Below are 72,089 nucleotides of genomic sequence, written 5' to 3'. Positions count from 1 at the left end.
ATGCGCCAGTGAAGGAAGCGGGAACATATATCAAGCTCTAATAGCGTAAAGAAAAGAGGGTATTCTTGTCTGACTTTGTCAATAATTGTATTTTTGGGGCGTTTAGGGAAATCACAAATGTTCCTCATCTCATGGATATCTAGAGAGTAGTCTTAAAACCTGGAGAGTCAGTGACCTAAGAGTTGGGTTTGTCTACTTAGCATTAGCATTGTTGAGGTCAAATCAATAGGAGTGGTAGGACCTCTGTTAGTATGCTCTTAATAGAATGTATCACCTCCCTAATCCTGACCTCTGGCCTGTCTCTCCTATCTCCAGATGTAAACGACAACGTCCCCTTCTTCCTGTCCTCCACCTACGAGGCTACCGTTCCAGAGGGGGCAGAGATCGGAACATCGGTGGTTCAGGTTTCTGCTACGGACCTCGATTCAGGCCTCCATGGAATGGTGAGAACCCCTGCAGACTCTATTGCGAATGACTACATTTCCCACAATCACTTGATTTTCTTATAATTTCAAATGAGAATAATTCAACAGATACACAATATTGTATGTCATTTTGTCCTGATATTGCATTAACGTTTCGATCTTTGTCTACAGATAAACTATGTGATCTTGAAGGATGAGAGTGGAGACTCTCAGTACTTCAGTATTAACTCCTACACTGGGGTCGTACACACCCGCGCCTCGTTTGACCGTGAGCAGAAAGGTTCCTACCTCATAGAGGTCCAGTCTCAGGACAGCTCCGAGTCAGCCAGGCCTGGACAGCAGGGCCAACCCAACACTGGTGGGTATCTCACATAGCTACACTCCTATGCATACACACATGTCTGCAGTCCATACACGGGCACACCTATCCAGACAGGGAATCTCTGAGTATCATACTCTCTCATAATAGGTAGCTCTGTCCCCTTACCCACCCTATCCTCCATCAACCCCCCCATTACCTAACCAGTCAATAACACATCAGTCGTTTTCTAACCAGGCAGTAACAGGAACAAACACAGAAACACAAACACACACAAACACACACACACACACACACACACACACACACACACACACACACACACACACACACACACACACACACACACACACACACACACATACACACACACCAGCTGGCTCTATCCCTGTTATTAGAGCATGAACTTCATTCATTAAGACGTCGTTAGCGATGCGCTAATGGAACGAGCTAATGGCTAATCTGGGTTTTGGGTCAATAATGACCTGCACACAGAGGTACAGCAAAAGAACAGTGATGCTACAATCATCCCACCAACACACTGTTTGTTCAAGCCATCAAGGTCCCGCTAGAGTTCATACGGAAATGACTAGCTAATGCACATTATTCTCCCTTTAGCCCCTGTTGGTATTATACTGCTGTGTTCTGTGAGGTTAGATGGTTAATGCTTCTGTTTTCTCTTGCCAGGTGTGATACTTAGAGTAATGTACTCTCTTTTTAATGTCTTTGGTCCACATAGACCAAGCCAATGTAATTTGATGTCAGAGTACTATACATTAGTGTTGCTCTCTAGGTCCATGGATTGGTTGTTAGTCCTGAGTAAAGATCCCTCTCATTGGTTCACACAGACACGGCCTACGTACGGATCCTTGTGACAGACGTCAACGACAACGCTCCGGCTTTCGCCCAATCGGTGTACGAGGTTAGCGTGGAGGAAGACAAGGAGGTGGGCTTCGTCCTCATCACCGTGACGGCCAATGATGAAGATGAAGGTGAGGCACATTGGGCTTGGTCTCAATGTGGGGAGGGGTCAATCAGTCAACCTGGGTTTAGACTTTTTTGTTGTTGAAAAAAATTGCACTCACAATGATAAGTAAATAAATAAAGTTACTGGTGCTAGTTTCCTGGGACGTAGTTATAACATTATTTGGACAGCACTGTTTATAATTCTAATGTTTACTCCCATGGAAGATTATCTTTCATCTTTACAAAGGCCTTGGCAGATACAAGTCTGAAGACACCCGAACATAACAATTGAGAATTGAATGTAAGCACAAAGTCAGTCCACTGAGTCCAGTAGTCATAATGTCTTTGTTGAAGTGCCTGATAGTCACTGAGTCCAGTAGTCATAATGTCTTTGTTGAAGTGCCTGATAGTCACTGAGTCCAGTAGTCATAATGTCTTTGTTGAAGTGCCTGATAGTCACTGAGTCCAGTAGTCATAATGTCTTTGTTGAAGTGCCTGATAGTCACTGAGTCCAGTAGTCATAATGTCTTTGTTGAAGTGCCTGATAGTCACTGAGTCCAGTAGTCATAATGTCTTTGTTGAAGTGCCTGATAGTCACTGAGTCCAGTAGTCATAATGTCTTTGTTGAAGTGCCTGATAGTCACTGAGTCCAGTAGTCATAATGTCTTTGTTGAAGTGCCTGATAGTCACTGAGTCCAGTAGTCATAATGTCTTTGTTGAAGTGCCTGATAGTCACTGAGTCCAGTAGTCATAATGTCTTTGTTGAAGTGCCTGATAGTCACTGAGTCCAGTAGTCATAATGTCTTTGTTGAAGTGCCTGATAGTCACTGAGTCCAGTAGTCATAATGTCTTTGTTGAAGTGCCTGATAGTCACTGAGTCCAGTAGTCATAATGTCTTTGTTGAAGTGCCTGATAGTCACTGAGTCCAGTAGTCATAATGTCTTTGTTGAAGTGCCTGATAGTCACTGAGTCCAGTAGTCATAATGTCTTTGTTGAAGTGCCTGATAGTCACTGAGTCCAGTAGTCATAATGTCTTTGTTGAAGTGCCTGATAGTCACTGAGTCCAGTAGTCATAATGTCTTTGTTGAAGTGCCTGATACTCATAAAGGATTTGGGCTCTAGTGGTACAGTGTGTGTTTATCCTGGTGTCGCTTTTCCTACTTGTCTGTTCAACTCTGCCTCTCGACTGTAATGGAATCACTCACTCTCCCCCTGTCACTTCCCTCTGTGCTTATGAATTCCTGTCAATATCAAGTTGAATGTTCTGTTGATGCTTTGACAGGCTCCACAGAGATTAAGAAAAGTATAGGAGGTATATTTATGTAAAGAATACTCTCTGTCTTTCTCTCTCCGTCTCTGACTCCCACTCTGTCACTCTCTCTCTATTCCTCTCATTTTCTGTCGGAGCGTGTTAGCAAATCTCTGTGGTGAATGTGGGAGGTGTGGATGCGGCCCCCCGAGGTAGTCATTTGATGTTTGTCTCTTTGTTTTTGTTTGTCCCTCGTCTCTCCTCCTCTGAAAATTAATAAATAAGAAAAACAGTGTGCCGTCTTAATGACAACGGTAAATCCTTTGTGGGAGTAGATGTCGATCGTTGTTTTGGTGGAAATGTCACCTTCCATGATGCTAACGCAGGTGTTGAAATGACATCTGATTTAATGGGCTGCTACATTACATTTAAAGAGTTAGTAAATGACTAAGACGAGAAGTGGGGCCACCATCTTGAATTTAGGGTTTGTTTTTGTTTTTCCTTTCCAATGTTCAGTTGAATTTGCAACTGTCTTGGCTCTGCTTTTTATCCCTCTTCAGACACCCCTAGCCTGATCCCTTGGCGGATTTGTAAAAGTATACAGGCCAAAAAGACACTGAAGCAGAATTAAGAAGTGCTAAGATAGCAAACTAACCGCAAACAACAACTATAATTCCCTCCCAAATGCTCCGGCTTATCCCGCCACCGCTCTGTAGACTTTACCCATATTCGCCGTCTCAACAATGTGTCCCTCTGGTAATTAGGGAAAACGTCTCTCTCAACGGAGAGACAGGAGTGAGTGGAATAAACTGCCGTGGTGGCCATTTTGTCTCCCCCTGGCCTCCCACGCAGGTGTCCAAGCAGGGAGATGATCTGTATTAGAGGGGAGATTAGCTGTAAAACATGACACGATCCCTGGCTAAGCGCTAGCCTTGCTGAGCAGGCAGGTCTTGAGGGGAGGTTTGAGCTCAGCCACTCCTGGCTATGCTTGTGGTGGTGGAAGTAGGGTTGATGTCTGCCTGTGTAGTCTAGTCTCTCATCTCGTGGTGTTTCATCTCAGATGCTCTCGTCTCATTTCTCATATTTCAGATCTGCTAATTTTGTGTCTCTCCTTTCCTTCCCTCTCTTGCAGCTTTCCTGGCTCATCTCTGGTCTTTCCACTGCTCTCTCTCTCTCTCTCTCTCTCTCTCTCTCTCTCTCTCTCTACCTCTACGTCTACCTCTACCTCTACCTCATTATTCTCTTTCCTTTTCCTCCCCTCTGTTTTCTTTTCTTGTGCTATTGTCCCATTTTCCGGGGTCAGTCATAGTGTTGAGTAAGTCAGTTCAGTTCAGTGTCCCATGTTCGTGCTGGAGGTGACAGTGTTCCTATAGATCAGTGGTTGACTGTCACACTCCACAGCCCTGTGATACATACACACACAGCTTAGTGAAACAGTTCAGGTGAAATCACCTCAGTGTTCATTGACCAGTGAAGCTTGCCTGCTTGCCTGCCCTGATGTCCATCCGCCCTCTCATCACATCATCACACACTCACACAACAACACACACACACCCACTGTCGTTGGTCCAGGTGTGCATGTGTGTGTGCTTCCGTAATAGGATTAGTCAATCTGACCTCCAGTTTATATATGGTCCCCTGCTCTTAGAGCCTCTCACCACCTGTCAACATCCACAAACCATAGAGTATTACAATGATGACACACACACAAAATATCAATGAAACAATACACCTTTATCATGCTAGTGGTGTGACAAGGCAATTCACATCTAATAACTCTCCCATTACAATCTTCAGCTGAGGTACTTCCATTGTGGGCTATACTCGGCCTTGTCTCAGGATGGTAAGTTGGTGGTTGAAGATATCCCTCTAGTGGTGTGGGGGCTGTGCTTTGGGAAAGTGGGTGGGGTTATATCCTTCCTGTTTGGCCCTGTCCGGGGGTATCATCGGATGGGGCCACAGTGTCTCCTGACCCCTCCTGTCTCAGCCTCCAGTATTTATGCTGCAGTAGTTTATGTGTCGGGGGGCTAGGGTCAGTTTGTTATATCTGGAGTACTTCTCCTGTCTTATCCGGTGTCCTGTGTGAATTTAAGTATGCTCTCTCTAATTCTCTCTTTCTCTCTTTCTTTCTCTCTCTCGGAGGACCTGAGCCCTAGGACCATGCCTCAGGACTACCTGGCATGATGACTCCTTGCTGTCCCCAGTCCACCTGGCCGTGCTGCTGCTCCAGTTTCAACTGTTCTGCATGCGGCTATGGAACCCTGACCTGTTCACCGGACGTGCTACCTGTCCCAGACCTGCTGTTTTCAACTTTCTAGAGACCGCAGGAGCGGTAGAGATACTCTTAATGATCGGCTATGAAAAGCCAACTGACATTTACTCCTGAGGTGCTGACTTGCTACACCCTCGACAACCACTGTGATTATTATTATTTGACCATGCTGGTCATTTATGAACATTTGAACATCTTGGCCATGTTCTGTTATAATCTCCACCCGGCACAGCCAGAAGAGGACTGGCCACCCCTCATAGCCTGGTTCCTCTCTAGGTTTCTTCCCAGGTTTTGGCCTTTCTAGGGAGTTTTTCCTAGCCACCGTGCTTCTACACCTGCATTGCTTGCTGTTTGGGGTTTTAGGCTGGGTTTCTGTACAGCACTTTGAGATATCAGCTGATGTACGAAGGGCTATATAAATAACTTTGATTTGATTTGATTTGATTGGTTTCTCTGCTACCTCGCTTTACCAGCCACCACTGTTCCACCATACGGTGGATGCTACTCCTCAACAGAGATAGTCAAGTAGACAAACACATGGAGAGATCTGTTTCATATGAGAATATCCTTACTTTTGAGTCTGATGCCCATATACACCCTCCTAATTGCAATCCCCTGTGTATTTCATTTCAAAGCACATCAAGGGCACTTTTCCATGAAATCCCAATATTTTCCCATTACACTCCCAGTGGAAGTTGGGGAATTGAAATAATTAGGGAACAGATCTGTGGGGAATAGAGGGGCCCCTGTTAAACGCTCCCCCCAAAGCTGATTAGTTTCAGCGTCTTTTGTTGCAGACAGACATACTTTTAGGATCGGGTTTCTATCCCAAGTGGAAAATGTGCCGAATGAAGAACTTTTGGATGGGCTTTAACAAGATCAATTTTCATTTGCTGAGGTTGACATTGGAGTTGAGTTGAGCTGAAGGTTTGGCAGTAAACAGATATAGGTTGTCTAGCTTAATGGTAAGCAGATTGGGGTAGGGGATGGGGTCCACTGCATGGAGTGGGTGGAGTGGGAGGGATATGCTGGTGACCTTAATCAGAATTTTGGGGCCTTCAGTGAAGCTCCTGCTTTGCTAAGGATGAAACCACTTAACCCTTGGGCCCCTCTCCACCCCCCTGATGTGCACAGTTGCCCCCCTCACCAGTCTTACTTAAGTGAGGGGGGGTAACCATATGGCCAGACCGATCATTAGGGAGGCGGCCGGAGGCAAAAGTACAGGAGCTACTTCCCGCCACCCAACAAACACACACACTTACTCACTCACCCAACACACACTCGCACACTTACTCACTCACCCAACAAACACACACACTTACGCACTCACCTAACAAACACACACACTTACTCACTCACCCAACAAACACACACACTTACTCACTCACCCAACACACACTCGCACACTTACTCACCCAACAAACACACACACTTACTCACTCACCCAACACACACTCGCACACTTACTCACTCAACCAACACACACTCACACACTTACTCACTCACCCAACACACACTCACACACTTACTCACTCACTCAGTCAACACACACACACACACACCCTCTTGGCGAGTCTCACGGCAGATCGTGCTCAGAAGCTTTGACGGCCAGCGCACTTAAGCCCCCTCCACACACACTCCCGATAGGAGCATGACATGTCGTAATGAAGGCCCGACATGTCTCACACAGATGGTTTTTGTCTCCTAAAATCTCCTCTGTGCTGGTAAACAGGGCCCGAGCCAGACGCAGGCAAACAGGGAGTGTGGGTATGTGTGTGTCTGTGAGAGAGAGAAAGAGAAAAAGAAAGAGAGAGAGAGAGAGAGAAACAGTGTGTGTTTGTGTTTATGAGCATATGTCTGAGTGTGGGGGTGGGAAACTGGTGCAGGAACTAGTACAATATGAAATTGAGATTGTTTATGGGATGGAATGTGTCATGTTTAGTGTAAGTCATCCAGCCTTGTGCACATCTGCATTCTTGACAGTCCTTTTCATACATCTCAACTCATCAGACTCCTAACTACTGTAGAACCCCAACCATGTCCTTATTCAGCTCTTACATAGCTTTATAAGGACTAGTATGAAGGTCCCACTGTGGAGCTCCGAGATGGAGCACCCAGCACTCTAACATGACAGACACCAGCAGTCAGGATTCAGACTCCTTTGATCCCATCTCATTATTCCCATTTCCCAGACCGGGAACGCCATCCTGACCTAGCCCTCTCCTCTCCGCTTCTGATGGGGTATCTGATTAGGGTTGACAGTGGTAGAGTGGATGAGGTTAGAGAGGAGGAATGAGAGAGTGAAGAGGAGAGGAGATAAGATAACAGGGGAGGATAAGAGGGATAAATGAGATAAAAGAAGAGAGGAAGTTAGAAAGATGTGTGCATGCATGCGTGAGAGTATTCACAAATATGTACAGTACCAGTCAAAGGTTTGTACACACCTACTCATTCAAGGATTATTCTTTATTTTTACTATTTTCTACATTGTAGAATAATAGTGAAGACATCAAAACTATGAAATAACACATATGGAATCGTGTAGTAACCAAAAAAGTGTTAAACAAATATATTTGAGATTCTTCAAAGTAGCCACCCTTTTGCCGTGATGACAGCTTTGCACACTCTTGGCATTCTCTCAACCAGCTTCATGAGGTAGTCACCTGGAATGCATTTCAATTAACAGGTGTGTCTTGTTAAAAATGTATTTGTGGAATTTCTTTCCTTCTTAATGCGTTTGAGCCGATCAGTTGTGTTGTGACAAGGTAGGGGTGGTATACAGAAGATAGTCCTATTTGGTAAAAGGTCAGTCAATCCGGAATATTTCAAGAACTTTGAAAGTTTCTTCAAATGCAGTCGCAAAAACCATAATGAAACTGACTCTCATGAGGACCGCTACAGGAATGGAAGACCCAGAGTTACCTCTGCTGCAGAGGATAAGTTCATTAGAGTTACCAGCCTCAGAAATTGCAGCCCAAATAAATGCTTCACAGAGTTCAAGTAACAGACACATCTCAACATCAACTGTTTAGAGGAGACTGCGTGAATCAGGCCTTCATGGTCGAATTGCTTCAAAGAAACCACTACTAAAGAAGAGGAGACTTGCTTGGGCCAAGAAACATGAGCAATGGACATTAGACTGGTGGAAATCTGTCCTTTGGTCTGATGAGTCCAAATTAGAATTTTTTGGTTCCAATCGGCGTTCACCTACAGGGTGATCCGCATCATGTAGGAGGAGTTGTGATGGTGTGGGGGTGCTTTGCTGGTGACACTGTCTGTGATTTATTTACAATTCAAGCCACTCTTAACCACCATGGCTACCACAGCATTCTACAGTGATACGCCATTCCATCTGGTTTGCGCTTAGTGGGACTATCAGTTGTTTTTCAACAGGACAATGACACAACACACCTAAAGGCAGTGTAAGGTTTATTTGACTAAGAAGGAGAGTGGAGTGCTGCATCAGATGAGCTGGCCTCCACAATCACCCGACCTCAACCCAATTGCGATGGTTTGGGATGAGTTGGACCGCAGAGTGAAGGAAAAGCAGCCAACAAGTGCTTAGCATATGTGGGAAGTCCTTCAAGACTGTTGGAAAAGCATTCCAGGTGAAGCTGGTTGAGAGAATGCCAAGAGTGTGCAAAGCTGTCATCAAAGCGAAGGGTGTCTACTTTGAAGAATCTCAAATCTCAAATATATTTTAATTTGTTTAACACTTGTTTGGTTACTACATGATTCCTTATATGTTATTTAATAGTTTTGATGTCTTCACTATTATTCTACAATGTAGAAAATAGTAAAAATAAAGAAAAACCCTGGAATCAGTAGGTGTGTACAAACTTTTGACTGGTACTCTACGTGTGTATTTTTAACTGAACACACCGAGGACATGAAGGGCCAGGGAGGGAGGAGAACGGGTGGTGCCTGAGACAAATATGAGGTGGGGGTGGGTGAGACCAGCCCTCACTGCCTTCTGTATTCTGTCTAATGAGGCCCACTGTGAGAGAATCTGATGTTTTCCTCCGAAATATTTGATAGTCGGATGGCATTGTGTGACTCAGAGAGGGTATTGGGTGGGCTGTTCTTTTGTGTGGAGGGCTGTTGGAAGTGTTAGGTCGTTTTTGAGTTTTTGTGTGGCACGTGTTTGTACGTGTGCAGATTGTCAGCCTGTAGGCTTGTGTGTGAGAGTGAGCACACACATACCACAGTCATACTGTCTGTAACTATGTCCTCCTTTCTCCTCCTCTAACATGGACTACTAGTTTTACTAGTCTAACCAATAAAAGCAACCTTGAAACAGCCATATCTCCTTGTCCAGGTGCCAACGCCAAGCTCCGCTACCAGATCACCTCTGGCAATACCATGGGCACCTTTGACGTGGAGCCAGAGGTGGGCACCATCTTTGTGGCCCAGCATTTAGACTACGAGATGGAGCAACGCTACGAGCTGAGACTGGTGGCCTCCGACGGGAAATGGGAGAACGAGAGCCTAGTGGTGGTCCATGTGGTGAACTGCAACGACGAGGCGCCCGTCTTCGGCCAGACAGAGTACCACGCCGCAGTCACAGAGGAGCAGACCGAACTGCCCGTCTTCGTGCTAGAGGTCAGATGTCATACATACTATAACTGGCGACTCAAGGGCCGAATTTGGAATGCAGGTGGTTTTATTTGGTTCCCCAAGTTTTCTGGGCAAATCTTTTTTTAATATTTTATTTTCAACACCAGGAAATCAGCTGCAAATGATTTTAATTTTGGAACTCTGTTCCCAAGTATTCCGACACATACTAGAGAGACACCCGTATACAAATGTAAGCAAGGTTTGAAATTATTATGTTTTAGTCAAATAGTATATATGTTTGGGTTTCTTGCGCTCAATTTTCAGTCTATCTATTTGTAATTATGTACCGGCCCCCGACCATCCACTCAAGAAAATAATTGTCCCGCGACTGAATCTAGTTGATGATCCCTGCTCTAGTCCCTACGTACTGGTTTACCTCTTATAACAGCCACATAAACAGTGCATTACGCCATTAGGTTGTTTCATTAACTTACAGAGCCTCCTGTCTTTAGCTGGAGGTCAGAGGCCATTCATACATAGCCCCTTTGTAACAATGACATAAGCAGGGTATGACAACTGATATTTGAAAGCCTTTTTTGATAAAGCTAAACTTGCTGTGAGGAAATTCTGTTTTATACATGCAGTATTAAAAATGTAATAGAATGGAAGTGAATGCAGTGACATTGTCCACCCATTGATGGAAATGTGGCTTTGGTTTCACCTCTCAAGTAACATAATATATACAGTAACTCATCGCACATGTGGACATTGTGTGAAATCAAATATGCTCCGATGTTATACTCCTATCCTAAAGTGTTGATACCTAATACTACTCAACATGAGCACCCACAGTTTACCCACGATAAATAGTTGTGGAGCCTCCTGCTTTTTCTTAGGCTTTCATTGTGTACCCAGCCTAGTTTCGTCACACCTATTCCCACTAATTCCCAGTAATACTGTATGTGCATGTCGCCAAGGTAAATCAGATTAAAAAGGAGTACGATTCATGAGGGCATGGAAGTAATCCTAGAGAGGGAGGCATGTGTCACAGTATTCAACCCAGGGCTCCTTTCCTGAAGTTGGAATTGATTTGATGTGCACTCGGTTCCCCTCTAATGCACTTAATAGTTTCCAGTGTGTGGCAGGCAGCCATCCCCTCCCCGAAGTTCCTTCGCTCTGTATATGAATACAATCCTGCCGAAAGAAAAAAGATAGGAAATCCAATTTGAAATGAGTATTTACCTGGCCTTGGCTGTCGTACGCTGCACAGTGTCTCGATATTGTCTTCTCATTGCATTGTCAGGAAATGGAGAGAAAAAAAGAGAAACTTTCAAAGGCTTTGTAAACAAACCCTCCGGTGAGAGGAGAAGAGAGGAAGAAAGAAAGTATATTTCTTCTTTTGCTGGCATCTATTAACTTTTAATTGCATTGTGCGTTCTGGTGATAGATGTGGGGGGAAGTGTCTGAGCTTGTCCTTCACACAGAGATAACATGAAGGCAGGTTAATTATCTACAGAGGAAAACAAGGAAAATAGTCTTCTTTTTGTTGCAAGGCAACGGACTGTATATTGGCTACTGCAATCAATGCTCTTTTCATGTCCTATTTTTGGAACCAGATGGAATCTGAAGAGGCAGAATATCCGTAAATCAACAGAAATGGTTAAATCAAATTATATATTCATAGTTAACTTAATTGAAAAGAAGAATTCACAGCAGACTCTATCCGGCCCTACTGTCTAATGCAACATTTTTTGTGGGTTTCCTGTTTGTAGGTTTCAGCCACCGACCCAGACCAGGAGGCAGACCAGAGCGCCCTGCGCTACTCACTCCATGGCCAGGGAGCCGGCAGCGAGTTCACCATCGATGAGCGTACGGGCCGCATCTACGCCCAACGCCGTTTGGACCGTGAGGAGCGCCCGGCCTGGCGTTTCCTGGTCCTGGCCACCGATGAAGGAGGAGCAGGACTCACTGGCTTTGCTGACGTCCTTTTGGAAGTTCGTGACATCAATGACAACGCACCAGTCTTCCCATGCCTGGCGCCGGACTCTTCAGGCTGCTTTGTTGGCCACGTGCCTGAGAACTCTCCCGCCGATACCTCAGTCATGGAGATGAGGGCCACGGATTTAGATGACCCCAAGGCCGGCAAGAACGCCATACTGACCTACCGCATCGTACAGAATGTTCGCAACGAGATAAACCTCAATCTGTTCTCCATCAACCCTTCAACTGGAACCATCAGTACAGTTCTACGGTCTCTGGACCGTGAGGTGGAGGACCGCTATCTGGTTGTGGTTGAGGCCAGGGATGGTGGGGGCTTGTCTGGGACTGGAACGGCTACTATCATGGTGTCAGATGTGAATGACCATCCACCAGTCTTCACCCAGAGGGTCTACAATGCCCAGGTTTGTTCACCTGCTCAAAATACAAAATGTTCACCCCAACACTGTTGCTCTGTAATATGTTTGATGAGTATTTTGTTATCAATATTTTCATGTAATTTGTTATCAATATTAATAGGTGACAGAGGACCTAGAGGTAAACAGCGAGGTACTGGCGGTCTCCGCCAGCGATGGCGACCAGGGTGAGAACGCAGTGGTCACTTTCAGCATCGTCGGAGGCGACGAGGACAGGAAGTTCTTTGTGGAGACGGACAAGGCAAACCGGCGTGGTGTGGTGCGGCTGAAGAAGAAGATGGACTTTGAAAAGCCCCACGAGAGAACATTCAACTTGACTGTGAAGGCAGAAGACGCAGACTTCTTCAGCCTGGCATACTGCCTGGTTCAGGTGGAGGATTCCAATGACCACGCACCCGTCTTCTTCCCACAGTTCTATGAGGCTCCTGCCATGTCTGAGGACGTGTCTGTTGGCACCATTGTGGCTCAAGTCACCGCTGCCGATCTGGACTCAGGATTAAATGGCCGCTTCTCCTACAGCATTGCCAAAGAGTCTGACCCCTACGGGCAGTTCCTGGTGGACCAGTCAGGCTGGGTGGTAGTGGCTGACTCTCTGGACCGGGAAATGGTATCCCAGCACAGACTCATGGTCCTAGCCTCCGACATGGGCAGCCCGCCACTCACCGGCACCGCCATCGTCATGGTTACTGTACTGGACGTCAATGACAACGGGCCAGAGTTTGAGGTGCCCTACAAGCCCATTGTGTGGGAAAACATGGCTGCCCCCCAGGCGGTGAGAATAAACGATACATCCCTGCTTCTCCACGCAGCCGACCGTGACTCCTCACCCAATGGCGGACCGTTCTCCATCCGTCTCCTGATGTTAACCTCCGATGCTACCAACTTCAACCTGACTGACCTGCGCAACGGTAGCGCTGCACTGACTACCCTGCGAACCTTTGACCGTGAACGCCAGAAGGAGTACCGTCTTCCCATTCTCATGATTGACAGCGGCTCTCCCCCAATGAGCTCAACCAGCACACTGACGGTTGTCATCGGCGACAGGAATGACCACGCCCACTCTCCGGGCCACACAGACTTCTTTGTGTACAGCTACCAGGGTATGTTTCTCCAGTATTCTGCTGATGTTGTTACAACACTACTTGTCACAGTTGAATGCGTACGGCCTCTTGAAGCCCCACATCACTTATTTAATATTTCAGGCCATCTGTCAGCTTGCTGTTACTGCTGGAAAAACTCAGGTTTTCTGTAATGTATTTTTTGTGCATTCTCTGTAGATGTTTTGCCAGATGAAAGTACATTAACCTTCTAATAAGAATTCATCATGTATCTCCAAAATGCCATGAAGCAAACAATTTACTTAAGCTTAAGTCCCAGGTTTGATAGGCATATAAACAGGAGCCATTACATGTTTTATTTTATTTCACGCCTAAGGGGATTACAGCACTCCATTTAGCTTTTTGGAGGGAAAACGGGAGCTAGCATGCTAATGTGTGCACTTCCCCTGCTGTGTTTTCAAAACCGTGTCCATATGTGCCAACGAGGTGATGCTCTCCAACTTATCTTCTCCCCTCCTCCTCCTCCCCTCCTCCTCCTCTCTCTTTCTTTCTTTCTTTCTCTCACTCTGGGAGCTTTAGGTGTACCACAGGGTGGGGTTGTCTTCCAGCACCTAATTCTGAGTTTTCCCCCGTAGGTGTTCTCCCCACAACAGTGCTTGGACAGGTTCAATCCCCTGACCGTGATGACTGGAGCGAAAAGGTTTACAGATTCAAAGGCAAACCCCCCAGGTACTTTGATCTCCTCACTAAAGTTGGAATGAAGCCCGGCCACTTAAGAGAGAGGAAAAGAGTATAAGACAAAAGAGTGTACAAAAAGAGGGGAGGAAAGTGTGGGATTGAAAGAGAGAGAGAGACAGAATGTAAAAGGAGAGAAAGAGAAATATTAGGGGAAGGAGAAACAGGCCGTGTAAGAGAAACAGAGAAAGTAGAAATAGATTGAAAGAGAGAGAGGGAAAGCGAGAGAGAAAGGGAGATATGAATTGTCAGGAGCACCATTATTAATACTTCATAAAGAATTGTATTGAAAATTCTCAGTGAAGCGAGGAACGACGCTCTGGTTTTGTTTGATGGGTGTGCAATGTTTGGTGTGCACTGAAAAGAAGCTGATTACGCTGCTAGCACCTCTCCCTCTAATGAGACACCTGTAATCGGGAGAGCTAGTAAGCACACGAAAAGATGACAAGGAATGACAGAGAGAGAGAGAAAGTGAGCAAGAAAGAGCCATTACCATGTTGAATCCCCAGTCAGCAGATCCCAATGCATCTCGAAGGACCAAACTATATGGATCATCTCATTATACCTACCAGCCATCCCTGTAGATGATGATTTGAAGCCTATTTGTTTTCTGTCTCCAAAGTGCTGTGTTGCATGTTTGCCCCGGCTAGCTCTGCAAACAGGGATTCATTAATGTATTACATTAACATGGTCTCCCGGGGAGGGATGACATAACACACATCTCCCCACAGCTCAGCACCTCTTCGATTGGGCCAGCCGGTTTAATTTTCTTATGGCTCAGTTGATTACCTCGTTTGGCCTGACTTCTGAAGGTCACGGGCCATGCATAACCAGAATTTATTGTTATGTAAGAGAGAGACCATTTCAAATCTCTTTTCAAATCAAATCAAATCAAATTGTATTAGTCACATGCGCCGAATACAACAGATGTAGACCTTACAGTGAAATGCTTACTTACGAGCCCCTAACCGACAGTGCAGTTCCAAAAAATACAGATAAAAATAAGAGATAAAAGTAACAAGTAATTAAAGAGGAGCAGTAAAAAATAACAATATATACAGGGGGTTGCCGGTACAGAGTCAATGTGAGGGGGCACCGGTTAGTTGAGGTAGGACGTACATGTAGGTAGAGTTAATTAAAGTGACTATGCATAGATGACAACAGAGAGTGGCAGTGGTGTGGAGAGGGGAGGTGGAAATGTGAATAGTCTGGGTAGCCATTTTTGATCGTGGGCCAGTGTGTGAGGGTACTTACCTTGGTGTGCCATCAAACAACGTGATGCTAAAAGAATAACGCAGCCATAAACATGTGCATGTTGCTCCAGTTGTACAAAGGCTCTATAGAGCTGAGCTCACATACGGTACTGCCTTTGTCCACATGGGCGTTCCCTATTGTTACAAATGCCTTGTCCCCCCCATCTTCAGTAGAGACAGAAGCTTCAAAAACAGAGACATTTTGAAAGACATCAGATGAACTCCTTGGCATTGACCTCTAACTTGAGAGATGAGGAGAGAGTGAGGTAGCTGGAGATAGTCACAGCAGAACCATCATCATTCCCTTGTCATGATCTGAGCCAGTGATAAGGACCAGAGTGGACAGGGGCCAAGTAAATAGAGGGATGATAGATGGAAGGGGTGAGAAGATATGAGTAGATAGCTGGGAAGGAGAAGAGTGACTGTAATAGAGGGAACAAGGACATGTGAGTAAGAAAAGTTAGAGAAGTGAGAAGTAGACTTTAGGAGCAGGATAGGATAGAAAGTTCTGCAGTATTAACATGGGGCTTAGGTAGGGCTGGTGGGGTTAGTGTAGTGAGAATGTGTCTATGGGGAGTAGAGAGAGAGAGACATAGAAGGAACCCAAGAGGCTGTGGGAACAGGTTCAGGGGGAATAGGTTTTTGATAGAGTGAACACTGAACTGGGTATGCAGGGAATAGAGAAATGGAGTTAACAGGGGGCTAGGTGGGAGGAGGGAGAGGTGTTGGTAGAGTACAGGAGAGGTAGGGAAGAGGGGGTTGCATTGATACTGATAGTGAAGCCATCTATAATGCATGTGGCTGTCTCCCTGGACAGTTCAGTGTTTTAATGTGAGATGGTGAGCATGGAGAGAGGCCAGGGATAGTCCTGCATGGATGAACACCGGGGGGACTACTGCTGATCTCTCTTACTCTCTGTTCTCACCCCCCCCCCCCTCTTTTACTTCTATTCCCACTACCGCCCTTTTCTCTCGATCGTCTTCCATTTCTCTCTCCCTCTGTCTTGCTCTCTCCCTCCATCTCCCCCTCTCTCCTCCCTCTCTCAGCGGGTTGTTCAGTCTGAACCACAACTCAGGCCAGTTGATTATCAGAGAGGGGGCCCCTGTGCCGGTGGGTTCCTACAGCCTCGAGGTGCGTGTCTCCGACAAGACCTGGCCCGACGTGACCTCCACTGCAGAGGTCGTCGTCATGGAGCTGGACGAGGAGGCGGTCCAGAACGCCGGCTCTTTGCGCCTGTCCAGTGAGTGTTTTGCACCCTAGTGTATCAGCCAATATTCTCACTTTTCACTCTTTTTCGTGGTCACTGACCACAGCCCATAAGGAGCTAATGCTGTCATAATGTTTCCATAGTAACCGTGTCACGTGTGATGACATGCATGCCAGAGTGCTGTGTGGCAGGCTTTCTTGTATCTAATAGTTCCCTACGGTCGAGGTTCATATCACCCCCAAACACCAGCTGAGAATTTACATACATCCGACTGATCTGTTCTATCATTACCTGTAGAACATTGGGCAGGGGAGTGTTTTGCAAGGGGCATTCCACTTTGTAGTGTGTTGAACTACAAAATGATGAACTGAGTGTCCTGACCATTCAATCCCACCATCCTGTTGGGCAGACATCACAGTGGAACAGTTCTTCAGTAGTGCACCGGGTCAGGAGAGTTCTTTCTCCCGCCTGGGTCGTCTCCTCTCCGAGCTTCTCCAGACCGACCGGGACAACGTCCACGTCTTCTCTGTCGCCAATGGCAACCGCCAGGGTGAGTGCGAGATCAACGTGTGGTTCGCCGCCCACGGCTCGCCGTACTTCAAGGCCGAGAAACTCCACGGCAATGTGATGGCGCATAAAGCTAAGGTAAAGATGGGATACACAAGTCTCATATAAGAGTCTGAATACGCATTAAGCTTCACACTAGACAACGTTACAATCATTCACACTATCTCACACACAGTGATACACTACTAAAAAGAAACCAATATTTAAAATCTCACACACACTTAAACACACACACACTGACACCATGTTCAACAACATACATATTTCATCACTCACACACGCACACATTTAAACTCTCACACACACTTAATCACACACGCACAGCGGCGGTGTGTGTACATTTTTCATATCCATTTAAGGCATGAGATAGCAGCTGGTGACCCAAGCTTGTGCCGGGGGAACAGAAAGGGAGAGAGATGGATGGAGAGAAAAATAGGGATGACAGGAGAGAAAAAGAGGGATGACAGGAGAGAACGTCTGAGTCTTTATAAAGTCTTCACTAGTCCATAAATCCTAAACTGTTTTGTAGTGAGTGTTGCGCTGCCCAGAAGCAGTTGTTTATACACTGAGTGTGTGTCACTGACAGTTTTACTGCTGCCTGTTAAGCTTGGGTGGAGCTGGTGAGTTGCTTTTAAGCCATTGGAGTCAGATTGAGTCAGAATGAATTCATCCAGAGACATCACCTGGCTGTAAATGAAGACTATGAAAGACTGATATGAATATGATATGAAGACTGATTCAAACCAATTTGACTTCACTGACAGGCAGTAGACTGACGCTCTCTTTCTCTCCCCCCTCCTCTCTCAGTTGGAAGCAGCACTGGGTGTGTCTATCTCCCAGGTGGGTATAGACGAGTGTCCCTACACAGACTGCAGTCAGTCGGGTGGCTGCAGCAGCGACGTCACCTTCAGCCTCACCCCCACCGCCCTCAGCTCCGGGAACACCTCCCTGGTGTCTGTCTCCGCCTCCTCTGAGGCACGTTGCAGCTGCAGGGCCAGAGAGAGCCTGCACCAGTCCTGCTCCTCCTACCCCCGCAACCCCTGCCTCAACGGAGGCACCTGTAAGGACAGCGAGTTGGGATACAGGTATAACGGACAAAGACAGTTGGACCAAGAGCTCTCGCTAGTTAGCATTAGCTGTTAGAAATAACACGTTTGTAATGTTTCTCCCCTGCCGTTCAGGTGCAAGTGTCCACCCATGTTTGACGGGCCTGAGTGCCAGCAGACCAAGCACACCTTCCGCGGCCAGGGTTACGCCTGGTTCCCTCCCATCAGGCCTTGCTTTCAGAGCCACATCTCATTAGGGTTCATAACCGAGTCAGCCAATGGGCTGCTGCTCTACAACGGCCCTCTAGGCCCCGCCCAGGCCGGAGAGCAGGAGGACTACATCGCTCTGGGTAAGAACAGACAGCCTACATGTAGGGCCTGAACAGAAACAACCACACCATAGTCCAACCCACTTACTCCTACTTTCCTACTTTGGACATGGATAGGTAAGCAATATGGGGATCGACTGGCAACCAGCACTCTTGATCAAACCTCTAGTGAAGGTGGCATACTCATATCCTCATAAGCCTGCGTCATATTCAGGTCCCTATAAGCCATGTGGCTTTTATGTCAAGTCATGTCCCCCCTAATCCTAATGTCACATCCCAGTGGTCCCTAAAAGATTAGTCCAGTTTGGCCTTTAGAAAGGCCTTACATAATCTGTTTGGTAGCCCCGTCGCATTAATTTATGTAATTATCGAGCCTGCTCCAAGTTCCCCCGCTCCGGGGATAGCAAATCGAACATGGCTGCTGAATTGATTGCAGTGAAGCATTTTTCACTGGTGCTGCTCAACTGAGTAGCAGTGTAGAACACAGAGGTTGGTCAGGTCACACACCATGTAGTCATACACACTTTCACACGCATACTGTTAATGCAACATTAAGGTGGCTTATCAATGTAACTCTGCATATTGGTGAGTCAGACAGTTTCAAGCGCTTGGTGGCTAGAATGGCTTGTTTCCAAGAATGTGTTTGTGAAAATGACTAGATTGATTGATGGAGAGTCAGAATGTGTTTCCACTGTTATGATCTCTGTGATCTCAAGCCTCAAAGTGATTATCTCTCCTCATCCCTGTTTCCTGTCTCTCTTCCAGAATTGAGGAATGGCGTTCCGACCCTCAGCATCAGCCATGGATCGGGAACACTGACGCTGCAGCTCCCAACGAGATCCACCGTCACGGACCGCCGATGGCACCGCCTGGACATCGTCAGTGACGGAAAGGTCCAGACATATTCCCAGAATGGTTGGGAGGAGGGAATGGTTGGGGATTGGGGAATAGCCGAAGGGGGAATCCTCATTGGGATGCTTACATTATGAACTGAGCTAGGACCTGACTGTGAACGTGACGGTGGTGCTATATGATGTGTTTAATCCAGGCAGTTCAACTGATCCTAGACCAGTGTTCGGGGGCAGTGGTGAATGAGGTGGAGGGTCTGGTGGTGGAGGTGCTGGAGACAGATCAGTCTGGCTGCAAGGCTTCTGGAGAGACCCCTGGCAACCTGAGGTAAGAGCAGACAACTAAAGACCACTAGACTACTACAGACCACTGAAGACCACTAGACTACTACAGACCACTGAAGACCACTAGACTACTACAGACCACTGAAGACCACTAGACTACTACAGACCACTGAAGACCACTAGACTACTACAGACCACTGAAGACCACTAGACTACTACAGACCACTGAAGACCACTACTGACAAACCATGTTATGCACAAGCTAACACTAGCTGGGTTTCCATTCAATTGGCGACAGATTTTCATGTGAATATTCTAAAATAAGCAAAATAACAACTGATGACGTAGTGCACATAAAAGTATATTTTGCGGTCAAATTCCCACGTACTGAATACAAAAATACAAGTGAAATGGGTTTCAATCGTATTTTAAACTCTACTGATGGTTTTCTCTCAAAAAATGTTTTTTGTTATATAGCGAGTGTGCCCACTCTGGTATTGGCATGTGCGCTCTAGCCAATAGCACTATTTGCACGCTGTTGACTAGAGAGCACATCTAGCCTACATGATGAGATTATTATTATGGACAAAAGAGCGAGATAATTTGTATTTGTCAAACGGCAGCCAAGCATTGATCATCATGTCACCGGAATAAGACCCTCGATATTTGTTGGAAAGGAGCATCAAGCTCATCACCGTGCACTTTCACCCCCTGTGAAGTTCATCACCGTGCACTTTCACCCCCTGTGAAGTTCATCACCGTGCACTTTCACCCCCTGTGAAGTTCATCACCGTGCACTTTCACCCCCTGTGAAGTTCATCATAACCTATTTCATCTGTAGCCTAATAAATGGCATGCTTTCTCGACGAGTCGTAGTGGGAGGATTACAAAACATGTCATCGCGTGACTCCAAGTTTACTTCAATATAATGGTTATTATATCAATATTTGTGCATAAAAGCGTTTTTATCTACATTTCTCGTATAATTAATTTTACCGACACAAAAAGCATTTTTTTTTTGGTCGACATTTGGAAAGTTTACCGAAAAATGTTCTATTTCCATCAGGCCTGTCATGACATTTTTGATCCAACATGTACTATGCTTGTGTAAAAAGGTTGGATGGAAACCAACCTTTATCTCCCTCTCCTCCCCATCCCAGGTTCTTGAATGTGAACCAGCCTCTCCAGCTGGGTGGGGTGAAGGAGATCTCCACACACAGACGCTACAAAGCTTTCACTGGCTGCCTCAGGAACCTGGTGGTCGATAGCAAGGTAACCTCTCTACCCTAACCTCTCTCTTTCCCCCTCCCTTGCTTTCTCTTTCTTTCGTTCTTTCTCTCCCTCTGCATTAAAGTCACACCTCCTCTTCCTCCACCACCTTTTATTTCCCACTTCTCTAGTAGTTCTATCCTCTTTTCCTCACTCTCACAGTGTTTTCATGCTCCCCATCAGAGTGACAGAGCTGTCTATCCGATCAGACTGATAGTGACAGGTTTATGAACAGAGCTGTGAGGAGACGGAGACTGGCAGCTGTATTAATATACCTGGGAAGAAGAGATGCTTTTTTTTGTCTGTTTACTCTATGGGGTTGTCAATATTCATTTGTTTATGTGAGTGGGTTTTTCCTACAGTGTTTTGAGAGGCAGTGTATGTGTCTTCCAGTTGGGAGAGTGTTAGCTTCTCTGTCTCTTTTGCGACTTCTCTCTGCAGCGTGCGTGCGTGCGTGTCAATCTCTTTGTGTGTGTCTTCTGTTGGCACTGGCTGAGAGTGCCGGGGGAGAGAGTTGGACAGACGGTCGTTTGAGCACAGCTTATGAACTGAGGCCGAAAACGATTTCAATGTCCAAATAAGAAATAAATTAAAAGAACATCTCCTCCATAAACTATTCCTGAAAGCAGATTAGCTTGTGTGGTTTTGCGTCACTGCTGGGAAATATGAAAGGGAGGGAACACGGGAATGGAGTGGTGGCCATTTTGGCTCAGACGGTTGACAGTTGACCATATACAGTCCTGTTTGACATGAAAGTTAGGGGAGAGGAGCACAGCAGGACAGCATGAGTGATAACCATTTTGGATCAGACAGTATATACAGCAACAGTAATACCCATTTTGGCTCAGGAAGTTGAACATATAAAGCCCTATTTGACATGAGGTGTGAAATGAGAGGATCACAGGGCAGCAATGGCATCCATTTGGGCTCAGACTGTTGACATAAAGCCCCTTTCTAACAGAAATGTTGATAACTGACTCTGAGGGCTCTCTTTATGTTTCTCTAAGCTGATATTTAACCTATAATGTACATCTCTCTCTGGAGGTGTATGACCTGGGAATTCCGGGGGAGAGCTTGCATAGTTCCCCAGGCTGTGGCCTGACAGACGGGGTGTGTGTGACAGCAAGTGGACCCTCCTGTGGCGTCCACGGAACCTGCCTGGGCGAGTGGGGCTCCTTCAGCTGTGACTGTCACCCCGGGTACAGCGGGCACAAGTGTGACATAGGTAGGTGACTTTTCTGGTGGACTGGTTCTTCTTCACAGCACTATTTTGGTGTGTGAATGTGTGTGAGAGAGAGTATTAACTATATCGCCTCTCTCCCCTGTAGCTCTACCAGAGTGGTCCTTCGTCAGGGACAGTATGCTACGCTACCAGCTGAGGGGGGGAGGTAGCCCCCGTCGTACACACATCCAGCTCCTGCTCCGCACGCGCTCCTCCTCTGGCACCCTGCTCTCCATGACGTCCCGCGATGCCAACGAGTACATCATCCTGGAGGTCAGTGCCCTGCTGTAACATCACTCACAGGATCCAATTTAGTCAATTGGAAAGTGAAAAGTGGCTACATTTGCTGATGTTCTCTCTCCGCTCTCTCAGATCGTAGACGGCCACCTGTCGGTGCGTGCCAACCTGGGCGACAGTGCCCACTCCCTCCGCCTGGCCAGCCAGCGAGTCGACGGGGGCCAGTGGGTCCTCGCCAGCTTGCATCGTCACGACAACCTCTTCACGCTGCGCCTGGAGCAGGGTGGTGGCTCGCGGGAGGTCAGGGCCTGGATGGGGAACAGGCGGGAGATTGTAGTGCACCCCTCCAGTGTGCTGCTGGGAAATGGACCAACCCTGGGACAATCTGCTGACTTCCAGGGTAAGATTGTCTCCTCTTCTGTCCTTTCCATGTTTTTTCTACTGATTCTCTCTTCTTTCTCCTCTGTCTCCTCTTTGTCTCAATCTATTCTCCTGTTTTCCTCTCTCATTTCATCCTCTCTTCTCATAATTTCACCTCAGCCTGTCTCTACTCCTCCCCTCCTCTCCACTGTAATGAGCTCCTCTCTCCTTGTCTCTCCCTGGGTGTGTCTGCCCTCTACCTCTCAGTGTTGGTATCTTTGGATGGGTCAATAAGCCACAGGTCCATGTCAAGGAGTGACTGATCTTTCTGTCTTCATTTTGTTCTATCTTATTTACTCAATCGTTCCCTTTTTTCCCTCTATTTTACTTTACCAAGGTAAATACATTTCTTAGAAATAGCAATTACAGAAAACAGTTATCTCTGATTATCTCTAAGAATGTTATCCTATTAGTATTTGTCAGTCATTAAGTCTCTCTTCCTTCCTCTCTCGCAGGCTGCTTGCGGGATGTGAGGCTGAACGGCCACTCCCTCCCTCTGGATGGTCAGAGTACAGAGTTCAGTACAGTGTTGGAGCGGAGGGGGGTGACCTCAGGCTGTCACTCAGACGCCTGCAGTGCCAAGCCCTGCCGCAACCCCCTCTACTGTGTGGACCTGTGGAGGAAACACCAGTGCAGGTGTGTGAGGCTGGCTACACACACACACACATTTAAACACGTACAAGCACACTCTCACACACACAATCTTACACATGCTAAGGACACACAGACATAGTTAAAAGAACAAACATGTTCTCTGTCCTCTCCCAGGTGTCCAGGTGGGCAGGTGACGGTGACAGACGAGACATCAGGCCACCACCGCTGTGTACCCTCCCCCTGTGGACCCTCAGCCTGCCGTAACAGGGGCACCTGCCACGCCCTGACCCCCGACAGCTGGCAGTGCCGTTGCCCCGAGGGGTTCAGAGGTCAGCGGTGTGAGGTGGGCCAGATGAAAGCCCACCGTATGGCCGCCCTCAGCCCGGGCTCCATCCTGGTCATCAGCATGTGTCTGCTCGTCTTCTTCGGTAAATATGGGCGACTAAAACCCTCTCTTCACATGACCTTTCACCCTTCATATAGTGAGCTGTTTTTACGGAACATTGAGCGTGCTTAAAAAGATCTATAGATTAGCCATTATAATGCTGTCCATTAGCAGCATTGATAAACACTATATAGATAGATGTGTAATTACAGTTGAAGTCGGAAGTTTACATACACTTAGGTGTCATTAAAACTCTTTTTTCAACCACTCCACAAATTTCTTGTTAACAACTATAGTTTTGGTAAGTCGGTTAGGACATCTACTTTGTGTATGACACAAGTCATTTTTCCAACAATTGTTTATAGATTATTTCACTTATTATTCACTGTATCACAATTCCAGTGGGTCAGAAGGTTACATACACTAAGTTGACTGTGCCTTTAAACAGCTTGGAAAATTCCAGAAAATTATGTCATGGCTTTAGAAGCTTCTGATAGGCTAATTGACATCATTTGAGTCAATTGGAGGTGTACCTGTGGATGTATTTCAAGGCCTACCTCCAAACTCAGTGCCTCTTTGCTTGACATCATGGGAAAATCAAAAGAAATCAGCCAAGTTCTCTGAAAAAAAAATATAGGCCTCCCCATGTCTGGTTCATCCTTAGGAGCAATTTCCAAATGCCTGAAGGTACCACATTCATCTCTACAAACAATAGTACACAAGTATAAACACCATGGGACCACGCAGCCGTCATACCACTCAGGAAGGAGACGCGTTCTGTCTCCTAGAGATGAACGTACTTTGGTACGAAAAGTGCAAATCATTCCCAGAACATTCAGACATCAGTCAGGAAGTTAAAGCTTGGTCGCAAATGGGTCTTCCAAATGAACAATAACCCCAAGCATACTTTCAAAGTTGTGGCAAAATGGCTTAAGGACAACAAAATCAAGGTATTGGAGTGGCCATCACAAAGCCCTGGCCTCAATCCTATAGAAAATTTGTGGGCAGAACTGAAAAAGTGTGTTCGAGCAAGGAGGCCTACAAACCTGACTCAGTTACACCAGCTCTGTCAGGAGGAATGGGCCAAAATTCACCCAACTTATTGTGGGAAGCTTGTGGAAAGCTACCCAAAACGTTTGACCCAAGTTAAACAATTTAAAGGCAATGCTACCAAATACTAATTGAGTGTATGTAAACTTCTGACCCACTGGGAATGTGATGAAAGAAATAAAAGCTGAAATAAATCATTCTCTCTGCTATTATTCTGAGATTTCACATTCTTAAAATAAAGTGGTGATCCTAACTGACCTAAGACAGGGGATTTTTACTAGGATTAAATGTCAGGAATTGTGAAAAACTGAGTTTAAATGTATTTGGCTAAGGTGTATGTAAACTTCCGACTTCAACTGTAGATGTATGTAGAAGCGAGGGCAGGGGAAATAGACTAGAGACTAGAGGGCCGTTCAGTGACATGTGACGGGTAGCAAGGTTTGTATGAGCCTCTGACGGGTACGGCTGTGTGATGTCAGACTGGCAGTGCCCCCGAGGGCCCCTTTGTCAACGCTGACGGCCCTGATACACGACGCAGCGAGATCATAGCCCCATGCCAGGGAAAAGAGAGGGGGATGAGAAGTGGAGAAGACGAACATAAACATCTGAGTGCTAAAACTAGAAATGTCAAGCGAGATGAGGAAAAGGGTGAAGTAGCTGCAGTGGTGAATGTCTAAAAATCAGTGATGGTTAGACTTGCAGGGAGAGTGAAGAGGGGAAATTGAGAGAGATGGCATGAAGGGAGAGAGGAAAATAGAGTGTAGGATTGCCTGAGGGACAGCGGATGGCCAACAGAAGACGAGGTGAACGTGAAAAGGATAGGTTTTGATTCATCTCTTTCCCTTCCACACTCAGATGCATGTAGAGTACAGTAGTGTTATCTCTTCCATCCACTATAATGACTGAACTTTTGCCTTTCTCTGTGTCCTGTAGCTGTGCTGGTAGCTGTGACAGTGTGGAACCAGAAGGGCAGTCGTAGTAAGTTCCAGAAGAGGGGTGTGTACCACATCCCTGCAGAACACCAGAGCTGGGAGGACATCAGAGAAAACATCCTCAACTACAACGAGGAGGGAGGAGGAGAGCAGGACCAGGTACACACACACACACACACACACACACACACACACACACACACACACACACACACATATACACACACATACACACACACATGCACATACACATTCAAACACACACACACACACACACACACACACACACACACACACACACACACACACACACACACACACACATATACACACACATAAACACACACATTCAAACACACACACACACACACACAGGTCAGACATTGCAGCACAGTGAAATGACCTACGTCGCTGTTCATTGAGATCAATTTCTAAATTGACCACTAGATAGTACCATTTACTTATTTTTCATACTTATGTTTTTAATTTGATGCCATTTCATCCCTCCAGAATGCCTATGACATCACAGAGCTGAAGAGGCCCCTGTGTTCCAGCCTGTCCCAGTCCTCATCCTGCACCACCGCCCCCCTCATCAAGTCCTCCCAGGGCTCCCAGGAGGAGGTGCACCCTGCTGGCTCAGCCTGCAGCTCAGGGACCCCCTACCTCCACATCCCCCACCACCACCACCGCCATCATCACCACGCTAGCAATGCTAGCTATACGAATGATAGTAATGATGCGCATGCTAGCTCCGTGGGTCACTGCCCCATGGACTTCAAGAGCTACGTGGCGCGCATCATCTGGGAGGCCGACAACGACAGTCAGGAGTTCCCGCCGGACAGCTATCACGTCTGGAGCATCGAGGGCGCCGGGTCCCCGGTCGGTAGCCTCAGCTCGCTGGGTTCTGCTATCTCCCACGATACAGCAGAGGAAGAGGAGGGAGCAGCCTTCAGCTTCGACCGGCTATCCCACTGGGGGGATAAGTTTGAGGCTCTAAGTGAAATGTACGAGCGACCGGCGCTGGCGCTGACATACAGGGACGCTTTGAGTTACAGCCAGAGTCAGAGGAGCCATAGTCAGGACAACCTGCCACACCCTTTTTAGGGTACTCATAAACCACAACCCATCATACACTGCAACATTGACTGACTTAGTACCTGCTAGTGATTGTGTATGGTGTGCCAATGCTGGTTGGTTGTAAGGGAAACAAAGCACACAGAAAATTGCCTCCTGTTATTTTTTCTTCATGTTGACAGGTTTGCTGAAGCTTTATGTGGTGGAAGAGGGGTTACAATTCTTAGTGAGATGAATTTATTTATTTTGTTTTATTTCTCTCGTGAAGTGTTGAAACTGTATTTATTTTAGCTCTGAAATTATGTTGAACCAACAGGGACAATGTTGTTCTTCTACATTATAAGGACTTTGAACTTAATATGTCAAATGTATATGTTACCGGAACCCATTTATTTTGTATTGTAACGTTTTTGTTTCAGACATTCTATTGGATAAAGACAGTCATGCCAAGGAAACGGGCAAACAGAGAAGCTCTGATCTGTTCCTTTACCACATTCTATCCTGACAGCATTTTTGCCCTACACAGGGGCAGTTCACCTTCTTCAGTTGAGCAGGAGGTAGATATAATCTCTAGGAGGAACCTTATATAACTAAAGGAAAATTGATTAGATGAAGAAAGCAGTCAATCGTGTTGCTTATTCCTTGATATGTGAAGTTATGAGTAACTCATATGCAAGAGATTCTAGAGCCTCTAGACTATTGTCAAATACTTTCCCTTTCAATCACGGTCTAATTGCACTAGTGGATGATTCTCAGTCTTGATTGCAGAATCCATTTACCCAAAAATAAGTACAAACCTTAAAATGCTTAGAACGGTAAAAGCATTGTTGATATGCCTGGTGAGAAACCTTCACTTGGCATCAATTATGTGTATTATAGAATATAGTGATGGGTTTCAGATAGGAAATATTTTTATACTCCAATATAGATATAATGAACCCAGCCCTTGTGGTGCACTGTGTTTATGTGTCTTACAAGGACGTGCTCCTTTCTTCTGTTTCTAGCTCTATGTTGGTTCAGAGATGGTGTTGTGTGATGCCAATCATTTCTGAAACTTCCTGTCCTATCGTCTTGGAAACAAGAGGGCAGGATGACCCCACGGTGTCCTGATAATGTCTGATGAATGTATTGTGCTAAAGGAGCCAGGAAATTCAGGGAGGGCTTGGGTGGGGAGGAATAGTTTTGAGTAGTCAAAGAAAAGTCGAACAGTACAATCACAGAAACTCCATTGCTGACAATTATTTTACAAATGATCTGATTGAAATGGATCTATGTTTGTTGCCGTAGCTAGACAGAAACTCCCCAAAACTAGCTCTCCAAAATGTCTTCACTTTACGATTTTGTACTTGATAACTCCTATGTATAGCTGTATAAACAAATATCTCATTTTTTCCATGGCTGTAGAGTTACTGTGATGCACAGTGGGGACAAAGTGAGAACCAGGAACACTTCCCTAACAAACACACTGATAAAATCCCTTCTGGCTATTGTATCCACATTGTCTCCACATTTCAAATTACTGGGGGTGCCTTTTGTACACTGGTGTTTGATCCAATTATCGACTGCACCCTTACATTTTCCCCCCCATATAACTTAACTGCAGTTGCTATGTTTGCATATATTAACCTAAAACTATAGATACAATGTATACATGTGGTTGCAGCCGTTCAGTGATTTTGATCAGGACACACATGGACTCCAGAACTCACAAACCCAGTAAGGCTTCACTCCTCGCAGCCCAACGTCCCTACTTACTGTATTCAGGACTCAAGGTCCTTGTCCCCATGTTATTATGTATAAATAATGTACATATCTACGTTTTATAGCAACCTAACGTCAGATATTCTTTTTGTATATTACTTTTATTAAAAATAGCTTTTCTTCAAGGCATTGCATTTGGTTTTGTAACTTGCTTTGTCCAATGTATGGATGGCTGTAACTCCATCTCTATTATATAGACACCGTTAATGAACCATGGCCCAGGCTTTATCAGGACATAGCACTGTATGAGAGAAGGTACAACAACAGTGGTTAAAGGGATGAGAAATATGGCCATGATTATTCTTAACATAGGGACATACTGCCCTCTTGTGGTGACATCTGCAGCTCCTAAAGGCACAGTGAGGCAGTTTCAGATCTTTACATGAAATACATGAAAAATAATATATTTGGTCAAATTATATTATGTTCAATTTGTTATAGTTCCTCTCAAGGATTTTACAAATATTTCTACTGTAGATGTGTCATAGATAATATGAGCTATTTGTACGTGGAGATGGTAGCACATGTACGTTAAGTTAGAAAATGAAAGAAACTTATCATAATAGTGAAGGACTCATTATGCAGTTGGGTTGGGGGTGGGGGGGTGAGGGTCTCTTTGTCAGGGTTGGTTTAAGAGGGATGGGTGGGGGGTTACAATAACGCTGGCATGTAGAGGTGGGGGCCATGCATTCCCAGGCCAACACAATAACCTCTCACAACTGAGACTTGGTAAGGGGGAGGGGGGGGGGGAGAGAGCGGCCCATGACTGCCTTGCTGTCCCACTGTCTGCCTCCTAGACTACCCCCTCAAACACACACACACACAAACACACTGGCCTCATGGAGAGACATGCATCATCACACACAGACCCCCAAGTGGAGCTGACTGACCAGGGGTCACTGCCACTGTTCAGTCCTTTCAGGGTGGGGGACATTAGGGGGACTAGAGATAGGACTGGGGCAATTTTCTTAAAGGCCCAGTGCAGTCAAAAACGTATTTTCCTGTGTTTAATATACAGTACAGTATATTTCCACACTATGAAGTTGGAATAATACTGTGAAATTGTGACAATTATGTCCTTTTAGTGTAAGAGCTGTTTGAAAAGACTGCCTGAAATTTCAGCCTGTTTTGGTGGGATGGAGTTTTGGCCTGCCTGGTGACATCACAAGGCAGTGGATTAGTTAATAGACCAAAAAGAAATAGTTCAAAACCTCTCTGCCAATAACAGATAGTTTTCCCCTCCCCACTCAGACCACTCCCACAGTCCGAGCAAAATTGTTGCTTGAGAAATTGCTGATTGCTAAGAAGCTATTTAAGTTTATTTTTGACCATTTTAATGGAAAACAATCACAATAAGTTCATTTTTACCCTGAAATGACTTGATATTGACATAAAAATGGCTGCATTGGAACTTTAACACAATCACATATTGCTGAGTCTCTTACAGCTGCTTTGACCCACTTTTTAACCTTTTGTTCATAAGATTAGTGTTGTCCCTCTAGTTTCAACATAACACCCTTCAATACCTGAGTGATTGCTGTTAGAAAGTTGAGCACTTCATCCGTCTCAGTCACGGTTAAGGCTTCTTTTACACACCAACTGTCATTCGAGAGTAGTAAAGCTTTCCCCTCCCCCTCAGAAGACACACTCCCATGGCATGTGTAAACATGACATGCCAGGCTCAAGACAATACTGGAGGCCTGATAAGAATACTGTAGTAATGCAAAGCACATGTTAAAAGTGCAGGCCTCATCTTTATAACACCCCATCATTCTGTGAAAAATTGCTTTTTATGTCAGGAAGCAAAGGGGTGATGCTCACACTTCACTCTTGAAGGCAAGGCGATGTTCATCCCATTTCTCCCCTCAGCATTTCAGATCGACTGGAGAAGTCATCTTATTTCCATGTAATAGGTAGTATTGTGTATGGATTTTGTGGCTTGATTCATTCAAGTTATACCAGTTCTAAATGGCCCCCCCCTTCAACAAGTCACAAGAATATAACAAACCATAGTCGAACAAGTACTAGGCAAATGCTGCCATTGCAATGTCAACCATAAAAGCAGGCAAAATGCATACATTCCTACTTCATTTATTCAATACATTTCCATTAGAAAACAGAACTTTCAGTTTATGTACATAACATATACACATTACTATTTAATTTATTTACAGTTTAAACATGGTTCTTTGTATACTGCTGCATCGGCAGGCATCTGCACAACACTGAAGGTTTCAGTTGACAGTCACAGGTTTGCTGGACAGACTGGGTTAGAGCCATCCACTGGAGCCTCTGGGTTCTCAAGTCTTTACATCACACCATCACCATACTAGTTCAACTAAGGCGCCACGGAGAGGCTAGCGCAAAACTACATTTCATATGTAACTGCATTATACCGGGTTATCCCCCCAATAACAGATATCAAAATCATAAATAACATGCATCCCGTGACTTAAATAGTTTGCCTTTGGCATTGTTAAAGCCCTGAATTCATAGCCCTATGGATGTATATGGACATAAAAACATTGTAAGGCTTAAATTAACAAATAAATACAATGTTAAAATTATGTACAGTTGTAAGTCGGTCCAAAGGGTCTAAATCAAACTACTGAAGTCAAGTTTTCCAGGAATGTGTTGTGGCGTGAGAATGCACAATGAGTCGTTCACAGTATGGTGAAAATACGTAACTTCAAAAACAGTGTTTAAGAAGGTCGTATAGCAAACAGTTAACCCTGCACTACCCTTTCAAACAGCTGAAATGTTTAAATGTCACCATAGCAAACATCAAGACTGCTTTCAGTGTTATTGTATGGCTGAGCATGTCCAGGAGTATCCAGATTTAGACTATTCAGCACCAGATACATATGATAACAATGTTAAGAGACTGAGTTAAGCAACTCAACTGTGAGTATCATGTACCAATTCACCTAAAATAATTACCTTTTTAACTATCAAAACATCCCATGTCTTGAAATACTCAGCTTCAAGTAACAGAGGGAGAGCAGCAGACATGCTTTACTATGGAGGAAGATTTGACTTGAGTCACCTCAAATGATCTCCACGTAAAATTCTAATTCTGGGGATTAAGACTGCGAGAACAGGGTCTTTGTTGCAATCATTTGACAAAATAAGTCAATATAGTAACCATGAGTTGATTCCCATGGTTGTACTGCATATATTCTCTGATATCCAGCTTGGTATAGAAAGTTAAATATCTTAACATGCTACACAAAGGTGAGTTATGACCAAAAGCAAATTTGATTGGTCACGTGAGGATGAGGTTCCGAAGTTAGGTTTCCCGGCCTCTGGCTGGTCAGGCGTGACATCTAGGGAATTCTCCCTTCATCTGGTTGGTCAGAAGATCAACACGAGGAGACCCTGGGGCTCAGTGATTGGCTGGTTTCTCTGTGCTTTTTGGTGGAGTCAATATCCCTCCTATGGCAGCAGGTGATAGTCTGTCTTTGCTGTCCGGTTGCCTCTGGTGAGCGTCACTCTGCAACAGACAAGATGATTCATTAAGAACAATGAACATTTTTATGCGCAGCTCTATTCTTTTACTTAAAAAAATATGACTTTGTAGCACAAAATGGCTGCCCATGCATCACCAAGATGGCTGCAATACATTTCTGGGTGAAAGCAACTTGCTACTCCCAAACACTGGTAGAGATACTCTAAACATCCAACAGTGAGCAGCCATTCTGGTTGTTTTCTTTGAATATTGTACCCATTCCAGCCCCTGAAATGTTGTGTGAGCACTCACCAGCATGGACAGGTAGTCTACGTGGGTCTGGATGTTGTGTCTGTCATCAGACGTCACTTTATTAAAGTCCTTGAGCTCTGCTCTGGGACAGGCGCTGACCGTGCGCATGAAGGGGGTCATCCACCGGACACAGGGAGCAATACTATCCCACGTCAGACCTGCACAGAAACAGACAATAGTAACTATGTAATAACACAGGAGGGCTGTGGCATTCTAGAGTGGGACCGACCTATGTACACGATGTCAAATCAATGCTTACCTGATACTTTGTGGACAACATCAAATGAGAGAAAATGGCAGAAGGCAGCAGCAGACAGTATCCCATACTGGTAGTCCAGGGAGTTGATGTCCAGTATGGCCAGGTCTAAAAGCTGTAACATGAATAGAGACCAGGACAACCATTAACAGTTATAGGGAAGCTAAAAACCTTCCACGACAGTCAATCAGGAGAAGTTGCAGGGGGGGGGGGGGGGGGGGCTAGTGGACTCACCTGTGTGATCTGGATGTAGGTGTCCTGAGAGAACTGAGGTACAAGGAAGTTGACGCCATCCTTTAGGGATTCCACCTGCGCATAGAGCTTCAGCCACGTGATCACCGTCTCTGGACACAGGTTCCAGTTCAACGCCTGATGGAGGAGAGGAGTCATTAAGTAATGTGTGACAAATGAATTAGTACAGTGTTGGGCACAGGGGGTTTCTTACCTTCAACATGACAAGTTCCATCTCCAGGATCGCTTCTTCCTCACAGGCTCCGTCAGTAACGTAGGCAAACTCATGGAGCTTTGGAGGGTAGATTTCCTGAGGGGCATAAGGAGGGAACAATTAGATTTGAGAAAAAGGAAAAAGAGACCGCCATCTTATTAATTTGTTATGACAGTATAAACTAAAGCAGTTGTCACCATCCAGAAGAGCATGAAAATGGAGGACGTTACGCCTACCTCTATCTTAGATGCGATGAAGAGGGCTGTGATTCCTATGAGCTGCAGTCGGTCCTTCGCCATATCATCCTGTGTCAGCATGAAGCGGTCAAAGAAGTCCTGAGCCAGATAAGCAGTCTCTCGATGCAGAGTGTACACTTCACTCACCTACAACAGGACAACAGGGATGGGTTAGACATCAGTCACGTCTGTACAAATCCTGGGGCACTGTAGTAAACAAGTCAAAGTACTGGAGATGTAGACCCCCTGAGGTAATAACTATGGAGGTGGAGTATCAGACCTTTGGCTCATGCATATCCAGTCATTACAAATACAAGTGTGGGTATAAACAAGGCATATAGATGGGTACAAGTAATAGGCCCAAGATTGAATAGAGTACAGCAAGTCATTTCAGAGACACACGTACCTCTAGCAGCCAGTCCAGGAGAATGGCCCTCATCTTGGGCTTTAGTTTGGGGTGCTGCTGTAGGAAGGCCTTGTCATGGACATACTTCAGCTCTTTGTTCAGCATCTTAATCCACACGTCATCTGAGCTGGCCCAGCTGCCAAGGGGAAACACACACAGGTCTTAACAGGACGTCCAGTGTGCAATCACATGGACTGAGGCCCAACACCAGATACTGAATGTTTGTCATCATTAGTGACAAACATGAGAAACCGCAAAAAGTAGCCCATGTCTAAAGTTTCTCTAGTTGCAGGTCTACTTCCACCCTGACCTTGTATGTAAGAGTTGCATTGACAGTGCCATAAAAAAATGACATTCAGAGTTTTCCTAAGTAGCGTTGGGGGGAGGGGGTACAGTTTAGGAACAAAGACATGGGAGCAATTGACACTAATGAGGTGTAAAAGGAATTTGGGCTAAGCCCCTTCAACACACACACAGTACCTGAGGCAGGGCAGCGGTGAGGTCTTGATGAAGATGTTCTTGAATCGGAACTGCTTGAAGCCAGAAATGTCTCTGGTCATCACCAGCTCCTTGTGTGGCGTTTCTACAAGTACACATGGACTTGCCCCTTCTTCTGACCACCGTTTCTAGAGAGAAAAGACACCAAATTCAATCTCTTTTCATCAGCATATAGTCACAACCAGCAAATGCAGATAAATAATGCATTTACAGAGTGAAAAATCCATATAGCCAACAGAGCCATCATTAACAAATAGGTCACAGCATGCTACACGCACAGTGAAAAATACCAAACTGTTCAAAGCTATAGTACACATGAACTTAAAACACCAAAAAGAGATTTACTATTTTAATGGTAACAGAAAAGGGTATTGATGCGCGTTCCATAGTGTATACAAAACAAAGAATGCGATGCGATTTAGATCAGGCGGGGGAGGAGAAAGGGAGGGACAGACAAAACGCGGGGTTATTGCGCGCTGTCTAACCCAGTGACACAGATAACGCTACATACACACCCGACTAGTTAAGGCTCATCAATAATTACTTCTACATCCATGCGAATTTTACCATAGTTCACCCCTATATTCTCCTACATGTTTTACAGTTATCAATCACTGGCACAACTTGGTAACGATAATTGGTTGAATAAACAAGCAACAAACCTGTATTTCATAGCTTTGTTTCTTCACTCCGGGCATCTTTTTTGATGGCTGAAAAGTAAGAGGACAATACAATTAGCTGTAGTTCTTATTTGGCGACAGACCAATACCACTAATGGTTAAAAATAACACTGCTATCTAATTGAACAAACCTCAGATTTTCTTTTTCGTGTGATCTTTACATTCTGTTCCGGTGCGTTCTCATCTCTTGCTTGTAATGTGATGCGACCACTGAAAGGACAGACAACTTTTAATGACAGCAAGCAGTCGCCATACCAATTGTTTTCAAACATGTACAAATAATACATTTTATAGTTAGCTTGCAATCATGCTTGTGGATAACGAGGCTTTATTACAGTGTGGCTTCCCATACCTGCGTCTAACGTTAGTCATTCTGTCAATTGAAGGCTTCAGAGTTCCACTGAAAAGGAGATAGGGCGAAAACATTGTTAAAATGGCAAAGATAGTTTAGAGTTTGTACAAATAAGCATCCTCACAAGTTCAAAACATGATTGGATAATAAAAGGCTGTTTTTTTCCGGGCGGTAAAATGTATGCCAAATGGGTATAGAGGGTTGAGCTTGTGAGGACCGTCCTCATTTCGACAAAGAAATCTGCCACAAATTGCATAAAATCTACTGTATCCGTAGTCCCAATGTTATGTCAGAAGCCCTGGTAATAACTTACATTGTTATTGTTAACGAAGGTAACCATATGATAATTATTTGATGGTTTGTGAAACCCAACTACGCGCCAATTTCTCGAAGCGGGAGGATTTGGACAGTCACTATGGCTAGCTACAGTAGCTCACCAGTGAGCCAATTTTAACTCTATTACATTAACATTAAAATAAAGTTGATAAATATATAAAGGATATGATACTTAAATGTATTGCAACAGCAATAATTCAACATTGCTAGGTAGAATTTGCATGTGTAGTTTCCTGGCTAGCAAAGTTACTAGCTAACTATCTTTATGCCACGTCCGTGAAAAGCAGTGGTGGCTTGCGTGTTAACGTTAAATATCAAGCAAAGTTGATAACAAAGAAGACAGCGTCAAACCAATGTGAAGAAACAGATGTATTGTCTTATCAAATCAACTAACTAAATGTTAACCAGACAGTTTGCTAACGTTACCAGTCGCCCTTGCAATTTGGTTTCTTTTCCAGATTTTTAGACAAACAAAAAGATCCCAATAAACTGAATGTTCCTCATCGACATAGTAGCTTTACCACTAATTTTCAAAATAAACTCCTGAGATATATATAGCTAGCTAGCTAGCTAGCTAGCTAAATAAGCAAACATTTCCTCTCCAGCTTCTTACCCTCAGAAATGAATGAACGAATAATGATCAGCTGGCGCGCCGGCGCCAATCTTTATATATCGGACCATTTCATGGCAAGTGCGCATGTGTGTTCCCGGTTCATTTAAACGCGCTAAATGTTCAAATCTGAATTCCATTTATTGCAAATAAGAAAGCGAACGTTCTGTTTTATTTCCCCAGAGTTAATACATTTGATCACGTGTTTGTGATCTTTATTAGGAACGTTCGCTCATCGACTTTGTATGGATGGCGGATCTACTTTGCACAAGAGGGGTTTCATTTATATTTTGGGGGGGAAAGGGCGCATTCCTTATTTCCCGGTTAACCTTAAACGACGCAGTAGGCGTTGAATTAGCCTTTACATGTGGTGAAGTATATATAAAAAAACGTTTAAGCTCTATTTTCTTATTTTTTCTCTGCAAGAAAAACACTTCCGTATTACAGGTCCACCTATGGGAGAGGTTTCAAACTCTCTTAGCCAATCAGAGGAAGGTCAGGAGAAACAACGTGGTCTTCCTTCAAAATGTAAACAACCCGAGATGAAGACAGCGTGGAGCACTGTCATATTGAAACAGGAAGATTCTTACACGTTTCAACGCTGTTATTATATGCTTATTGTTATTGTACATAGATTGAGCTAGGTTGAAGCTTTTTTCACTTCTCTTCTAGCTAATGCATTATTTGTCATACTGGACCCGTCCAAATAGTGACATCTACCAGAGGGTAGTATCATGTATACCTATACCACAGTTTCTTACTAAACCATGTTTGCCTATACCGTATATAGTAAAGAAGGATCAAGGAATTACATGGCTAAATATTCTGAAATACATTTATTTTTATTTTTATATAAGCTTGAAATGGGCATGGTCTAATTGACTCAACAACCAAAAGCATAAAGTTTAGCTTTTTTAATGAATCAGAAAATCAACAGTTATTTCTGGTTGCTTAGCTGGCCAACTGATGGATTCCACTTTGCAGCATACCCCTCAGATTTCAACACACAATAAACATTAGTCATTATTCAATTTTATAGCCTTTAAAACAAGTGTATAGGATTATTTTATCAGAGTTATTGTTTTCTGGGTCACTGTTTATTTTCTGAAGTGTTGAATCAGTTGTTTGTTTGTAATAGTTATTGAAGATCTTCCTGGCAACTACTTTGCTCTGTTGTGATTGGTCAAACATTTGTGATAACTCGTTCTCAATTGTTTGATGAAGTCCATCTTTTAAACGTTTTATTAGGCTTTAATATTACTGTGCAAAGCAGTTACGTACTCTTTATTCAGAACTCATGAGAATGTCATACTGAAAGTAACATCCTAGCTGTCTCAGCTTAGTGCCATAAAGGGTTTGGTTTGGAAATTAAGTCCAGCCTGGCTGTGGGTCTTTCTTGACATGTCATCATAGTTGAATAAACCTGGTAGAATAAAGGTTAAATGGATCAAATGGACAGAAACGGAAGAGTATGTGTATGAAAACATTTATTGTAGACTGTGGCTTACATCATGACAACAGATCATGTATTACAGTTTTAGAAGACTACCACATTCTCATTTGCAAATTTTGCTGACCATAAAAACAGAGTGAATTGATCTCTCATACGTCCAAAATACAAATAATGCAATCAGTTAAGTAGATAAATAACAGTAATGCTCAAATTCCTACACTTTTTTGGCAAAGTGCTGTATTATTCCAGTAAACTAAATCAAAGCAGAAGTCTAACACGAAGTAAAAAAAAATGCCACCAAATTTTCTTCACACAGGAGAAAACAGGTTTGCTACATTTGTGTATAAAAGCTGTACATGGGCTGGGTGGTTCACGAAGAGAAGCTACCTCCTGTGTGCATAGCTGATTTGCTTTTGTATGTGTTGTCCCTTTGGACAAGAGTTCAAGTTCTTCATTAATGCATTGTCATTATACTGTTTAACCTGGAAGGCACGTGATCCACAACAAATTCAAGGCATAAAACAAAATACAAATCCCTGTTATCATCAAGAGTTCAGACAGACAGCCGAGGACAAAACAAAATGGCTCCTTCCAGCTTCACACATCAAAAATGAGGACATAGCCATCTCCTCCATTCCCTTCGTCCTGTTGCCCGTGTCACAACAATGCAGTACAAAAATTGACACGTCAAATGATTTGCAAACTTTTGCAATCTGAGAAATGTTTAAATAAAAAAGATACACAAATACAATGGCTAGGCTTAAATCACTTCACTATAAATCAGTTTACAACGATATAGACAAATCCAAATGAAACCACCTTAGTGCTTCTTGATGCTACCATGCTAAATACATCTGAGTATGTATGTACTGTGTATTTCCCCCAATAAGTACAAAGAAACAGGTGATATTAGGTCATAATATCAGGTCATATAAATTGAGTTTGCCTGGATACTTGACTTTTAGAGGTTCTATGAAACTAAAATAGGCTATTTGGGTGTTTGAGTTGTCTCTCTGTGCTTTCTTACCACTAGAGTGCACAGATTCATGTTGTCACAAACTTGACCATTTCAGAGCACAAAGTCTCCAATTTGCAAACATTGTTAAAGTAAAGAAGAATATACTGTAAAAGCAAAAACAATAGTAATATAAACTATTGCAAGGTTAGAGTTTGCTGCTACTTTTTTGGTTGGCATTTTAACATAACTTAGTAATATTATGTAACTATGCAAATAAAGAACAGGGCAAAAATCCAACTCAAAACAATGGAAAGTACACAGAAAAAAATATATAAACAAAAATGAAAAAGACTAATAGTTTCACTCCATCTTGGTGGGTTATAACAGTCGATTGAGAGAGTAGGAGTTCATTTTCACAGTCCTTGGACAAGCAAACGTTCAAATTCAATTTTATCGAGACGCACACAATTCTTTTAAAAGGTCAATCATTGATCACAAACATTACCACAAGGCAAAGCACACTATGACAAATTTGGAAGTTCTCCAGTATGTACAAAGACAATTAACATCCGTCAAGTAATCTGCATTTTAGTAAAGTGTAAAGGTGATTGGCTATGACCCTGAGAAGTGGACTGCAGATTTAGAACAAACAATGAGAGAAGATACAAAACATTTTTTTTCTTCTGTTTTCTCAACATCTGGAGACTAGCGCTATACAACCATGCAACAAATCACACACTAACATAGTCAAACCGCTGCTTACAAACATACCTATGTAGATAAACGCTCATACTAACTTCATACTGATATGTAATATAAGTAATTTTAAAAAATATGGAATTTTTTTTAAATACATTTTACATTTATTTATTTTTATCTTAAATTCTACTATTATAACAAGGCGATTAGTGATATTTAACCCAGTATTTGACCATCATTTTCTCAAACAATATTGTGAAAGTACTGAATTACTAAGTTCAAGGCAGGTTCACCCATAGTCAAGAGAGGGGAGGTGATGATTTTGAAAAGTAAGTTGTGGCCATCAGAATGACAAATTACATTAGTTTGCCATGAAGTGATAGAGGAAGCAATTTTATTGGAGGGGCATGAGAAACAACCTTGTTAAACTGTCCTAATTACAAGTGAAAGACATGCTCCTTTTCTAAATGCCTACTCCTACTCTAAAGACATCACAGTCATTCTATTAAGCCACAAACTCTCTTCTGATAGCACACAACCACTCTATGACAGCATACAACAACTCAATGACATCACTTACAATGTCACTACGACAGCATACAATCAACACTATGATATCAATCAATGACATCACACAACCATTCTATGGCAGCATACAGCCACACTATGACACCACACAACCATTGCAGAGTGGGTGAAAGCAGAGAGTGTCGCCACAGGTGTAATATCTGATTGAACCAGTCTCTCCCAGTTACCATGTGGTGGTGGGGACCTGCAGCGGAGTAAAGTGACCTATGGCATTGATTCTAAAGGAATCCTCATCACGCCTCTTCATTCCAGAGTGGAGGATCGGTGGATGAAGGGAGGAAGTGGGGAGATGGAGAGGATGTTGCAGGATGTACTCTTTGCGTGGATTCAGGTTGAGATGGATGGATGAATTGATGGATGGAGGGTAAGGGATAGGGCCAAGACCTCAGTAGTTGAGGTGCCTCTGGCCAGGCTGGTGTAGATAGGTGGTGGTGGTCTTGGCCTGCTTGGCCCCTCCAGTACGCAGCAAGTTGAGGCGGCGCAGGGCATTGCGGGAGAGGAGCTGGTGCTGGGCGGCGCCACGTACCCTTTGGGCCAGTCGTCCATGCTGCTGTGCTTGGTCTAGAAGGCCTGGGACGGCAGCCGCATAGCAGCCAGCATGGAGGCCGGCTCTGCACTGCACTACCGTGTCTGGCCTATAGGGGGAGACAGGAAGGGTGCTGGATTGGTTAATCCATGTTCTTTTTTCAATTTTCACCTAAAATTACATACCCAAATCTAACTACCTGTCAGGACCTGAAGCAATGATATGCATATTCTTGATATCATTTTAAAGGAAACAATTTGAAGTGTGTGGAAATGTGAAATTAATGTAGGAGAATATTTTTTTAAATGTCAATTTTAAATGTAACCTTTATTTAAAATAGGCAAGTCAGATAAGAACAAATTATTTCTTACAATGACAGCCTACCGGGGGAACAGTGCTTTGTTCTGGGGCAGAATAACAGATTTTGACCTTGTCAGCTCAGGGATTCGATCCAGCAACCTTTCGGTAACTGGCCCAACGCTCTAACCACTAAGCTACCCGCCACCCCCAAAATATAATATTATATAACATATTAGATCTAACAAATATAATGCATTAGATCTGGTAAAAAATAATACAACCAAAAAAAACTTTTTTTTCTCTTCTCCATCTTTGAAATGCAAGAGAAAGGCCATCATATAATATTACAGTTTAGGCACAGTTTAGATTTTGGCCACTTGATGACAGCAGTGTGTGTGCAACGTTTCAGATTGATCCAGTGAAGCATTGCAATACTGGACAATATTTTGTATCAAGTCTGCCCAAATGTGCCGAATTTGTTTAATGATACATTTTCAAGTACTTAACTATAGAGAACATACAAAATTATATGGTAATACAACATTTTTGTTTACACACTCCCAGGAATGTCATACATGATGGATCATTAGCTTACACACTAACTATCTAGATAGCCGGGCGGGGTGGGTGTGGAGCCAGAGACAGCAGGGGTTCAAACTGTTGAACCCAGTTCCTACATTTGAATACAAAAATTGATTTTATCAAACAGAACTATGCTACATTTTATCTCTGGGACCCTCAGGATGACAAATCAGAGCAAGATTACTGAATGTAAGTACATTATTCACCTTCAGAGGTGAATGTATCAAACCAGTTGCCGTGATAAAAGTTTGTTGTTGTGCACTCTCCTCAAACAATAGCATGGTATTTTTTCACTGTAATAGCTACTGTAAGTTGGGCAGTGCAGTTGGATTAACAAGAATGTACATTTTCTGCCCATATAAGACATGGGAAATATTCTTGTTACTAACAACGTCATGCTAATCACATCAGCGCACATTACCTCAACCGTCCTGGTATAGGGATACCGATCCCGTAGAGGTTAAGCATAAATTCACTAAATTTAGGTGCTGTAACACTACTGCCAGTATTTTTGTAGCAAAAAGTCCTACCTGTGACAGGGGGTGTCAAGCGAACGTCGTCCCGGTTCCATGCCCACAGCGGCAGGTGTGTCAACAGGGGGGAGGCAGAGATTGAGGTTGAGGGAGAGGTTGAGGGAGAGTCGTGGGGGACAGTGGGTGGTGTACACAGACATGCTGGGGTGTTCTATCAGCAGGTTCTCCAAGGGGCTGGTCTCCAGTACCATAGGCTTGCCCCTCGTCCCCCCGCCGAAGCAGGGTGGGGGAGTAACGAACCAGCTCTCCTCTAGAGAACAGGCCTCCAGGCGCTGGAAACCCCCCTCTTCTTCCTCCTCCTCCTCCTCGGGACCCCCATACTCGGTGTCAGCGGTAGAGTCCAGGGAGGTGCAGGAGGCATAGCGGATGGGGGAGCTGGCGATGGGAGAGGGGACTACCACAAGGTCCCCCTCGTCCGAAGTCAGGTCCACCTCAGACAGGCCGTCACCACAGGGGCTGGAGCAGGCCTCGGCTGAGAAGAAAGGCAGGGATTGGTTAGGATACATCATCACAATTAACATTTAAATAAGAAATGGAAAGTTTCTGTTTGCAACAAAAGCATGTAGGGTGTGTGAAAATGTGTTTTACAACCATTGAGTTTTATAATTGGTGATAAATATATTTTTTTAACTCCCTGTAGCAAAATGTAAAAATGCAATATGATGGTCTTGAGCTCACCCTGGGTGGGATGACAACTCATATGCAATACCCTGACATGACTTTAGGGGGCAATGTGGCACCAAGAGAATGGCTTTAGCGATCAAAACAAAAACCATATTTTCGCCTGACGATAGGTGTCAAAGCCCTACAGGCACAGAGCAGTGTTCTATTGGTCAGAAAAACATGCCCGACCCAAAATACTATAGTGTGTGTGTGCGCAAGAGCTGTCACTCATAGGATCAAGCAGCTTCAGCAACTCCCTCTAACAAACTGCTGCCAAATGCTTTACAGTCTTTCCCAACTCTAGAATGCACCAAAACATGTTTTTCCACTAGCTAACTATCTCAACTCGCGATGCTGCTTAAAAGGTTAGGAGAAAAACTAAGATTCAATAGAATAAATCTAATCAAGTTAAATGAGGTGGTCTGGCTGGAGAGAGAAGTTGCATTCACTGCATGCCTGGGCTATATAGCATGTCTTGCTTTGAGACTCGGTGGTGTTACTGTCAATAGTGCACTAAAAAGTCAGAATAATATACTACCATATGGGAAGTATAATGGAAAAAGCAACTTGATACCAGATGGGAATCAAAGACAGCAGATTGCTGTTTGGGTTCCCATTATACTAAAAATAGCCTGCACGGACATCTGGCCAAAACTTCAATCCTGGCCAAAGTTTAAAGCTGACTGTCTGTCTTTTTTTGGACAGAATCTCTGACAAACAGCTGAGTGTGTGCATGTACATGTTTGTGTATAACTGTGTTCTTTGTGTGTAACTGTGTGTGTGTATTGGATGTGTTCCCATGTGTGTATGATCATGAAAGGTTTCCTCTCTTTCCTTTTCAGATGTAGTGTGTATAGATGTGTTGTGTTCTTCAGAGTGTGTTCATTTCTGAGTGTGTGGATGTGTTACGGTGTCTGTGTGTGATAGAAATACACCCACTCCCAAGGACACTTCAGTTTCCATCCTCATCTTTCTCTGTCACGCATGTCAGCGGCAGTGCAGCCACCTTGTTTACTCAAAAAAAATAAAAATAGTAAATCTCATCCATGCTGACACACACACCTTCAGGGTGATCCGCACGCTTAGCAACGCAGCAGAACCCTAAAACGGCTTACATCCCTCATCACTGTCTCTGTAAGGCCAATTAGAACCTGTAATCCTCTCACCCCCACCATCCACCTTGTGTTTGTGTGTGTTTGTGTGCGTGTGTGTACTGTATGTGTGTGCGCACGTAGGAAGGGGGAAGGAAAGCAGTCTACGCTATTGATATAATAGATTGGCAGTTTAGAAGAAGTAGGAGACTAGTGCAACTTGAGCTGTTGGAAGTGTTCCAGGAATACAGCGGGTACACACTAAATAGTACACTTTAAGTGTGTGGAATCAATCCCTACTGTAAAATAGGTCATGGTACTGCAGTCTGTGCAGGAAAGAATTATTCAACGCTTTCAGACAAAACATCTGACCTCTGCTTACTGCAATCACTCTAACAGTTCTACAAAACAGACACGTAATAAAGGGTTTATGATACCATGTATCAGCTGATAGAGATTCACTATAAAGTGATCAGATGAATCATTATTATATGATACTGTTCTATGATCATATAACAGTTTGGGTAAGGCTACAGAGTGCTGGACTGTAGGGTAATATATCAACCACCTGTTTGTGAAGCATTATGAATGCTTTTATAGGCATTTAAGCATTTACCTGGAACACCTGTAATGAATGATGTGTAAAATGGATTACGAACACATTCTCAGCCTTAATGCATTTCCAAAGGTTGTCGTAAGAGGCCATGACATACATATGTAATACCTATACCTGTAAGTCCTATAACGAATAATGGACATGATAGACAACGCTATGAATGCATTAATCCCAGGTGGTTTGGGTCATAGACTGTGTTACTGACGGGGCAATTCTGGAGGGGAATTCTGCTGGGCCGCCTGCCCACACGTCTCACTCCTCAGAGCCCAGAAGGGTAACTCTACCGGGCCTATTTTTATCTTCCTCCACTTATCCCCGCATGCTTTTGTTTGACCCGTTTACAGACATATTGCCCATATACTGCCCCATATCCCTTCCACCCCCCTCCCCGTACAGAAGTGGGCCAACAGGATTCAGTCTCTCACACCTTGAATATTCACACACTTGTGGAATATGAGATGTGATGTATCAGGGACATACAGGCTGGATGCACTCCCTTCCCCCCAAAGAACAAGTGTGTGTGTTATTGAGCGGCATTTATATACTGTATATGTGTAGAACCATGTGTGTATGGGCACACGTGTATGTGCTTTTGTGTGTATGGATACTGGGAACCTTGCCAGGGTTTAGAGTAGCATCCTTGTCTGCATTTGTGAATGCAGGTGAACTTAAGTTGCATCGGTACGAAACGGTGGTTTATGGAGACTATAAGGCACCTAAGGATTGCATAGCCAAGCAGTTTGATGAGGTCAGTTCTTAGATGCTTATGATATGTATAGATCTGATAATATGCTCACATGGAAAAACAAATACTGGAGCGGCTAAAAATCAGTGTTGACTTTTAAAAGGTAGTGAAGTTCCCACCATGTGACTGTATGGAAATTATGCTCACTGTTGAACCCATCTGAACCGTTTTGTACATGAATACCAGGAGGTTATGGTGTGCGAGGGGTTGTTTGTGTTTAGAGTGTGTATTTGCATTTTTGTTTGTGTATTTTACTGTTTATGTATGTTTCCTCTGTGTGTGTGTGTATGTTCTGAAACTCACCCAGATAGTCCACCAGGATCCACTCTTCATCCTCCTCCTTCTGGCCAAAGTCCTGTTCTCCAGGGCCTACTCGTCTCACCTCCTCCACATCGTCCCCGAACAGGACGCTGGTGAGCCTCTGGAACATACTGGGACTCCTTGGGGGGGTACGGCGGGACCAAGGGGGGGCTGAGCGGTGCGAGGACCGGGGCGAGGGTGGGGAACAGGCACTTTGGTCATCAGCTGCAGGTGCTAAAGTGCTTCAATAAGGTACGGATGTCTATCATCTGAGGGGAGCCGTGCAAAGTCTGGTCATAGCTCACCTCGACGTGTGCAAAATTACAAAGGACCTGAGAGACAAAAGGGGAGGGGGAGAAAGAGAGAGAATAATTTGTTGTGATCTTGAGTGACACATTTGAGACCATATACATGAGCTTATAAAGACCTGTGTGAAAAGGGAGGGGGGAGATGCATACAAATATCCTTTGGCTTTTGGGCAATTGGCAGGAGGAAAACATGGGTCAGACTGAAAGACATCTATGTTTATTTCTGGGTTACTAGTTTGAGACGACAGTCCAATATCAACGCTCTCTGCCCAAACCAGATTTTATATATCTCTAATACTCGATAATTAAACATATAAAAAGGGTAGCCAGATCATTCACAACTGTCACAAACTTCAAAGAGGCACCGTATGTGGTCGTCAATGTTTACAGGTGTGGGTATCATTTGCCTATGTAACAGTATAACTTTACGTCCGTCCCCTCGCACATACCCGGGCTCGAACCAGGGACCCTCTCCACACATCAACAACAGTCACCCACGAAGCATCGTTACCCATCACTCCACAAAAGCCGCGGCCCTTGCAGAGCAAGGGGAACCACTACTTCAAGGTCTCAGAGCAAGTGACGTCACCGATTTAAAGGCCATTAGCGCGCACCACCGCTAACTAGCTAGCCATTTCACATCCGTTACACTTATCTACCAGACATCCCTCAAAGCCAATTATGGAAATAGACCCATCATCACCTAGCTGCCAACTGACAGACATACTGGCCAAATATGTGTGGGCCCAATAGGTCTGTAACCTAGCAGCTTGTTCACTGATAAGGGTGGTCCTTTATAGAACACACACTATGGTGCTGTATCTTCACCTAGGGGTCAACTCTCTGTGACCATACAGCCCAGTATTGGTGGTAAAGGCCTGACCTTTCTTTACAATTAGACCTCTATAAGGTCTACGATACCACGATAAAGTGAACTACTACCCCCACACGGACACACCAGGGATACATGCCAGCATTTACACTGATAGATTATGACCCCTGACCTGAAGCAGGATTAGTGATACAACAACCATTATTCTGCCATACAACATTAAATTCCTGCTGTGAAGCCACATTTGTCAGTGCAAATGTAAACTATGAGTTGTATGCATGTACACATTTATGCAAAACAAATACAGAGCAGTGCAGCCAATAATTAGAGATCCGTGGGTTTGTAAGATCTGAAAAGCTGAGAGAACTACAGTAGCTTCTTTATGATAATGTTCAAAAAGGACAAGATCGCTGTTTGGTAGACCTGACACAAAAACTGAAACTTGGAAACTGAAACCTGGTCTGCCAGGCAGGCTACAGGCAAACACACACATTATGCCCAAATTACAGTTTGTCATATATTACTTAACATCAGACATCTTCGTCAGAAGATTTGTAGGCTGCAAGAGAATGCAAACACTTCGTTCTTTGATTCAATATCCTCTTATTTGTAAGATTCAACGACAGAGAAAATGAGCAGCTGTGCGACGAGGTCAAGGGACTGAGGGCTTTTCTATGGGACTTTATCTACAGTATGTCCAATACGCAACTGGGTTATAATCTCCTGCACCTGTTCGTCCTCAACAAAATATCGCTTGCATGCATTGTTTCCTTTCGAAAACGCTGGCTCTATTCAGATAGAAAACAAGGACGGGGGGGTGAAGATGCGTCGTGATATTGCGCCCATTAAAATGGCAGTATATTATTAGTAACGAAATGAAACGGTAGGTTATGTGAGAGCTCACTTTCTTGTCGTATGTGTTTGGATGGTTGGTTGGAGGCCTGTCGTCGACACCTTGGAACAGAGAACGTTAGTACCGTAACGATTACGTCATATGGATATTCTCACACAGATCAAAATGCCTGACATTGGTTCTGTAATAAAACAAATAAATCACTGAAAATATCAATAAATGTTCAGTTATTACATCAAAAGTAACAAAAAACTTCAAATCGTGGTAGGCTGTCTGATTGCAGGATGGTTTGTTGACTAGCATACAAGCAGAGGGTGTAGAGCGTAACCCTACACCTCTTGGGCGGGTCGCAGCTTTTACAATGTTAATCTGCCAGCAAAATACAATTCTGTTTTGTGCATATAAATAGCACCTCCTTCAATAGATAGGGAGACATATAGACCTTGCCATGATAATACATTTTCAGTAGACTGCGGTCTGCCTCTTATTTGGCAAAAATGGTCCGAGAATCTTATTTTTGCTACACAAAACATTGTTGGTGCATAAAAACAGTGGAAATAGGCTGTGTTTGTGCTAAACCGTTCTTGTGAAAATAATGTCATGTCAACAATGGTCTACAATTGAATTGCAAAAGATTACTGTGTGTTCTTCGAACAACAGACAACAAAGAGAACCCCAAAAATCTCACCTGCGGCAAGAAAAGATGTGAACAGCAAAGGACGGATATTTAGTGATTAAATCCTTAAGACTTTGAGGTAGATTGTATCTTTTAGAAAATATTTAAAAAAGTTTTCTTCGCAGAAGAAATTAAGTACATGGACCTTTGTATTCGGAGCAACACAGTTCGTTACTTTGTCCGAGCCTTTCCGAGGTCCCAACTGTTCCCTTTGTTATTGTTGAGGCGCACTAACAGCTGATCCGAGAGACGTAGTTTTCAACAGCCTATGGGAGGGCCCTGTATTAAATCTGTAAGCCAATCATATACCGCCGTTGACTCTGACAAACAGTCACCAACGCACGTGACCCACCCCAGAGAAAGACAAGACTGGGCTAAACCCAGCCCACGAATTTTTGGGATTGAGTCTTTCTTCAAACTTGTCAAAATATTTGACAAAGCACCCTTATTTCCTGTGATGGGTAAAATATGTTTCCTAATGTATTTTTACTCTTTCCCGGATTAATTTATCAAGCTTTATGGATAGCAGGCTAAGAATTAGCAATATTATAACATGCCTTATACCATGTTAATAAAATGCTTATAACCCTATGTTATATAACTGTCCATAAATGGTAAATGAAGCCATCCTGTAACATTATTTCCTTCGCTCACTAAAACATCGCCCTGTAGCCCAGTGACAGTCAAATGCTCTAATAATGTGAAGGTGACATTATCAAAAGTACCAAAACACTATTCAGCACCCATGCATTAGAATTGACAAAAAAAAGTAAATTTAGGAGTGTAGGACCATGTTACAAAGCAATGACAGCCCGGCCCCCTCCCGAAAAGGAAACATAACATCTATATTTTTCATTATTGTAACCTTACACCAAGTTTTTTGTCGTTGCAATCACAAAAAAATGAGATGGATGTATGTCTCCTCTATCGGGACAGAATGGGCCATTGGCTTCACAAACAAAAAGGATCCAAACAAAGGAAGAGGGGATAAAAAGATGACAATGCACTCAATACAGAGTATGTCGGTCACCAGTGAGGGGTACAACAAAGCACCCCTTCCCTCAAGCGGTGCAAATTGGGAAAAGGGGCCTGATCCAATGGTACACCAACCCCCATACATAAACCAGATTAAGGACACTTCGGACAAAGGACCTCCTGGGGCTGGTTGCTCCAGTTGGTCGTAAATTGGTCGTAACTCTACGTCCGATGTAAAATGTGCTGGATTGCTGGCCCAGTATTCCATTAGGGTGAAAATGGGTCTGCATTTCACAGTGGGCATGTAGACAGACATAGAAGTGTCTTTGTTTATTTCCTAAGTAAGCCATACACAACTAATATGTAATAAATACCAATAGCATATCGTTATTGAGGAGGCTAGAAAACACTCCACTCAATTTGGCTAACATTTCCCCAGTCGTGTAGGCAATCCAAAACGGACATTCTGAGAAGAAAAAACATAATTACTGATTGATTTATCAAGACGAGTCCCCACGCTTGTATCAAAGTAGCGCAGTTCGGGCTCCAGAGTGGCGCAGCGGTCTAAGGCACTGCAGCTCAGTGCAAGAGGCGTTACTGCAGTCCCTGGTTCGAATCCAGGCTGCATCACATCCGGCCTTAATTGGGAGTCCCATAGGGCGGCGCACAATTGTCCCAGCGTCGTCCGGGTTTGGCCGTCATTGTAAATAAGAATGTGTTATTAACTGACGTGCCTAGTTAAAAGGTTAAATTTAAAAAATAAACGCTGAAATTATTGCTGACCACACACACCTATCGCTAGTGTCATGACGTTGGGTTGGGGGTAGGTTTACGACAGTCATAAATACCTCTTTCCCCCTTTTTCTCTCTCCCCACTATAACTGATGTGACATAAGGAAACCCATGGGTTAACATAGAGATTCTGGGTAACATCAGAAGTTGGGGGAAATGAACTATATTCTGGTAATCCAACCCACTGTACATATGCGGTGGTACTTAAGGTATATTATGTCAGTTCGGTTGCCCTCTGACACATTCTCATCAATGATAGAATGACATAAACGCTACTGTGAAAAGTCTAAACGTCAGAGGTATCGGATTCACATGGAATTGTTGTTTAATTCAAATGTTTGAATATGACATTGTTTGTGAAGAGGTGAAATGTAATTTTACCTTCCAAATGAGAGATCTGTGTTTTCAGAAATTTGGCTTCTGCTCAACCAGGGGCCCGCCCCTGTGAAGAGACCTGGGTAATAGACTTTTCAGACACACCCCTCTACCTCCACTATATAAAGCCAGTGACAAAAATGTAACTTCCTGTTCCGGGTACATTTTGGATGACGATCCGATGTCAAGATGGTTCAGACAATAACTACAGAACTAGGCCAACATCAGCATGGACTTTGATTGTGAATGGTATGAACTTTGAACTCGTGTTCACTACAGAAGTGATATCTCCTAGCCGTTGAGTTGGCAACAGCTGCTACAAACACAGGTTAGGAAGGACAGTCCGAGTATCCCGTCTTCCACACACAACGTTACTACAAAGTATCCCGTGACAACCAGAGACATTCTCCAAAGGACAGAGGACTCGGGTTGGCGATACGTTCTTCCATCTACCACCAACCTACTGAAGCGCAGCTCAGAGTAAATATGTATTGCATTTTCTTTCTCAAATGGGCGGTAATTTAGAATGCATCAGATACTGATTTACGAGAGCACAGCTTTTGCCCTGTTCCGAATCTCCCGCTCTTTCACTAAAATCCCGCCCCTTCCCTTTGTGTAACAAGCTGTCATATCTATTCCGCCCGCTAGGGACGTTTTCTGTATGACGTAATTTGTGATCAAGTTATGATTTCATTGTATATGTGTGATTCTGTGTGATTAGTTAGGTATTTAGTAAATAAATAATTAAACCCAATTTTGTATTGCTGATTCAACTTGTTAGCTAGGATTCTTGCAGATAATCAAGGACTTACAACTTTCAGATGAGACTGAATATAATGACGATTAATGTGATGGCTATTTAGTAAAATATTACAATCTTTAAGAGTTTATTCGAAAGATAACAGCTCTATAAATATTATTTCGTGGTGTCCCTCTCTAGTTAATTAATATTTACATGATTAGTTCAATCAGGTAATATTAATTACGGAGAAATAATTTTATAGAATAGCATGTCATAGCAATCAATCTGGCATAGTCAAAGACACGACATATTGGTGCCCCCTGTGAGGAGTCTAAGATAGAATGAGGTTTTCATTTTGATTCGGCCTGTATAAAATTGAAAAGCAGATTACATAATATACCAAGTTTATTATACACATTTTTGGAGTGATAGACAGGCATTGTTGTGTGTGCGCGGAGGTTCCCCTCGCTGTTCTCTGACATAGTCAGTGGATAACGTAAGCGAATACATTTCTTGTATGAGGCTGAGAACGCTAATTATAGAAATCTGAGAAATAGTGCGTTTGGCCAAACGCAGGGCTATTTCTGCCTGGCGCGTTTCATACGCTGGTAGGGCAGGTCATTATTAATTTCTCGAGCGAGGACAAAGAGCCAGCCGATTGAAATTCAGGAGATATAGCGTGACCAGTGATAATTATCTCTATCTCACGCGCGATTCAACGCGAAGAGAACACGGTGCGTTTCATGTTTGCCGCGTGTACCGGTTAAAACATCGTCAAAAACCGCCGAAAAGGGTTTGAACATAATACGTTATTAGTAAAACCTTTTCCCTGCCAAGGGAATCCTACGTGCTACATTTTCAGGCACAAAGGAGGGTTAGCTGGCACGAGGTGCTAAAGCTAACAAGAAAAAAAATAGCATTTTTTTTTCTTCCTGGTGCCACGCTGAAATTCCTCCGCCTAGCGGAACAGAAGTCCCGCACCGGGTAGTTCCGTTTTATTTCAGCGTGTGAAGTCTGACCGCTGACGTGTGCCAGTATATTCGTTCATGAAGAATTATTCAGGTCACACTCAAGTCATCACTTATGATATCCAGACGAATACCAATGTCTTATCCAAATGAACTAATAAGTGTAAATCTGGCCATTTACATTCTGAAATAGATATTTTAAATAATATCCAAATTGTTTAGTTCTCTAAATAAGACATTGCAAACTTTTTCCAAACTAACCTAGATTAAGCACTTCTCAGGTTAATTAAAGTTTAATTCACAAATTGCCTATACAGGTTTGATTTATCATTAAATTGATCAATCAGTAAAATTTGGGTTTTTCAAAACCCATTCAGTAATCCAGTATTGACAGAAGCCCCGCCCAGCGGGAATCCCATGTGGTTTCGGCCTTAGGGAGAAGTGCCACAGTGTTGAATGTGCCCAACATTTGGTCTACTGTTTCACACTTATGATATCCAATCAACAGAGATTTTATGGATTATCGTCTCATTCAATTTAATAAGTTAAATTGTTGAACATAATTTAATGTTCTTCCAATCAAATGAGACACTTTTAAAATTATTATATTAACCTAGATGAAGCCACATCTCATGTTAATTAAAGTTTAATACCCAGATAGCCTACACAGGTAGGATTAATCATTGGCATTGATTAATTAATTCAATTTGCTTTTGCAAATTCATTCACGTCCAACTTCCACATTACTGGTACAGTACTGGTAGTTCGTCAACATCTATAAATAGATTAAACTTGTCTTTGCAGCTTCCAATTAATTCCAAACCCAAACTTTCAATAAATGTAGGGAAAATTTTTCCTCTAAACTTTTCTAATAATGTGCAAGCTATCAAAGGAGGGGGTCACCACTCCTCCGCTAAGTAGTGAACCTCCACCCATAAAAGGATCGATCTCTGACCTCAGCAGCGATACCAACCCTAATTATGCCATTAGTGAAAAAACAGCCGAAATTGCGAACGCTCTCCAAAATCAACCATCAAACACAGGCTTTGTGACGGTTCTCCCCACTTTTGCACTGATGTATCGCCATAAGAATGTGGCATCGGTTCAATACCACCGTGCACAGCTGAAGCACGTGCCAGTCATGGCTAGCATTGGGGTACAGGTGGAGAGAACTGAGCCACTATTGACAAAAGCAGGAAATGAAAACATTCTGCTAGTCGAGGAACTGCGTTTGAAATCTGAACAATTGAAAGTAATTGCAAATACTTATGACAATGAACGAGCACAAACGCTTCAACAAAATCGTTGTCTTCAGGAACAACTCAATTTAGCCAAAACTAAATACGAGGTAGTCCACTCCAAACTAGATAAATCTGTTGAGTTATCTACAAATAGGAGCGCGCAATTTGATAACATGCAGGCAGTTTTATTGAACGTTACTCAGAGTAACACGGTTCTACTCAAAATTCTGCAGACCAAAGACGATCAGTTGATGAAAACAATGACGAAGTTGGATGACAAATCAGCAGAACTCATTGAAGTCGCTGACCAAATGAATGATGAGAGAACTCGGGTGATGAAGATGGAAATCTTGATTTCTAAGCAAGCGGAAGAAATCTCATCACTGAATCTCTCGCTCCGTACTCGAGACATATATCTGCAAACCATGACAGATAAGTTTGAGACCGAAAGGAGCAAGTGCGACACTCACGTGTCCAAAATCAGTACTCTAAGCGCTCAAGTGGACTCTGCAATGCAGCAGAATACCACCCTTAGGTACCATCTGGAGGAAGTCCAGAAGGGTCACGCTCTACAGCGTGACTATCTATCCAAGCAACCGGAGCCCGGTACTCAAAGGAGTGAAGACGATAGGTTTCAGACATTGCCTCCGTCAGGTGTCCCCCAGTCTTCTCCGTTTGGCCATTCGGCACTGAGTAATATGGCGCCTCTTGGCCAACAAAGCCAAAGCTTGGCTTCTCCTCTTGGCCTTTTGGCCCCACTTTCCCTACAGCATAAAGCCCACCCTCTCCGCCCGCTTGATGCGGAATACCTTGACAAACTCGTCAAGTATTTCCCCACCTTTGACCCCGTTCCAGGTCAGCCAAACGATACTGAGACGTTCCTAGCTGACATAGAGGACGCGTTGGATGGCTACCCGAACGCTACGGGTTCTGACAGGGTTTACCTGTTGAAGCGAACGTCGAATAGACACGTGACAAGGTTCATTCGCCTACAACAGCAACACGTGCTAAATGACTACGCTAAACTTGCCAAAGCTTTGAAATTAGAATTCAGTGGTTCTGCAACTCGCAAACACGATAGCTCACTGGCTAACACGGTCAAACAAGCTCGGAATGAACACCCACAAGCTTACTATCATAGGCTTCGTTCAGCTTACTTTGGCCTACTCACTGAAACAGGCATGGAAGACCTGTTACCATTTAAACAAATGTTCCTGTCGAACATGTATCCCACCTTCATTACCTACTTGGGCACTGCAGCCCACATTGGCTTGCCTATCTTGCAACTCAGAGAGCTTGCAAGCACAGCTTTTGAGGCATCAAAAGCTCGCATCGCTAAGAGCCCTGACCACTCGGTTTTGAAGTTTGACCAGGAGCACTCACTCCAGTCAGAGGGTGCATTATCAGGTATTGGAGCGTTAAGAGATGACGCACAACAACAGTTTCTACCACGAAACCATGATTCCAATAACCTCCGCGGTCGAAATAACCGTAAAGCACGTCGCCATCAAAACGACTACCGCTACAATCGACCTGTTCGCCATGTTTCTGCACCCAACCCACAAAAAGTGTCCGAGCACAAGGGTAACAAAGGGTTGAAGGATGATCAAAACGTAGACCAATGTTCTCCAGAAGTTCCACTAGGTGAAGAACTAAAGCGAGAAACATTTGAGAAAAGGGTAAAAGATAAGTCACAAGGACTAGACAGGGAATTACCGGACTCCAGGTCCGCAGGAATTAATACCCATAGCAAGGACGTTAAAATTCAAATCCCTCCTGCTTTCACTCGAGACCCTATCCAGGGCCCGATTGACCAAGAAACAAGCCCACGGGCTTCGTCTATAAACTCTGATACAAAGGTTGCGAAGAAAAAGGTAAAACGCTTCGTTAAAGCCAAGCCCACTCAAAATCGTAAAAGTCAATCCGCTTCCACCTTGAACAGAATTGACACATCACGTGGTTGCGAAAGACCACTCCACTTTGTGGGGAACATGTCCACTAAACACGAATCGAAACGACCATACCTGGAAACAGTCCTGGAGGACTGCTTAACTTGTCATGCGCTAATTGATTCGGGTGCGACAATATCACTCATCTCTCAAACATTGTTTGATGATCTAAAAAGGGCTTTGAAGCCAACTAAACGTTGGTTAAAAGTGGAACGATGCGACACTACACTTCGAGGGGTCACTCAGACTACCTCGCCTCTCACATTGAGAGTCATGCTGAAACTACACTTCAAGGACTTATCGCTCGTCCACCCTGTGTATGTTACTAGCCTCGAAACTGTACCCCTGCTACTTGGAGCAGACTTGATGGATCGGTTACTCCCATTGATGGATTGGAAAACCAACCAGGTATGGTCACAGGCCACAGTGCCTTCTCCACTGACCACACTGTCTTCCCCTAACGCTAGCTGCAACACAGTCAGTCACGAGGGATATCTGTCAAAAGCACCCCTTGGGAAAAAGACGTTTAAAACCCTCTTGGGGCAGAATCCGATCCAAGGAGATATTACGATATCTCAAAACATTCCATCAGCCATTCTGATTGACAATTCTTTTCATGATTTCGAGCCAGCTGTCTCTGTGAATGAGCTACTTCCCTCCTCCGTGCAGTCGTGCAATACGGTAGTTGAGATGAACTTCTCTTGCCCTTCGGACACTTCCGCAAGCACTGCGGCTGTCTCAGCAAGAAAAACATCGATGCGCAGAGTATACTCTGCTTCCGATGATACACCTTCCGCTTGGTGGGGGACTGTCAACCCTTACAATGACACTAATGGCGTCAGTCCAGCAACTGACCCGATGATTCCCACTGGTGAAACACTTTGCGATATCACAGACCGATATCCTCGTCTCAGTTCGCAGGTACTGAAGAGGTTGCCACACGCGGTCGCGGTGGTGACTGACAGACCTCGACAGCCACTGAGGGTGTTGAAGCACAAACACCAGGAGATTTGGTTGAAAGGTTGCAGCCATTCTCATAATAACGCGGCCACTGACAACTCGTACATAGGGTCCGAACCTTTCGTTTGCGCCTCGGATACCAACACCACATGCTGGTGGGGGGGTCCCGAGACGCAAAGGGGGGGAATAGTAGCCCAGACCCATGATGAGCCTTATCGAGGCCGGTGGGGGGGTCGAGACTACGGACAACACCGTACGAGGCCGCCAGAGCATAAATCAAATCTAGTTGTAAACTCCCATTTGAGAACAGTGAGGAGCAGACAGGCCCCTAGACGGGGATTATCTTAGAACACATCTAAGATATTACTGAGGTGTACCACACTGGTCGTAAAGGAAGTCCAGTGGACTTGCCCACCTCCAAAACAAATGGCAACAATAATCATTCCTTGCCATGTGTAGCAGTCACTACAAGACAACTAGTAAAATGCTCTAATCATGTATTCCTGTAGGATAACATTTCAGAATAAATCGGTAGGACGACTGGACCCCTTGAGTACCAGTACCAATACCACAGTCAGTCCAGCAACACTCAGTAAGAGGATTAGTAACCTCACTTAAATTGCTTTTGATAACAGCGACTGAGTCTGAGTCACTCAGAGTGCAGCGCGGGGAAGGGAATCTCCATTGCACTCTTCCAATGGTTACACACGCCACTAATAAATAGAACCCTCCGTTCAGGAGAAAAGTTATTAGAAGGCAGGAACCACGATCACACCATGTACGACTGGTCTAATACTTAGTACTTCCGTCATGAGGTTAGCTCCTCCGTGGATAACATAGCTATGAAGAATACTTCCTCATACCTACTGCCACTACAATAGTGGAAGACAGTGACTGGTAGTAAAACCACGACAGACTCCCTCGACACCAATTCTGACTGACCTCCAGGCATTGACCTGAAAATTACCTGACTACGTCAGACTCATTCTGAACAAGTTGTAATCTGCCAGGATACTTGGTTTTCTTCCCTTGACATGTGTGCTTGCGTACGCATAAACGCACATGTACAACGGAACATCCAATTAGGATTTATGCTAGGATCACTTAAGGGTCCGAGCAAAATACCAGCCTTAGTAAAGTTGAACATTTATTTTGAGGCCTTTAACTCTACAGCTACAGCACTCACCAGTTTTCTTCTCAGAAGTCCATAGGTCATCCCTGTAAACTGCCCAAAACTAGTGCCTTACAGCTGTAGACGTATCATATAGTTATCAACTTAGGATAGTACCCTAACCAACACCCCGCAAATTAGAAGAGCCCTAGATATGACATTAGACAATGCCATGATAGGGTCATTTTGCCAAGACCATGGACATAGATAGAATACAGTCCAATTAGATGGTTAAGGTGGCATAACTATATTTTGTTTTGTTTATGCTTTCATTCATTTTGTTTCATTTTCTTCGGCATGTAGAAAGTGATAGAGCCATAAACAACTTCCCCATACAACCATCAGTTAGTGCCACAACGCCGCTCATTTGGGAGGAAATGTAATGACATATTTCATGAGTGTGTGTGCGTTGTTAACATCTGCCTAAGTTACTGCCCAGATCTTCCAGTCTGGACGACCAGACGACGGGTCCGGAACGGCGATCCCAATCCGGACCCCCGCTGCCCAGCCATGGAGCAGACTTCTTCATTTGCAGACACCCTACCCGGGTCGACCACACCAGAGGGGGGGACTGCCACAGCGATCACCAACTGGACATCTGCTGTCCAGCCATGGAGCAAACTTCTTCATTCGCACAAACCCTACCTGGGTCGACCACCAGATGGGGACCACAACGATGGTCCACAACCAGGACAACCCACGGTCATTTGTATGTTGGTTTGCAACATGCAGGTTAATCGCAAGATTGAACCCAACATGGGGGGACTGTCATGACGTTGGGTTGGGGGTAGGTTTACGACAGTCATAAATACCTCTTTCCCCCTTTTTCTCTCTCCCCACTATAACTGATGTGACATAAGGAAACCCATGGGTTAACATAGAGATTCTGGGTAACATCAGAAGTTGGGGGAAATGAACTATATTCTGGTAATCCAACCCACTGTACATATGCGGTGGTACTTAAGGTATATTATGTCAGTTCGGTTGCCCTCTGACACATTCTCATCAATGATAGAATGACATAAACGCTACTGTGAAAAGTCTAAACGTCAGAGGTATCGGATTCACATGGAATTGTTGTTTAATTCAAATGTTTGAATATGACATTGTTTGTGAAGAGGTGAAATGTAATTTTACCTTCCAAATGAGAGATCTGTGTTTTCAGAAATTTGGCTTCTGCTCAACCAGGGGCCCGCCCCTGTGAAGAGACCTGGGTAATAGACTTTTCAGACACACCCCTCTACCTCCACTATATAAAGCCAGTGACAAAAATGTAACTTCCTGTTCCGGGTACATTTTGGATGACGATCCGATGTCAAGATGGTTCAGACAATAACTACAGAACTAGGCCAACATCAGCATGGACTTTGATTGTGAATGGTATGAACTTTGAACTCGTGTTCACTACAGAAGTGATATCTCCTAGCCGTTGAGTTGGCAACAGCTGCTACAAACACAGGTTAGGAAGGACAGTCCGAGTATCCCGTCTTCCACACACAACGTTACTACAAAGTATCCCGTGACAACCAGAGACATTCTCCAAAGGACAGAGGACTCGGGTTGGCGATACGTTCTTCCATCTACCACCAACCTACTGAAGCGCAGCTCAGAGTAAATATGTATTGCATTTTCTTTCTCAAATGGGCGGTAATTTAGAATGCATCAGATACTGATTTACGAGAGCACAGCTTTTGCCCTGTTCCGAATCTCCCGCTCTTTCACTAAAATCCCGCCCCTTCCCTTTGTGTAACAAGCTGTCATATCTATTCCGCCCGCTAGGGACGTTTTCTGTATGACGTAATTTGTGATCAAGTTATGATTTCATTGTATATGTGTGATTCTGTGTGATTAGTTAGGTATTTAGTAAATAAATAATTAAACCCAATTTTGTATTGCTGATTCAACTTGTTAGCTAGGATTCTTGCAGATAATCAAGGACTTACAACTTTCAGATGAGACTGAATATAATGACGATTAATGTGACGGCTATTTAGTAAAATATTACAATCTTTAAGAGTTTATTCGAAAGATAACAGCTCTATAAATATTCTTTCGTGGTGTCCCTCTCTAGTTAATTAATATTTACATGATTAGTTCAATCAGGTAATATTAATTACGGAGAAATAATTTTATAGAATAGCATGTCATAGCAATCAATCTGGCATAGTCAAAGACACGACACTAGCTATTTAAAACGGTTGGATGACTGGGAGTTTCTGTAACAATATGATAACTGGCATTAGCCTACTTTACTCGAATATTCCCAGAGTATTTAACCATCCAGTTGTGGTTGAGAAAAACGTGCATGCATAGTGGTGGGCTTTGTGATGTGATGGGACGAACATGCCTTGCAAAGTTTAGAATCAATGATGTGTTTAAACCCTGGATGACTAACAGGGGGCGCTGCATTGAACCCTGCGCGCAGCCATCTTGGCACTCAATTCTAAAACATATTTTGGAAGCTATAAAAATGCATTTATTCATATCTACATTAGTTTTCTATTTTAGACACCTTAATGCATACTTTTAAATTATATTGTGAGCAAAGACATTTTCCTTAAAGTATTTTTGTTGTTGAGAGTACTGTTACTGTCCCCACTATAACAAACAACAAATAGTTAAATACATGTAATTTTGTCAGTCCCCGAGTCCCTCAAAACATTTAATTTAAATACTGTAGAATTCCATTCATCCTATAGAGGACTGCTCCTAATCCGGAGTGCCAATATGGCCGAGCGGTGGCTTCCAAGCCTCTCAATACCATTACCAATCCAGGCTTTGTATAAATCATTGTCTAGAACTGCCATGACTGACCAACCATAATTACGAAGCATCAAATCTCATGAAGGCACATTGTTTACATCGGATTTAGCTATGACTAATCTTATTTTTGGTTGGTGCAACCTAGCATTTTATACCAACTTTATTTTTACACCCAACTGGTGCAATCTTCCCCTGGCCTGCTGGCCAAGTATTCCATTGGGGTGAAAATGGAACATAATTTCACAGTGGGCCTATAGACAGACAAAGGAAGATAAGACATGTCTAAGTAAGCCATCCACAACTAATATGTAAGAAATACCAATAACAAATAGTTTGAGGCGGCTAGAAAAATAACTACATGGCAAGTATGTAGATTGAAAGTGTTTCTAAATATATCCTAACCCACAAAACAAAGATCCATGTTGAAATGAGGAAGTCTCTTGTCAGAGGGCTGAGAGGTGGGTAGGATGAGGCCATCATTAAAATGTAGAGGCCATAAACTGAGTATGTGTTGTCTTATGCCACAGCCACCCTGCCCTCTCCCATTAGGGCAGTCTGGTTTCTCTACACTGGACCATAGGGCACAGTCGTGTTTGTGTAAGCACCGAGTAGCGGGACAAACTCTTCCTGGAAGGCAAAACCCCCCCCCCATCTTTCAGCGGTGAGGTTGTCAATGTGTGAATCAGTCATACGTGTCCATGTAAAGAAAAATCTAACTAGCCGTTTCCGTAATTTTCCAGGCCCAAAAACAAAGGCCACACCTGTGCTGTTTTAGTTGGCTACTATTGCAACACTGAAGATGTGGCTTTCAGCTCAACTCTGTTTCCTTTTTTCCACAACAGTGTTACATCACTCAAAATCAACCTGAGTGTGTTCTTGACCTACATAACTTGAGTTCCAATTTAACTTGAATAAACAAATTAAAACATACCATGGTGTTTCTATTAAGAACATTAAAATGTTTACATTATGGAAGTCAAACATTTTTGTTATTCAGAAAAAGGAAATAAATAAGGATTAAGATCTTTAAAAATATTTTTTTTAAATTAACATCAGGTGTGTAGGTAATGTCAATCTGCCGAACATCAAGTAGACTTTCTCCGATACCTCATGTCAATTAATCAAGTGCTTTTAATAAAAAAAAATAATTGTGTAATTTAATGGGCCATTGTCATTGTATAAAAAGATAATACATGTTCCCTTTCACTTGAAGACACCACATCCTTACATAATGTTGTTAATGTTTGTTTCAAAGTGGGCAATACCTACTAGGTGACACAGTTCATTGAAGACTTGTCATTTCAACGGTTTAATAAATCAATAACGTTAATTTTTTACAGAACAGACTAATTTGTATTTTCTCTGATATTTAACATGGTGAATTTAAACCATGCATGTGACAGAAAAGAACATTACAGAATCTTCTCAGAGTAGTCCATTTAAAGTACATTCAAGGGGACAGTGATTCCTTGAGGGAGAGTTCGTAAATAAATTTAAAAAAATCAAAAATCAACAAAAGGAAACCTATGTCAAAGGTCATGTGAAAGAGTTTTGGTGTGTTGGGAATTTGGGGAAAAAACAGCTGTGTATTCAAGCTGTGGGGTAAAGAGACAAGGCTGTGAAAACAGGAGCATGCATGCATTCACTGCAAAGTTAAGGGAGGTCTCATTTAAGTGTGGTAGGCTACAGGCTATTTCATTCAGCCACATTCTGTGGTTGGATTGACACTTTCTGTCCATTGATAGGCAGAGGGTGATATTTCCAGCCCTCAACAACTATTATGTCAAGTCCAATCACATCACTAGGAAAGATTAATATGGAACTATGGGTAAAAAAAATATTTAAAAAATAGGTTCAAACATTGTTTTGTTTTTACAGTCCCTTTTGAATGGACAAAAATATACAACATAAGACAGACGCACATAACCTGCAGTATGTTTGACATCCATAATACCTGTGATGGGATCGATGATTAGGTGAAACATGGAATTTGGGTCTGGTTCTGTTTGATTAACATTGACCCAGGGTGTGACAGTTAACAGGCAAACAAGTGAAGTTTAACCAACACAAGACAGACAAGTGGGAGGGCAACCTTTCCTGCCAGTCTACCTTAAAAGACAAAACATAGACGCTCAAGCTAAGGCACACAGAAATTCGATATTTACATTGAATGCTTAAATGATTGTTTTGAAGAACAGTCACGAACACTAGGTAATGTGGGAAAGGTATGTCATGAATGGAGATAAGCGGGAGTAAGAACATGATAGGACAACTTAGACAGAGGAAAAGAGGTGGACAGGGAACAAGCAGAATAAGGAGCAAAGAGATGCAGGGAGGGAGAGTGACATCACTCTTAAGAATTGCATCAGCTGAACAGGACAGAGAAAGCAGGGCAGACATGTGCGAGTCAGCAAGTGATTGGGTGGGACATCCAGTCAGTCACTCCCATGGAAAATAACCTTGACTGTTGAGCACCAACATGTAATGGACGCACAAGATGCTAAAAATAAATCAAATGAGTTAATTACGGTTGTTGAGGCAGACTACGGACATTGCTACTTTGTCCACCAAAATAAACCACTGGTGAATGAATTAAGTACTAAATAGTACCAACCTATCCCAGACAAGACATTGATACTGAAAAAAAAATGGCTTTATTGGTGAAAAACAATCTTCACAAACTCAGCAGTGACATGCCAACCACCTTAAACTGCAGTTTGTTGTTCTCAATTCTTGCATTTGCATATTAACGGCAATACGTTTCAAGTAGACAAGATATGCGAGTTGTCATTCACGGCGATGACCGTAAAGGAGGCACAAGCATGAGAAACATTTACACCCGTTTTAGTTCATTGACTTTAGTTTGTGATTAACACTATACATGACTCAAGTGCATCAAATACATTCCTCGACAAATATTAACATATTATCAAACGTATAAATATTAAAGTAGCAATTCCTGACCCTTATGGGATGGGAACTAAACATAATTATTTCCTTGCCTGAGTAAAACAAAGAGATAATATACATTTGTTCAAAATTAGACTAAATCAACCCCCAATCATTTGGCATTATGCTAGGTGCACTTCCTTTTTATGTAAAGGAGCTCCCTTTTTCATCACAGTCATTCTTCCTCTGGCTGGCTGAAATCCAGAGGGCCCTCAAAAGTCAGTGGCCACTACAACGCACAGCTAGTTTACACAATGCGGCTTTCAAAATAAATACAAACTGAACAAAACAGATTTACAGATCCTCACTACCAAAGACTTACCCATTGTACCTTCAGATAAAAACAGATATTGTTCATTATCAAAGATGAAAATATGAATCCAATTAAAATACAAAACAATGTGGTTTTCACATTTATAGACTGCACGGGGATCAGGGTCATCTCCACAGTATGGCTAGCCTCAGCGAGTTGCTAGAACAGGATAATTTACCACTGTGACACCCAACTTAAGGGACCACGCACACCGCACCGAATGTTGATCTGCCTTTCTTTCGGTACGTTTTAGGGACCACCCACTGGTGGACCTCTGACGAAATTTAGCATGATTCTACATGTAGAATCGGTTTGCAAATTATGTCCGGCACTCTGTTCAGAGGTGGTAAGTACTCTTGGCTCGTGGATTCGAACTTTCGGTTACTGGCCCAATGCTCCAACCGTTAGGCTACCTACCGCCTATATGTTCCAGGGTAGTGAGGCCGGGTACCTCTTGTTGGCCATCTAGCTCAGAACATTTACATTTAACATTTAAGAAGCAGCATAAAACGTCTACAATTTACCAAACAAAACCAGTCTCCCAACTCTCCAACAGGCAAATGTATTGAAACAAACATCTACTCAAGCAATCACCTTGATTTGCATTTTGCCTTGCCTGAAGTTCCCTGGTGAGAGTGCAAATGAAATTCCTCCATTCCCTTCATCAGTTCAAGGAAGTGCGAGTTAAGATTGTATAGTTACCTAACACAACAGCATCACACAGTGAGTCATTATCACTGTATAAAGTCCTTTCACTGTTTTTGAGCACAAGTCATTAGCCATCTCAGTGGGACAACCCAACTCCCTAACAGCCTCCAAATAGACCACAATCTGGTAACCTGCATGTTAAATACACATGTAAGAACACCATCAAACACATTTCCCATCAAGTGTTCTCCCACAACCTTGTAATATAACCACCCCTGGAATGTCTCAGTGAATCCTAACCTTAGTGTGTGATTATATATATACACACACCGTTTTGTTAAAGTTGATCATCCCTCTTTACATCCCCACTCTCCCAACATAATCACACCATTCCCTTTACATCCCCCCCCCAATATGACCATATACTACCCCAATAGCCTCATCGTCCCCTACCTCACCAAGCCGCCACACAATTCTCATATTGTCACGTTCCTGACCTGTTTTCTCTTGTTTTTGTATGTGTTTAGTTGGTCAGGGCGTGAGTTGGGGTGGGCATTCTATGTTATGTGTTTCTATGTTTAGGTTCATTGTCATTTAGCCTGATATGGTTCTCAATCAGGGACAGGTGTTTCACGTTTCCTCTGATTGAGAACCATATTAAGGTAGGTTGTTCACACTGTTTGTTTGTGGGTGGTTGTCTACCGTGTCTGTGTCTGTGCACCACACGGGACTGTTTCGTTTGTTCGTTTGTGTAGTCTGTACCTGTTCATGCGTTCTTCGTGTATATGTAAGTTCTCTAGTTCAGGTCTGTCTACGTTTATTTGTTTTGTAGTTTGTTGAAGTATTTTCGTGTTTCGTCTTTACTTTAATAAATATCATTATGTCATATCACAACGCTGCGCTTTGGTCCAATCCCTACTCCTCTTCGGACGAAGAGGAGGAGGACAACCGTTACACATATGGAAAATAAATAAAGGCCATAAAGAATTTCCTTGTCTCTGTGAGGCCTCAACTGAAAAATAACAAGAATAAGCTTTCTGTTAAAGAATTGAGATTGGGGTCAAGGAGCGGTCAACAAACTTACTCTGTCAGACAAAGTTTTTAAAAAGTTGTAAAAAATAAAATAAAATAAACTCACTCAGGTCCTGTCAAACTAGTTTGGGTACCTGCTTATTTCTGCATTCAAAACCCCTACTGCTGCTGCCTAAGACAATTTTGGCTGAACCAGAAGCACACTTGGCACCCAGACAACATTTAAATAGGATTTCAACAGTTTATCTGAACAGTTACAAAAATAGGTGCTTCACAGGGCTGGTGGAAACATGACTTCAGACAGAAAAAAATAGTTCGGAAATCTTAAAAACAATCCCAGTGAACCCTGGTGCAGTCACATTGAATCATTTGATAAAGTGAACTCCATAAATACAAGGTTCAGTGGGTTGGAGCGTTGGGGATTTCCTGGCTAGGGTTCAAAGTTCTTAACTTGTTTGTTCTCATGGCAACAGGTGGAGAAATCCATCCCATGTTTGTGGAACAGGATTGCAAACATCAGGGTGGCCGACAATAAAAGGACCAGAATCCTCTTCTCTGTTTATGTCCCCTTAAAATACCTATTCTTATAGGGACACATACATCCTAATTTGTAAACAAATGGTCTACTGTTGATATTAGACACAATCAAATATGTTGGCATATTGTTTCTTTTTTGTCACTTAGAAAAATCTAGAGTGGAGGACAATAAAAGTAATTTAGTATAAAAAAGTACAAAGGGTGAAAGATAAGTTATTTTCTTCATGCCTTTCTTTTCAGGCTGTTTTCTCTTTCTTTACATTCACTCTGGATAACGAGCTGGTGAGTGATGAGCCGGAGGGAAAATACAAATAGCCCTCTTTCAAATAGGGGATAGAGTGTGAAACATCGAAGGCCTCGTCAGCTCTCCCTCCCTCTTTTGGATCCCTCTCTCTGCACTGCACTTCCTCCCTCCAGCTCTGACCTCTTTATGCTCTTCTCTATCCCTGGCACCATCTCTTCCTCTCCTTTATTGATTGCAACCCATTCTCTATCTAAACCTTTCTCCCCTCCTCTTTACAGTATGTTAGAGAGAGCTTCTCCAGACAGTCCTAACAGGGTAGGCTCACTCCCACCCGTACCCCATCACCCTCCCTCAGTGCGGACACGACCACAGTTCATCCTGGGAGTCAGTCCTCCATCTTGAATACTCTTCTGTTGGGCTGCGACCCTTTCCCTCGGACCCCTGAACCGCACGCACCACCATTGATCTCTGTCAGAGAAACGTAGGAGTTGTCCACGCGGCCGGGGTGGTGAGCCGCGGACCCCCGACATCTTGATCAGGTGACCCACCAGGCTGGCCAACAGCAGAGAGGTCAACAGGCCAGTGACGATGAGCCAGCGCTGCCTGAGGAGAGATGAGGGATGAGAAGAGAGAACAGGGGAGATGGGAAATGAAAAACGGCGGGCGCTAAGCATTGGAAGTAGTGCATTTGCGGCGTGGAGAGCGCTTGGAAAATTTACATACCCAATCCAAATCCAACCCACTTTTATTATCATAAGAGGATTCATTGATATGTTCCCCAAATAGGAACATTTGTAGGACAATGAGGGAAAATGGGAGGAGGAATTGAAGAGCAATAAGGGAGAGAAAGATGAGCAATGAATAAACAAACTTGAACCTCCCACTCCAATTGTGGAGAAAAACTCTCCATAGAGCACTTGGCAGAAACCATAGCAACTCAAAACAATCCCTCACTAGCGTATGAAAGGTAAGGGGTTAATAAATGCGTATGGGCCCCTGCACTGTTTGTCCATTCAAATATTAGAACATCAAACATAGCAGTGGACACACTGTTAGTCACACCATCGAGGCATAACATTACATATGATTAAATAACTATGAATTTCTGTCAGAGCCAAGCTGTGAAAAATAGCAAGGTTGTGTTTTGCACAATGTTCTTCTGCATTCATTTACAATAGGAGAGCGACGGAGGGATTCAAAGGAGGGAGCGTGGCTGTGCATACGAGGAGGGCGGTTAGATTGATTTGTAGGTGGTTAACAGCAGGGAGGGGGTTCAGCTGATATGACCTTTGGAACTTACTCAGAGAGAAAAGGCTTGGATTTGTGTGTCTCCTCTCTCCATTTTGCAAACATCTGATTGGCAAGACAATGGCCAGCTGTGGAAACAGTGTAAACAGCAATTACAGAAACCACTCTCCATGTCTAAAGTCTCATCCTAACACACCACTATGATGCTCACAGTACCATACCAACTATAGATGGTCACTTCAGCTTCCTTGTTTGAATGCACTAGCTGTGACTCTCAGCTTAAATGGAGGACAGAGAAAATGACTAAAATGCAAATAGGATGTAAAAAAAAAAAAAACAGCCATCAAAGTACAAATGCGACCATTTATTATTCCTCAACATGGCCTCAAGCAAATACAAGCCACTTAACTTTTTACACAGTGTTGTGTTACAGCCTGAATTTTAAACAGATTACAATTAGATGGTCAATGGCCTACACACACAATTACAAAGTGAAATTATGCTTCTTGAAATTGTTACAAATTAAAAATGAAAAGCTGAAATGTCTTGAGTCACTAAGTATTTGACCCCTTTGTTATGGGAAGCCTAAATAAGTTCAGTAGTAAACATTTGCTTAACAAGTCACATAAGTTGCATGGACTCACTCTGTGCAATAAGTGTTTAACATGAATTTTGAATGACTACCTCAACCCATACAGATAATTGGTCCCTCAGTTGAGCAGTGAATTTCAAACAGATTCACCCACAAAGACCGGAGAGGTTTTCCAATGCCTCGCAAAGGGCACGTATTGGTAGGTACATATTTAATATCCCGTTGAGCATGGTGAAGTTATTAGTTATACTTTGGATTGCGTATCAATACACCCAGTCTACAAATATACAGGTGCCTTCCTAAGTTACCGGAGAGGAAGGAAACCGCTAAGGAATTTCACCATGAGACCAATGGTGACTTTAAAACAGTTAAAGTTGAATGGCTGTGATAGGAGAAAACTGAGGATGGATCAACAACATTGTAGTTATTCCACAATACTAACCTAAATGACAGAGTGAAAAGGAAGCCTGTACAGAATAAAAAATATTCCAAAACATGCATCCTGTTTGCAACATGGCACTAAAGTAATCCTGCAGAAAATGTGGGAAAGCAATTAACTTTTGTATTGAATATAGTTATGTTTGGGGCAAATCCAATACAACACATTGAGCACCACTCCATTTAAGCATACTTGTGGCTGCATGAATTTATTGGTATGCTTGTAATAGTTAAGGACTGGGGGACTTTTTCAGGATAAAAAGCACAGGCAAAACCCTGCTTTCCACCAGACAATTTTCTTTCTCAAATATACAATGTCGGTCAAAAGTTTTAGAACTCCTACTCATTCAAGGGTTTTTCTTTATCTTTTTACTATTTTCTACATTGTAGAATAGTGAAGACATCAAAAGTATGAAGTAACACATACGGAATCACGTAGTAACCAAAAATAAGTGTTCATTCAAAATATATTTTATATTTGAGATTCTTCAAAATAGCCACCCTTTGCCTTGACTGCCAAGAGCGCGCAAAGCTTTCTCTCAACCAGCTTCATGAGGTAGTCACCTGGAATGCATTTCAATTAACAGGTGTGCCTTGTTAAAATTTCATTTGTGGAATTTATTTCCTTCTTAATGCATGAGCCAATCAGTTGTGTTGTGACAAGGGGGGTATACAGAAGATAGCCCTATTTGGTATAATACCAAGTCCATATTATGGCAAGAACAGCTCAAATAAGCGAAGAGAAACGACAGTCCCATCATTACTTTAAGACATGAAGGTCAGTCAATATGGAAAATTTCAAGTGCAGTCGCAAAAACCGTCAAGCGCTATGAGGACTGCCACAGGAATGGAAGACCCAGAGTTACCTCTGCGCAGAGGATACATTCATTAGAGTTACCAGCCTCAGAAATTGAAGTCCGAATAAATACTTCAGAGTTCAAGTAACAGACATCTCAACATCAAGTGTTCAAAGGAGACTGTGAATCAGGGTTTCATGGTCAAATTGCTGCAAAGAAACCATTACTAAAAGGACACCAATAAGAAGAGAGACTTGCTTGGGCCATTAAACACGAGCAATGGACATTAGACTGGTGAAAATCTGTCCTTTGGTCTGGAGTCCAAATTGGAGATTTTTGGTTCCAACCGCCGTGTCTTTGTGAAATGCGGTGTGGGTGAACGGACGATCTCTGCATGTGTATTTTACCACCGTAAAGCATGGGAGGTGGTGTTATGGTGCTTTGCTGGTGACACTGATTTATTTAGAATTCAAGACACACTTAACCAGCATGGCTACCACAGCGATACTCCATCCCATCTGGTTTGGGCTTAATGGGACTATCATTTGTTTTTCAACAGGACAATGACACAACACACCTCCAGGCGGTGTAAGGGCTATTTTACCAAGAAGGAGAGTGATGGAGTGCTGCATCAGATGATCTAGCCTCCACAATCCCCCAACCAAGTTGAGATTGTTGGGATGAGTTGGACCGCAGAATGAAGGAAAAGCAGCCAACAAGTGCTCAGCATACGTGGGAACTCCTTCAAGACTATTGGAAAAGCATTCCAGGTGAAGCTGGTTGAGAGAATGCCAAGAGTGTGCAAGCTGTCAAGGCAAAGGGTGGCTATTTGAGGCATCTCAAATATATTTTGATTTGTGTGGCACTTTTGGTTACTACATGATTCCGTATGTGTTTTTTCATAGTTTATGTCTTCACTATTATTCTACAATGTAGAAAATAGTAAAAAATAAGGAAAACCCTTGAATGAGTAGGCGTTCTAAAACTTTTGACCGGTAGAGTGAGATATACATATTTTTTCAATTTAACTAGGCAAGTCAGTTAAGAACAAATTCTTATTTACAATGAAGGCCTACCCCGGCCAAACCAGTGGGCCAATTACGCGCCACCCTACGGGACTCCCAATCACGGCCAGATGTGATACACCCTTGATTCGAACCAGGGGCTGTAGTGACACCTCTTGCACTGAGACGCAGTGTCTTAGACCGCAGCGCCACTCGGAAGATGAATTCTCCTTTCAACAGGACAATAACCTAAAACACAATGCCAATTCTACACAGGAGTTGCTTATGAAGAAGACTGTGAATGGTCCTGAGTGGCTGACTTACAGTTGACTTAAATCTAAGGCAAGACCTGAAAATTGTCATCTAGCAATGATCAACAACCAATTTGACAGAGCTTGAAGGCTTTTGAAATTAAAATGGCAAATGTTGTACAATCCAGGTGTGGAAAGCTTAGAGACTAAGATGCTTCTACAAAGTATTGACTCACAGGTGTGAATACTTATGTAAATTAAATATTTCTGTATTTAACAAAAAAAAAATTGCAAAAATGTCTAAAAACAAGTTTTCACTTTGCCATTATGGGGGATTGTGTGTAGATGGGTGACCCAAAAAATATATTCAATCCTGTTTGAAGTCAGGCTATAACAACAAAATATGGAATAAGTTAAGGGGTATGAATACTTTCTGAAGGCACTGTACATTTACATACTAGTGTAAACAAGGAACATTGCAAACAAGCTATTAAGAAATTAAACTTGACATATACATATGTAGAGGACTGGGGATTTTTTAGGGTTACTCTAGTTCATGACATACATCCCAACATGACCAGACTAAGCCCCCCACCTCTTTTACAGGGGTCTAAATATTTTAAACTCCTGCACGTGTGCTGTGAGTGGCAGCCAGGCAGTCAGTAGATGGTGAGGGCCAGTCAGCTCATCCATCATCCTGGGCTACATTGAGACTGAAAGGGGAGATCAACCTTAGAGGACATGGGATGAAGGACTGCGGGAGGGGGTGAGTTATAACACACGAGAAAGTGAGAGGGAATGAGTCAGTGTAGTGTTGCGTTGACATGTTCCAACCCCCACACATAAAAACACCACCAACATAGAACTAGAGTAAATAGCAGAGATAGTGTGATCCACTATCTCTGTGTGATGCACTGAGATAAACAATGTGGTGTGCTGAGGAGTGAGATTCCAGTCTGCACGTGCCTGTCATACCTCAGAGTTTAGGAGAGCTCATGAACACATCCCTGCCATGCCCTACATATGGACACAACCAGCAGAGTAAGGGAGGGGGGAGACTGATTCCCAAACCTTCCATAACAAAGCCATCACCTACAGAGAAATTAACATGGAGTCCCCTAAGCAAGCTGGTCCAACACAATCAGACCCAATCACATGAGAAAACAAAAATAATTCCCAAATGTGTCAAGTAATAAAAAAAATAAAAAGCACAAACTAGAATGCTATTTGGCTCTAAACAGAGTACACAGCGGCAGAATACCTGACCACCGTGACTGACCCAAAATGAAGGAAAGCTTTGACTATGAGCATAGCCTTGCTATTGAGAAAGACCGCCGTAGACAGACCTGGCTCTCAAGAGAAGACAGGCTATGTGCACACTTTCCACAAAATGAGGTGGAAACTCAGCTGCACTTCCTAACCTCCTGCCAAATGTATGACCATAGAGACACATATTTCCCTCAGATTACACAGACAAACCAAAAATGTGAAAACAAATCCAATTTTGATAAACTCTTAAATCTATTGGGTGAAATACCAGTGTGCCATCACAGCAGCAAGATTTGTGACCCGTTTCCACAAGAAAAGGGCAACCAGTGAAGAACAAACACCATTGTAAATACAACCCATATTTAATTTTTCCTTTTGTACTTTACCAAATTTGCACATCGTTACAACTGTATATAGCCATATGACATTTGAAATGTCTATTCCTTTGGAACTTTTGAGAGTGTAATGTTTAGTGTTTTTTTTGATGATCTATTTCACTTTCTTTGGCAATGTTAACATGTTTCCCATGCCAATAAAGCCCTTTGAATTGAGAAAGTAAGGCCAACAAGTAACGAACAAGGAGGGAGGTAAAATGACAGACAGGAACAAAAGAGGGGAAGAGATGAAATGAGGTAATACATGGAAGGGAAATTAGTCTGGGTGTGCTGGGAGAGTTGAGATCATCTCAGAGATAAACCTTCCTGATTTGTACTACAATGAAAAAACATAACACTAGACACACAGGACGACTACATTAGGGCGGTACATCCTGTCTAAACACAAACTCACCGCGAAGTGGAAGTAGTATGAATGGCCTGACTTCTGCAGAGGCCGTATCTCTGTAAATACTGCATGGCCAATGCAGACTTCGGATTGACCACGAAGCGCCCAGAATGCGCTCTCCGCAAATTTGTGCACATTCATTGTTTCATAACTTAATTGTGTGAATCGTTTGCGTTTGATTGTTAGTGTATATCAATTCCCCATTACATAGATCACCATTAGTACATTTGCCATTAATTCCTAATCTACAATGTTTGTTCGGTTACGGTCAT

General features: G+C 43.4%; 2 protein-coding genes across 2 annotated transcripts; both read right to left on the bottom strand.

Annotated features, from left to right (window-relative positions):
• Positions 1-30,549: 30,549 nt before the first annotated feature.
• On the bottom strand, positions 30,550-35,160 carry LOC120031327 (G1/S-specific cyclin-E2-like). The gene is made up of 11 exons (XM_038977033.1): positions 35,108-35,160; positions 34,887-34,965; positions 34,738-34,785; positions 34,058-34,203; positions 33,578-33,713; positions 33,172-33,318; positions 32,936-33,031; positions 32,725-32,859; positions 32,494-32,605; positions 32,235-32,392; positions 30,550-31,967 (listed from the first exon to the last, which is right to left on the bottom strand). Exons 1-11 carry the CDS (start codon positions 35,125-35,127, stop codon positions 31,860-31,862), a joined length of 1,185 nt encoding a protein of 394 aa, XP_038832961.1. The 5' UTR covers positions 35,128-35,160; the 3' UTR covers positions 30,550-31,859.
• Positions 35,161-37,525: 2,365 nt separating this feature from the next.
• LOC120031055 (tumor protein p53-inducible nuclear protein 1-like) lies at positions 37,526-47,993 on the bottom strand. The gene is made up of 4 exons (XM_038976601.1): positions 47,789-47,993; positions 45,111-45,439; positions 41,690-42,164; positions 37,526-40,386 (listed from the first exon to the last, which is right to left on the bottom strand). Exons 2-4 carry the CDS (start codon positions 45,235-45,237, stop codon positions 40,137-40,139), a joined length of 852 nt encoding a protein of 283 aa, XP_038832529.1. The 5' UTR covers positions 45,238-45,439; positions 47,789-47,993; the 3' UTR covers positions 37,526-40,136.
• Positions 47,994-72,089: the final 24,096 nt, after the last annotated feature.

Source organism: Salvelinus namaycush, chromosome 37 (genome assembly GCF_016432855.1).
Source record: "Salvelinus namaycush isolate Seneca chromosome 37, SaNama_1.0, whole genome shotgun sequence".
Lineage (NCBI taxonomy): Eukaryota > Metazoa > Chordata > Actinopteri > Salmoniformes > Salmonidae > Salvelinus > Salvelinus namaycush.
Note: the sequence above shows the minus strand (reverse complement) of the source record. Positions and strands in the feature narration are given on the sequence as shown.

What these genes read in the sequence shown, in the direction of transcription:
- LOC120031055 (XM_038976601.1), bottom strand. Translation starts at nt 45,237, where the DNA reads ATGTTCCAGAGGCTCACCAGCGTCCTGTTCGGGGACGATGTGGAGGAG. An exon ending in GATCCTGGTGGACTATCTGG is followed by an intron (nt 42,165 to 45,110) that starts GTGAGTTTCAGA and finishes CTTTCTTCTCAG; the next exon opens with CCGAGGCCTGCTCCAGCCCC. An exon ending in CTTGACACCCCCTGTCACAG is followed by an intron (nt 40,387 to 41,689) that starts GTAGGACTTTTT and finishes CTCCCCCTATAG; the next exon opens with GCCAGACACGGTAGTGCAGT.
- LOC120031327 (XM_038977033.1), bottom strand. Translation starts at nt 35,127, where the DNA reads ATGACTAACGTTAGACGCAG. An exon ending in TCACCGCTGCCCTGCCTCAG is followed by an intron (nt 33,714 to 34,057) that starts GTACTGTGTGTG and finishes TCCCCTTGGCAG; the next exon opens with CTGGGCCAGCTCAGATGACG. An exon ending in TGGAACTTGTCATGTTGAAG is followed by an intron (nt 32,860 to 32,935) that starts GTAAGAAACCCC and finishes CTCCTCCATCAG; the next exon opens with GCGTTGAACTGGAACCTGTG.